We start from the raw sequence: 61,509 nt of genomic DNA, 5'->3' as shown, positions 1-61,509 counted from the left end.
TCGGCAGCGACGCGCAGCCCAACATGCTGCGGATTGAACTGTGTAACAAAAAGAGACTTCAGGGGGAATCATTAAAGGCGTTGGCAAGTGGTATTCTGAGCCTGACCAGGCGGGCTTATGCAACTATGCCGATTGGGGTGCAAGACGAGCTGGCACGGGACAGTTTTATTAGAGCGCTCTCTTCCACCGAACTGGGTAAGCATGTTCAGATGGCGGACCCACCATCTCTGCGGGCTGCAGTGGAGATAGCCAGGAAGAGGGAGCTGATCTGGGGTGAGGGAGTGAGAGTGGAAGTCGCCAGTCAACCAGAGGTGAGAGCAGCGGTGGCTGGGGTGCCAGGGGTCACAAAACCAGAGTGGGTTGACGAGTTGGGCGGGCTAGTCAAGACTGCTTCGCTTGTCATGGAGAGGGGCTCCAGGCAACGTCGCAGTGTCAGCTCAACTCCTATTGTCTGCTGGGGTTGTGGCCAACCTGGCCACATTCAGCGGGAGTGTGGCAGATTCCCCTGTCACCAGGGAAACGACAACGGGTTCTCGCGCAGGGGGCAGCGCGGGCCCAACCCCCCGCCCCCGAACCCACTGTAAGCAAAGGAGGTACCCAGCAGCGCAGACAAGAGGGTGGGGACCTGCTCCCCCAGGGTGTAGCTGCCGCCGTGTTTCCTAGTCCGGTAGTTGTGGTGGGACGTACCACCGTTGGGGACTTCTGCAATGTCATCGTCAAGGTAGAGGGGGTGGAATGTTTGGCCCTGGTCGACACGGGCTCTACAGTAACCCTGGTGAGACCAGACATACTACCTGTTGGGGTGCGGGTGGAGCCGACCCTTGTCCAGCTACGGACTGTCACGGGGGGGCTAGCCCCCATGTTAGGGAAGTGTCAGCTATCTGTGACTGTGGGGGGGAGAACTATGGGGTGTCCGGTGTGGGTAGCAGCGGTGCAGGACCCCTGTATACTGGGAATGGACTTTTTGAAAAACTGTGGGGCTCAGTTGGACTTAGCGTCGGGCACTTTGAGGCTGTCGGGGGGGCCCACAGTGGGAATGTCGCCTTCGGGAGGGCCAGCAGGGGGCAGGGCTGTCCCTCCGTCTTCCTCCAAGCTTGCAGAAACTCCACCGGTCATCCCGGCTGATCCCTTGGTCGTTGTGCCATCCCAGCAGCTGTCTCCAGCGGCGACGGCCTTCACTCCCCATCATGGTGCAAGCACAGGTAGCCCAGTAGCCCAAAACACACTGGCTCCTTCACCCCATCAGCCCGACGGGGGGAAGGAGGAAGCTATCGACGCCGTCGAGGCTGTGTGGCTGAAGAACTGTCAGGGTCTGGATGAGGGACAACAGAGACAGTTAAAGCAGCTGCTGTTGGACTTTAAAGATAGCTTCGCTTGGGGGGAAGATGAGGTAGGACAAACGCACCTAGTTCAGCACGAAATAGACACTGGGGACGCCCGACCCATTAAAATTCGGCCCCGTCGTATTCCCCTTGCCAGGAGGGAAGCAGCAGACACAGCTATTGTTGACATGTTGCGGGCTGATTTCATTGAGCCATCAGATAGCCCATGGTCCGCGCCGGTCGTCATGGTGCCTAAGAAAGGGGGTAAACTTAGGTTTTGTGTTGACTACAGGGGCCTAAATTCTGTCACCACTAAAGACTCTTATCCCCTACCGAGGATTGATGAGTCGCTAGACCACGTGAGAGGGTCCTCGTGGTTCTCCTCCCTTGATCTGCGCAGTGGCTACTGGCAGGTGCCCCTCTCGCCAGGGGCACGTGAAAAAACGGCCTTCTCCACAGATAGGGGCCATTGGCAGTTCAAGGTGCTGTGCTTCGGGCTCTGTAATGCTCCTGCCACCTTTGAGAGGCTCATGGACAGAGTGCTGGCGGGGATTCCGAGAGACGAGTGTGTTGTGTACCTAGACGACATATTGGTGCACGGCACATCGTTTGAGGGGGCACTGGGGGCAATTAGGCGAGTGTTGGAGAGGATCTCGGGGGCGGGGCTAAAATTACATCCGGGAAAGTGCCATTTCATGCAAAGGGAGGTGGCGTTCCTGGGGCATCAGCTGGGTGGTGAGGGCATCAGCACGATGCCAGACAAAGTAGAGGCTGTGAGGGGGTGGCCAGTTCCAGGGGGGAAAAAAGAGGTTAAGAGCTTCCTGGGGCTGGCATCCTACTATCGTAGGTTTGTGAAGGGGTTTGCGGGGGTAGCGGCTCCTTTGAACCACCTTCTCAAGGAGGACACTGTTTTTCAGTGGACCGAAGAGCACCAGCGGGCGTTTGAGGCCCTCAAACGTGCCCTGATGGAGGCCCCTGTCCTGGCCTCACCAGACCCGAACCGTCCGTTCATCCTGGACACCGACGCAAGCAATGAGGGTTTGGGGGCTGTGCTGGCTCAGCGTGGGCCTGATGGGGAACACGTAGTAGCTTATTACAGCAGAACTTTTGATAAGGCTGAAAAACGCTACTGCGTGACAAGGAGAGAGCTTTTGGCTGTCGTGGCAGCAGTACGCCATTTCAAGTACTACCTGGGGGGCCTGCCGTTTGTGGTCCGGACGGATCACTCTGCCCTGCAGTGGCTTCTCTCCTTCAAGGAGCCAGAGGGTCAGATTGCCCGCTGGCTGGAGGAGCTGCAACCCTACGACTTCCAGGTGGAGCACAGAGCCGGCCTTCGCCACAGCAATGCAGACGCCTTGTCCCGCCGCCCGTGTGCTGAGGATGGCTGTGGGTACTGCGCCAAACGGGTGGAGCGAGAGAGAGAACTGTGCAGGGAGGAGGGAGTCACCGCCACGGTGAGTCAGCTGAGTGTGACAGAGTGCCGGGAGCTTGAGGCTGTGGACGTTGGGGAGTGGAGGCGTCGCCAGGAGGAGGATGCAGAGCTGCGTCCTGTGCTGCGGTGGGTGGAAGAGAGAAGACGACCGCCGTGGGGGGAAGTAGCCCCTCTATCACCAGTCACCAAAGGACTGTGGGCTAAATTCACAGTCCTTAGAGTGGCTGAGGGAGTGCTCCAGAGGGGGTGGAAAACGCCAGCGACTGGAGAAATTACGTGGCAGGTAGTGGTGCCCAAAAGGCTGCAGGGGAGCGTGTTACAGCAGCTTCATGGGGGAGTAGGCGCAGGGCATTTTGGGGTCTCCAAAACGTTAAAGCGCGTGCGTAAAGGTTTCTATTGGGCCAGGCACAGGAGGGATGTTGAGGACTTTTGTAGGCAGTGCGACGAGTGTGCTGCTAAAAAAGGGCCTCCAGGTCAGTCACACGCCCTCCTACAACAATTCCCAGTAGGGGAGCCCATGGAGAGACTGGGGGTAGACATAGTAGGGCCGTTTCCAACCACAGACAGCGGTAACAGGTGGATTCTAACCGCTATGGACTACTTCACCAAGTGGCCGGAGGCTTACGCTCTCCCAGACCAGGAGGCGGTGACAGTAGCTGATGCGTTGGTGGGGGGAATAATCAGTCGGTTTGGGGTGCCACAGTCTATTCACAGCGACCAGGGGAGAAACTTCGAGTCACGGGTGTTCTCAGAGTTGTGTAGACGGTTAGGCGCGGAGAAGACGCGCACTACTCCGCTTCACCCCCAGAGTGATGGGCTGGTGGAAAGATTTAACAGAACATTAGCACAGCAGCTGGCCATCGTTACCTCAAAACACCAGAGAGATTGGGACACCCACTTACCGTTTATTCTTATGGCGTGTAGGTCGGCTGTTCAAGAATCGACTGCGTGCTCCCCAGCACTACTAATGTTAGGTCGTGAGTTGCGCACCCCAGCCGAACTGACGTTTGGCCACCCTCCTGATAATGACGACGGGGTTTCGCCTGGCCCGAACTATGTGTGTCGTCTGCAGAACCGGTTAGAAGCGGCTCACACCTTCGCAAGAGAGCAACTCGAGAACGCAGGGGTGCGCCAAAAGCGCCACTACGACTCGAGCGCTAGGGGGAGGCACTTTGGAGCGGGAGAATGTGTGTGGCTTCACAACCCCACGCGCAAGAAGGGGCGGTGCCCAAAGCTGGACAGTGCATGGGTGGGGCCGTGTCTGGTGATAGAGAGAGTGGGGGAGGTGACGTACCGGGTGGAGGTCCCCCCACGGAGCAGGAAGGTGGTGGTCCACCGGGATCGATTGGCACCCTACAGAGGGAGGAAAACGGTAGGGAATGGGAGTGAGGGCTCTGATGTGAGCCCACGGGAACAGTCTAACGAGGAGACTCTAGCGCAACCTGAGCCTGGGGAGGGGGCTGCTTCTTCGGAGGGCGCTGGAAATGACATTGGGGCAGAGGAGTGTTCTGGGGGTTCACCGCTGAGAGTCACGGGGAGGCCCAAGAGACTGATGCGACCTCCGGGTCATTTTAAGGATTTTGTTGTGTAACCCTAGGGGCTAGGGTTTAGAAAGGGGGGGGCTATGTAACGACCCGGTATTGTGTTCTGTGTTTGTGGGTGTGTTATGGTTCTCATGGCTACTAGCAGGGGTTAAATATGTCAGGACAGATGGAAAGGTTGGGGGGGTATGATGGGTAATCCCGCGGGATTTGGAAATGCATAAATAGGGATTACTGTATCATCTTTCTTTCTTTTCTGTTCGGGGCCTTGATCTGTTCATATGAGAGTGACCCTTAACTCGACAGGGTAACATTGTGTATGTTCGGCATTTAACGGCGTGGGCTGTGGCCGGAACAATAGCCCAGTTTAGGAATAAACCTGTGTTCTGACCTGCACACCTAGAGTCCGTCTCTTTTCCCTTTATGACCCAGCCGGGTCATTACAATATCAACATTTTAGTTTTAACCATGTTTTGAGGCTATATAGTGTTTGTTTACATTTACTTTGTTTACAAACATTGGAGTAATACAATATTATATTTGGTTCTGTTGGTGTAGACCAGTTGAACTATGCTCATGAGGCAAAAAGTACACATTATTTTCAATCAATGTACATCAAAACTCCTCACACACACAAAGCACTGTAAATGGCTCTGGGAATACCCACAGTGAGAGAGAAAGTACAGCTGTCTGTATAATAACGGATTGAAGGGCTGACGGCCCGAGTGGGAACCTGAATCACACCACATTGAACATACACATACATTTAAAGCTAAATTATTCCTAGGTTTGTCTGTGGCCCAACATACACTATATAGGGAAAGCAGCAGTGTAATCATTACTCCAAACTGTTGTCTGTTAGACAGGTTCAGTAAACAGGGAGGTAACTACCTGAATCTGTCCAACATAAACACACATTTTCGTTGCAAAACAGAACATTTTGCAACTATTTGAAGTAATGATTACACACAAGCTGGGTAAACTGGTTTTACCCACAATTCCTTGCGGGCACATTGTTGTTATTTTGAATAATGACGTAGCCAGAAAAGGTGAGGGCAACTTTGTCTGTCTAGCTAATGTTTTTTTGCCATTTTGGTTATTTTGCGCATTTCAATTTATAGGAAGCTACTGTACACCTGCAATTACCACGATACATATCTGTTTTACAGTTATCAGCCAGTAAATCCAGCATTGCAGTTAGCATTTGCTGCTGTCTGCTAGTCGCGTTAGCTGTTAACAGCAGCAGCACAGCTGACAAAGAGCTCGGGACAGCAGTAGAATGTAGAAGGATAGCTACAGATGATGAGCACATATAACGTGGCTTGTACTAACACTTCCTCGAACCTAACCTACTGTACTAGTTAGCTACCTTGCTAATGCTGCAATCACCTAACGTTACCTGTCAGTGTTGATGTACTTTCTAAGAAGTCATATTCTGATCTAATGAGGCTGGTTTTGCTATCCTTTTCAGCTTGGTTTCTTAACCCAAACGAAGCCCCGGTTCCTTTCCTGAACTGTGACCAGAGACTTTGTTGGGGATTCATTAATAACCTCGTCCCCAGGCTCAAATTGCCGAAATTGCTGGTGGACGTTATTGGGATTTATAAATGCGCTAAATGTACAATAGGCATACTGGATTATTGTTGTCAAACCCCTAGTGTTCAACGTGCTTAGTGCATTCGATTTCAAAATATACATCTTAATTGTTTAAGTACAGAATTAATAATCTATTTTCGATAACTTTTAGGTTTATCTTGTTCTCATAGTAGATTGGGTCTTTCACTGCTTCACTCTAAAATACTATTTTAAAAGAGAATCATAGTTCACGTTTTTAATAACATATTAAGGCTTGTATAATTTTATGGAAGAGGCAATCAAAGTGATACAGTTCTCATCAGTTAGACAGCCAATGCAAGAATAGATTAACTCAAAGTGAATGACTTGTCCTTTAAATGAGCACACATCAACAATCACAAACAACTTTATTGACTCATCATGCCTTGCCACACTGCATTTGCTGACTTCACAGGTTTGGCTGCTGTTTCATCAGTTTGGTCAACTGATTCTGATTTCCTCATCAGAGACACACTGACTGACTGGCTGACTGTGCAGTACACTAGCACAACTGTAGAAGAACATTTATCTGGCACAGTTTTCTGTAGCCTAATTGAGACAATTTGTATCCTGAAAGGCTGGGTTTCATTTAAGGGAAGCAGAGTTTATTGAGTTTAACTAGCCTACATGTTTTTTATGACATCATGTGACATTGTATGAGAGGGCAACAAAAGTCATGGGACTGCAGACACAGCAGTATATTAGTATACTACCGGTATCCACTTCCTACTGTGTGAATTGCACCTCTCCTTTCCCTTCAGGACTGTGCAGAAGTAGACCAGACAGAGCAAAGATGTCTGTTGTTGGTGCTGTGTTCGTTGCGTTGAGCTTGGCACCCCTGCTAGTGCTTAGTGTTCCTCCCATTGGGACACAGCCTGAGCAGGTGCACATTTCCTATGCAGGTAGGTCTTTGATCTGTTTCCATTCATCTTTAATATAAAAATCTCTATATATGTCCAGGCTTTAACCTGGGGGGCGGTGTTTGAATGTGGTATGTAGTCACGCGAGCAACTGAGGCCCCTCATGATGAATTCAGATTTGTTTGTGTCCCCCACACAAAGTTGCTAATTCCTGGTCTAAAGGCTTGATTCTGTCGACATACTCGAGTCATGGTTCACTCAGATCAAATGATCAAGAGAGCGGAGAGTGAAGGGCAGTGCCTGTTGCGCACCGCACATCACCCACCTTGAATCTGAGCAGAAGCTATTTAACCATAAACTTAATTGTTTAAAACCTGGACGTTTTATGCCATTTTATGAAACATGTCTTACCTTGTTTCAAAGTAGCCTAGCCTAACCAAAATATGACCATAGAAATGTTGAGAAAATTATTTTATAAACACTTAATATGCCATTGAAACCAGCATTTTTCTCGAGTTCTGTTGGTTTTCAAATCAACTTTATGTTATTGTCCAGCAGCCAAAGGCATAATCCTAGTGATGTTAGTAACCCTGCCTGGTTGATGCATCTTTAGATCTCCCCTCTTTCTTAATTTTGTACTGATATTTTAATCTATGTCCGTGAAAGCGCTCGTGCGCGAGGTACACTTCTGAGAACAGTGTTTTCCCACTAACTGCATTTTGGAACATTCGCACGTAACTTAAAGCCATGTGCGCATTGTTGAGCTTATAATATGAAGAAATAAAACTTTATCAACATTTTAAGCTAAACGGTCTAATCTGTTGCATCAGCCTCATTACTTAAAAATAAATAAAACATGTAATCTGCTGTGGTTGTATGAATTTTGCATCTGTCGTCCCAGAACTGTCCCAGAGTCTGTTTTGAACTGCAGACATATCTTTGATCATCCCAGGGACAACGGGACACCCTTAATTTCGAGCCCTGGCGATAATTATTTTATAAAGTTATAAAAACTATTTGGTTGTAATTGTAATGTTGCAATATTTTATAGGATACCAAGGGTGGCCAACCATCCCCCAGGAGAGCCTTAAAGGGGCAGTGTTGTATTTTGAGGTTTGAATACTCAAAGAAGCCAATAGGCAGAGTGTAGCCTTCATTTTTATCTGATTCTCTATAGTAATTAATTTTATTTTCTAAAGTGGTTCCTTGCATCATACAATGATGTAAAAAGGGTGTTAGACTTTTTTTTGGGGCGGGGGACAGGTGACTTGAGCTTTTGAACAAGTGGTAAAAAAAATGTAATGTCAAGCCCTGTGAGCTATTGAACAATCAGCCATTTGAGCGAGTTTCTCCCAGCTTACGTAAGCGGTTCAGTAAGTATCCAGGGCAGTAACTCTCTCCAGGTGGGCAAGGTGAGCAGCCTGATCTGGCTGGATAACTATGGGGCTTTTCTCCCCAGGGTTCCCTGGCTCTATGGAGATCACCTGGACCACATTCAATGAGACGGAGGAGAGCACCGTAGAGTACGGCCTGTGGGGCGGACGGCTGTTTGAGCTGACAGCCAAGGGCAAAGCTACTCTGTTTGTGGATGGAGGATCAGAGGGGAGGAAGATGTACATCCACAGGGTCACTCTCACTGATCTGAGAACTGCCTCTGCTTATGGTAGGTTTCCATGTTAATAGAACTAGCATGATATATTTAGGCTATGTCTGTTGCCTGTCACATTCGGTCTATGTTCTGTCATCATCATAGTATTTATAGGGGAGTGATTTCTTCCCTGCAGTGTACCACTGTGGCAGTGAGGCTGGCTGGAGTGATGTGTTCTCCTTTACTGCTCTGAATGAGAGCACTAGCTGGAGTCCCAAGTTTGCCATCTATGGGGACATGGGCAATGAGAACCCTCAGTCTCTGGCCAGACTGCAAAAGGAGACCCAGGTCGGGATGTATGATGTCATCCTACACGTTGGTAAGTGGTTAAACTCCCAACTGATTGTCTTAAGTGAATAACCTTATCAATATTGACAATTGTTGATCCTAACTACATAATAACTTGAATCACAGTGGTTTAACATTGTGTTTTACTTTGGGTGTAACATGGAGTGCACTTTGGAGAGGTGATGCATGACCAATATGTGGTTTTGTGTTTTCTAGGGGACTTTGCATATGACATGCATGAGGTAAAATATCTACATATGTTTGTTTCCTGCACATACACACGTTACAACGTCCATCACTGGTCAGCTGGTTGAATGATACACATACCATTTATCTTAAGGACTTTTTCATGAGATTTTCATGAAGTTAAACTATGGGCATAAGGGGGCACACTCAAAGTTTATGGTACCCTCAGGGTAAGATTTGAAAGTGGATAATGTCAGCATGAGGCTAGACCTCTTAAGCCCATCTGGGTGTCTGGCTAGATCCATGATGACAGATGAGATAGAGCTACTCTAACCCTGCTCAGTCGTATCCCTAGCGTCCCATTACTATTCATCAGCAGATCATGCCTGGGCCATGGTTAAGACACGCTGCTGTAATGAGCTGCATAGCTGTGAAATGCCTTAATCCTGTGCTGAAAGACTGGAATTAGGGGCATAACACTGAAGTAACCCATGAAGTACAACAGCAGGGCTCTATTCAGCCGAGACAACTAGCTAATGTAGACAGAGGCCATGTTTCCCCAAACCTAACTGGCCAGTCTCACAGTGCCCTTCATAAATACTATGACATCTATTAATCACTAATGGCATACATCAGCTGCTGCCGTTTCCCTAAAATTAAATAGCAATGTTGGTTATGTTGTTCCTTTCATACTTTTCTCAAATATGGAGAAAAATGCTGGACATTATGAGCAGACAACCATAAAAATTAATCGCCGCAATTCATGCTGAGTTTGAGCTGGAATGTCTAACTCTGTTTTGCGGCTTCCTTGATATTATAAATAGAAATTCTTTCTGAAAGCTCATTAAGGGCAATGGCAACTGAAAACCAGAAGATTACCATGCCATCCACCACAGTGTGTTCATAAGCTCAATTGCCACCATTAGAATAGTTGTGAAATCAATGGTTCTAGTTTCATTGGGGTTTTGTTTGGTATGCAAATAGCACATTCCTGAAGCTGTCTGGAAAATTGATTTACAGTACTTTGGCTTTAGATCGTTTAATGTGCTTTTTACTTTTATCCTGTCAGCCTTATTATATCAGGTTTAATTACCACTGAAACTGTGTGCTATGCTGTGGTAAATGACTAAATCTAATTGTTTCAGGACAACAGCAGGATTGGAGATGAGTTCATGCGTCAGATCCAGTCCATAGCTGCCTACGTGCCCTATATGACCTGTCCTGGGAACCACGAGGCTGAATAGTGAGTAGGACCTTATCATGACCCCCTTTACTTATTTACTCCTCTCTTTCTCTCTCTCTTGCTCTCTGCTTGTCTGTCATGAGTAGAACCTTATGACCCCCTTTAATTATTTACTTCTCTCTGTTTCTCTCTCTCGTTCACACCCACGCACATGCACACACACATGCACCAGTCATTTAGTTAAACTGATGATTAAAACTGACAGTGTTATGAACAGTTTCTAATCTTCATTAACAGTGAGTCAACATGATAGCAGTCGGCTTATTTTCTGCTCACCATTAGCCAATGTTTTCTGCTCCTGGTACATATTTTGGTGCATTCTGTACAGGTCACATCTAATCAATGCTATTATTAAAGGGTTTGGGAAAAATACTCGCTACATGCTGTATTTCTTATTGGTGAGACAGACTGCCAGACCTCCCCAGACTTGATATCCATAATGTGCTACTGTACTGTACTGTGAGGCAAGGGTAGAAGCTTCGAAAAACAACTTTTTGGTCAGAGTGGAGCAACCACAGCTTTTCCACTATAGAAAACACTTTGGTCAGAGTGGAGCAACCACAGCTTTTCCACTATAGAAAACACTTTGGTCAACTCCGCTGTGCCATTGGAACAGATGGGAACTATTTCAGCTTCTAAGGTCTGGAGGTGTTTCAAGAACCACCGATAACTAAACAAGTAAACCTTGTCCAAAATAAACACTGACTGAGACATCAGTTTCCTATCTTGCATCTAGGTCAACAGAAACTACTGACAGAAACTCACTGAAATGTTGTTTTTGTTTATTTACTACACAATGACTCTCAGACAAAGTCTACTGGTCTGTAATGTTGTTTCTGTGCAGTTCAGAAAAAACAGGCTACTGTATATTATTGACCAAGTTTAGTTTAAATACTCCACTCTCATCATGCTCAGTACAACCCTGTCCTTGATGGACAACCTTGATGCCCCCTGGTTATAGGGGTGAATACCAGAGCTTTAGTCCTGGGGATCTTGGTCTAGGCTATCAGCTCAGTGAGGGCTGCATAAAAAGGGCAGGGATTTACAGGCTCAGCCATTTAGTGTCATATCCTGTAACGTGTGTGCATGTCTGTTTCAAATACAATTGTAGTTGTCACGTGCTTCGTAAACAACAGGTGTAGACTAACAGTGAAATGCTTACTCACAGGTCCTTTTCCAACAATGCAGAGATAAAGATAATACAGTACCAGTCAAAAGTTTGGACACACCTACTCATTACAGGGTTTTTCTTCATTGTAGAATAATAGTGAAGACATCAAAACTATGAAATAACACATGGAATCATGTAGTAACCAAAAGTGTTAAACAAATATAAATATATTTCATATTTGAAATTCTTCAAAGTAGCCACACTTTGCCTTGATGAGAGCTTTGCACACTCTTGGCATTCTCTCAACCAGCTTCATGAGGTAGTCACCTGGAATGCATTTCAATTAACAGGTGTGCCTTGTTAAATAGTGGAATTTCTTTCCTTAAAGAGTTTGAGTCAATCAGTTGTGTTGTGACAAGATAGGGGTGGTATACAGAATATAGCCCTATTTGGTAAAATGTCAAGTTCATATTAGTGCAAGAACAGCTAAAATAAGCAAAGATAAATGACTGTCCATCATTACTTGAAGACATGAAGGTCAGTCAATTTGGAAAATTGAAAGTTTCTTCAGGTGCAGTCGCAAAAACCATCAAGCGCTATGATAAAACTGGCTCTCATGAGGGCCGCCACAGGAAAGGAAGACCCAGAGTTACCTCTGCTGCAGAGGATAAGTTCATTAGAGTTACCAGTGCAAATAAATGCTTCACAGAGTTCATGTAACAGACACATCTCAATATCAACTGTTAAGAGGAGACAGCGTGAATCAGGCCTTTATGGTCGAATTGCTGCAAAGAAACCACTACTAAAGGACACCAATAATAAGAAGAGACTTGCTTAGGCCAAGAAGCACGAGCAATAGACATTAGACCGCTGGATATCTGTCCTTTGGTCTGATGAGTTCAAATTGAGATTTTTGGTTCCAACCGCTGTGTTTTTGTGAGACGCAGAGTAGGTGAACGGATGATCTCCGCATGTGTGGTTCAAACCGTGAAGCATGGAGGAGGAGGTGTGATGGTATGGGGGTGCTTTTCTGGTGACACTGTAGTTTATTTAGAATTCTAGGCACACTTAACCAGCATGGCTACCACAGCATTCTGCAGCCATATGCCATCCCATCTGGTTTGCGCTTAGTGGGACTATCATTTGTTTTTCAACAGGACAATGACCCAACACACCTCCAGGCTTTGTAAGGGCTATTTGGCCAAGAATAAGAGTGATGGAGTGCTGCATCAGATGACCTGGCCTCCACAATCACCTGACCTCAACCCAATTGAGATGGTTTGGGATAAGTTGGACCGCAGAGTGAAGGAAAAGCAGCCAACAAGTGCTCAGCATATATGGGAACTCCTTCAAGACTGTTGGAAAAGCATTACAGGTGAAGCTGGTTGAGAGAATGCCAAGACTGTGCGAAGCTGTCATCAAGGCAAAGAGTGGCTTCTTTGAAGAACTGCTAACAGTAGCCTGTTTTTCTTGGCCTTGTCACCTGACATCAGAACCTGATATCAAAAAGCACTACCCTCCAACCTTGGATAACATAGCCTAAAGCCTACTGTCCCCCTCAATTAGATAACACTGTTTTGTTCAGTGGTGCTTGTCAGAACCAATCAAATGATTTATTACTTAAATATTGAAAGTGCGTGGGCTACGGAGAGAAACAAAATGGTGCAGTTTCAGGCCATGTTGCGGAAAGTGATGCGGGCGCTAGCGATGGGGGTGTGTGCTAGTGGGTTTGGACAGTGTGTGATGTAGATGATGTTCGTATGATGTTGTCGTTTGTATGTGTATGTTTTCTATTGTTTAGATAAAAAGTATATAATATTTAAGAACCAAGATTTTCAGCAGTTGCCTCTGCTTTTTTATTTATATTTTCTTACCCCAGTAAAAGCAGGGGTGAAAGTAGATGTAATTTATTCCCTGTATGGGATCTACTAAGTACGTGCACACATTTTTTACATTACATATAGAATCTCTGTGGGCCTAGTAGTAAAGATTTGTCATTTAACTTAACAAAAATGTATTACCTTTTTAATGTGGCATAAACACAACCATTCAGGGTGTTTTCATCAGATTGTCAAATAATCAAAGGCTCATGTAGGATACCTGCGCACGTTCTCACACTCACAAATTCATTCCAGCTATTTGCACCTGCCATTTGATGAATGTAAAGCAAATTTCAGTGATTATCATTATGCCTACATTTGTTGACTGAATTGATGAGTCTACTGCTGTCTGCGTGCGTCAGTCTCGGCCATTCATCTCTGCCTTGGAAAAATGTCAGTGTTCTCCTGGAACCACACAGCATTGTAGGGTTTACTGTATACCACCCGTTTTCAAGGGATTTCACTCATTTTTCATGCAGCTGACATCAAGATAAATAATGTTTTAAAAGCCTACAGTTTTCTTTACATTTTAGTTATTGTAATAGGCCCATATTTTATCGGTACACCGTACCCCCAATATTTATTTTGCCAGGACTCGGTACGGGACCGTACTGGTTTACTTTCACCCCTGATAAAAGCAAGTGAGCCGGGCTGACCACGAGTCCTCAGCATTCCAGCTGCATGAGGCTAGCATGTCCACATGAGATGCTAAGGCCCCAGTCAAGAGCGCCTTTGTTCCCCCGCACAATCTATAGTTCAATGGCCCATCTGAGGCAATAGGAAGTGACTGTTGCCATTTCAAACAATGAGCCATGACGTGAATTGATTTTCAGACAGCAATTGTTCCTTTAAGGTTTCAAAAAGCCAGGATTAGGTTGACATCTTGTAGCTCAGACTCATCAGTGAAATGAAAAGGCTGATCTGATTTGTTAGTATGTGTGGTTTCTAAACAGTTTACTTGCAGGGGAAAGTCCTGTTGATTAGGATTATGAATCAGTCCATCCACATTGCATTTGACAAGGTTTAAGCTGGAACATTTCCCTTCAAATTTGTATCTTGATATTATTTTAGGGGAAAATAAATCACACAAGGGAAACAGCCTTTCTAGTTACAAACTATGACTGGTTGTATTTGTCACATGCGCCGAATACAACAGGTGTAGGTAGACCTTACAGTGAAGTGCTTACTTACATGCCCTTAACCAACAATGCAGTTAAGAAAATCCCTAAAAAAGTAAGAGATAAGAATAACAAATAATTAAGGAGCAGCAGTAAATAACAATAGCGTGGCTATATACAGGGGGTACCAGTACAGAGTCAATGTGCGCGGGGGCACCGGTGTCGAGGTAATTGAGGTAATTATGTACATGTAGGTAGAGCTATTAAAGTGACTGCATAGATAATAACAGAGTAGCAGCAGCGTTGAAGAGGGTGGGGGCAATGCGGGGACACAATGTAAATTAATGACACAAATAAGCATTTTCAATTGAGCTGATCAAATTTTCCACTGTGTAGAGGAGAAAAAAATAACACTTCTGAGCGACTGTTTTAGGAAGTTGTAATAATTCCCCTTTAGACATGCACATATATCATTCAGTATACCAAAACAAGTCCATATATTACTGGACCAAATAGAAGTGCTTTTATTACCCCTGTTCTATTTCCATTGTCCAGGGTCTCCTAAAATGTATATTGTTTTATGTATGAGGTAAGAGGTGTCCGCCCATAAGGAGACCTTGCGTCTCGTGTCCATCCAACAAACAGTCAGCTGCTTCCCTGCCTAGCCACCACAAGATGGGGGAATTAACCCATGACTGTGCTCCAGACTAAGTGGCTTTGACTCAGACGTGCTGCTGCTCACAGCGTCTCCCAGTTCTGCATACTGCTGGACATACTGTGGCTTCCTTTCTCAACGACCCAGAATTGTTTGTGATTAAGTATGTTACAGCATTAAAAGGATTATGTCAGAATCTCTGTTGCAAGTGGTGGACTGGTCAATTGTAACAGACCGTTCAGTTATTGAGTTATTATCGTAGCTTTGAATTTGACCATGTAATCTTGACCCCAAGGTCAACTTATCCCATTAACTAGAGATTCTCTATGATCCTGATCTTTCCTTTTAATCTCTGACCAGAACTGTCTCTGGTTACCTAACTTTGCATTAGCCCTGTCATCTGACCTCCAGCAACCATACTCACTCAGGTGGGCCGCTCTGTCCCTGTCTGCCTCTTACATAAGCCAGGAGAGCTATCAGACTCCCCCATCACTTCACCACATACCTTACTGGGTCGTTCCACCAATTCGGTGCCTTTTGAGAAGTATAAGTTGGTTTAAAAAAACCTTTGGATTTCACCTCATTTTAACATCCTGTCATAAAGAACATATATTCAACTTAATAAAAAACATGTTTTCCCATCTCAAGAGGTTAAATAAAAAAAGGACTATAGTAAGTGCCTATTAAGTGACAAATAAAGTAAAAGGGTTGACCGTAACAGGGTTGACCGTAACAGGGTTGACGACTTCATCTTAAATCAGCCATAAATCCCCTTGTGTGCAACCGGGATTATTTTTGGTTTTATTGTTAAAACATTTCTAGTCTGTCTATGGGTAACAGGGTTAATGTGTTATGCTTGACCCACTCAGTTTTCCACCACAAAACACCAGTAAATTGCCAAAAAATTCATATGCTTTTACACTATGATTTGACTACATGTTCAATGTTTATTTTTATTCAAACGAGAGTTCAGTTCACGTGACAGGGTTGACCTTAAAATGAGGGACAGATGTAAATGAATCACTAATCACAAGAAATAAATAATCATCTTCAGAAATGACTTAGTCAAAGCAACAAAGTAGCAAGGGCTTTACAATGATGAAAATAGGGAGAAATGCTGGGGTTAAGTGGGTTAAAATCTTCCTAGAAGTTACAGTGTTGACAGAGGGAAATAAAAAACACTTTTGCAAGTCTTTATTCATAAAAAAAAAAAAAATCTAATTTATTTTATTCCCCATGCAGTCTATATTAAAGGGCACTTTATTTAATATACTTTAACAGGCTTTTAAAATGAAATATTGGTGCACAATTTCTACTTAAAATATCAAAGGGATGCAAAAGACAGTAATTTTGTGGAATGACCCTACTGCTTTCACTGGAAGGAAGATTGGCTCCCAGTTTTATTGGTGAAATTAAAATCTGTAAACCCCTGAAGACAGCTAGCTCTTGGCTTGGCCTGCCGTCGTTAGTGACCGTCTTCCTAGAAAGGCTTTTCCTTTTTGCATGCCGCTTGTTAACACAGGTTTGGCCAATTGAAATATTTAGGAAATGGCACGTGTTTGGGTGGGTGGATAGCACGCCTGCGACTGGTGCTCTCCAAGGCACAAGTCTCAGTTTGGGTCTCATTAGGGGAACCGGTTCGGTCTGTGTGTGTCCCAATCTGGTGGTTCTGGCACTATAATATTGATAAATGACCAGTGGTAGAGGTGGTGGCGTTGTAGGAAATACCGTCTGGTCGTATCCTATCCTGTCTGTAGCAGTGGACTAGTGTAATAAATGGCTGTATTCCATGCAGGTTTAAAGCAGATGCTTTACTTCTGTAGTCAAAGTTGGCTAGATAGGTCATCTCCATGAGGAATGTGACTCAAAGCTATTGTGAGTATGGGATTGGTGGGTGGGAGAGGTAACGACCACGATTGGCTAGCATCTACAAAAAATGTCAGTGTCATTGTGTAATGAATCTTTCTGTAGTATGTATTCTGAATAGCTGTCTAAGATTAGCCTTGTTTATGTCACAAAGTGCAAATGAACAGGTTCTAAGATCTGGGTTGAGCAGGTGGTGTGAAAGACCAGACAATAGGGTTGTTTGATTCCAGTTTAACTTTGTCAATGCATGGTTTTACAAAAATACACTTTAGGTTTCCAATATACATCAAGTTCAATTTATTTCAGTTCAGATTCAAGTCATTTAGCCAAATAAATTATCATCTTTTTGTTCAAACCAATGCAAAGTAATAATTTCAGTCAATTACACAAACCTAATAAACAGAAAGTGACCCAGTCCCAAGGCAGGTGTCCAGGTTTCTTCAAGTTCCTGTGGGCGGCTGCCTGGAAGCAAAATAAGAGTTTTTTAAAGGGAAAATAATCAACCAATGCCAATGCCAGCTTGGTGAAAATTAAAACCAATTTGTCACACCTGTGACATTTACGAGTACTGACAAGGGAACCACATGATGATAGAACTAATGTTTCTGGCACTAAATATCTCACCTGAGGTATTTAAGGCACCTAGATGGAACACTACAGTCCATGCATCTCATTAGCCGAACCCGTTCTGTTTTCACAGCAACTTCTCCAACTACAGGAACCGCTTCAGCATGCCAGGACAGACTGAGAGTCTATGGTACAGGTAAGGGAGCATCTACCACACACACATTTACCCTCTACTGTATAGAAGTGGTCATTGATGAAAGTAAACTCATCCCCAAATGATTTGGCCGAAGAGAGGGGAGCTCTAACTAGCATCCCCTTTGGAACACTTTGGTTCAGTCTGAGTGAAAGGGCCGACTGCACAAAGGAGCCATACATGCGATCTGTGGCAGGCTCATAACACACAGGCCATTCTCTGAGGCAGTAAGATAAAACCTCCTAGACCACAGACCTGCCCCTCACTCCCCTGGCTCAGGCTAAAGAAGGGATGAGGCCCCTTCTTTCCAGCACCTGCACAGCACGCAGGACTGGGGTGATGCCTGAGGAGACAGACATGGACATGAGGGACACAAATGTTGCTAAGGATCCGCAAAGACTATGGCTACGCCGACCCGCAAGCCACTGCGGCCCCCCTTGATGAGCTCAGATTCTTTGTCCCCCACCCCGATTAAAGTTGCCCATCCCTGCACTAAATCTTGTCCAATTTAGCTGTGAGCTAGCCACATACAGAATGGCTCTCTCCTGGTCCCCCACTCTGCCAGCTAACGTGCAATCATAGGGCTCTCACGGTCACTACCCACATCCCTTCCATTGGAAAACAAGATAGCTAGTAATGTTTGAGAGATTGTACCGTAAAATAGCAGTGATGACACAGCACTATTTTCTTTGTTTGTGCAATGTATCAAAAGCTAATATGCATGCCATGTAGCCTATTACATAATGCAAGTTAGTTAAATTTGCATCTTTCACATGCTCCTTTGCAAATGTTCCTTTGGGGAAAGTCTTTCACTATAGACTAAGTATGTGTCCGTATCAGTAGTTTGTTTACTTTGGATGGTCAAGGCTTTTGATCGTTTGTATGCTCTGTCCACAGCTGGAATGTAGGATCAGCCCATATCATTTCTCTCTCCACTGAGATTTACTTCTTTCTTGATTATGGTGTGGACCTCATCTTCAAGCAGTACGAGTGGCTTAAAAATGACCTTGAGGTAAGGTACTTCATTTACAGTGCCAGTATTAGTGAAGCCATTTGTCGCATCTCTGGACAACTGAACCTGGCAGTGACAGTAATGCCCTTTTTAGTAGTATTTCTTGAGTAATAAACTTTGGTGTCCTAAACAGTACAAACACACACATGTGCGCCCACACACACGTGCATGTGCACACACACAGCGATGTGACTCATTCTCTTGTCTGATCCTCTCTCAGGAGGCCAACAAGCCAGAGAACCGAGCAGAGCGCCCCTGGATCATCACTATGGGACACAGACCCATGTACTGCTCTAACAACGACAAAGACGACTGCACCCAGTTTGAGAGCTATGTATGTACGGCACAAAACACCTCACTGATTAGAGAGAGAGGGGGGTCAATTACATGGATGGATGATTATACCCTCTGTATTAGTTGTGAAATTGAATGGTATTCTTGGATGTAAGAATTAATTGACAATTTGCTTTCAGCAAGTGAACTTCCACAGCAACTAGTGTTAATATGTACAGGGGTTTTAGAGTCTCTGACCAAATCTGAGCAACTGGCCAAACATCCTCTGTACTGATCATAAGTGAAGTTTTACAAGCAGAAGTAACTCCCTGCTCCCCCTCAGTGCAACTATTTACTCATTACATGTTGATTGCTGTTATTTTCTGACCAAGTAGGCTCTATCACTCTGTTAATACGCTTTATAACACTTGGCCCTGATTTACTTGACATAGCATTGATAGATGTGTGAAGAACAGCTAGGCTGTGTCCCAGAGAACTATTCTATGTTAAATACAAGCATTTACAGGATTTGTTTTCTGCTCCGTTGCTGGAGACATGAATTGCCGTGTCTGACTAAAACTGTCAACGTCTGAGGCATCTGGCTAGTCCACATTAGCCCTGAAGCACAGTTTCCATTCAGACCTGTTGCATTCAGCACTTGGCATGGGTAAGGAGTGACAGCCTGGCATGGACATGAGGGTGATATCCGATGACGTTTCTGATCCTAATCCCAGCATGCTCTGTGTCTCTGCTCTGTTTCAGGTCCGCCTCGGACGGAATGACACAAAACCGCCAGCGCCAGGTCTGGAGGATCTATTGTATCTATACGGTATGGTCTCCATTTTACACAACAGAACTGTGCTCTAATAGTTGTTACCGTCACAAATCTGTCCTCTCAGACAGACTAACGTCCCAGCACTCAGCTTGAACAGAGTAATCCAAAAACGTTTCCTTTATTACAACAGCAGACCATTATCCAAATGTTTTTCAATGTTACATTTCTCTCGCTTGTTGGTTGTGTTTCTTGAGTGGAACTCTTATACTTAGTGCTCTTTGAATAGCAAACGTGAGTAAATAGGTAAAACATGTGAGGTATGTTCTATGGGGTTCATTAATTAAAATGGTCATAATGCACCTTTTCATGGCTATATTGTATAATACAATGAAAAGGCCTGAGGATCCCGCCGTTGCTCCTAGTCCTTTGTGTTGCTGTCTTTAGTCTTTGTAGATAGGCTTGGGTGGTATCCAGATTTTCATACCATTTCTGTACCAAAAACGTGTTAAACAAATCAAAATGTATTTGAGATTCTTGAAAGTAGCCACCCTTTGCATTGATGACAGCTTCCCACACTCTTGGTATTCTCTCAACTAGCTTCATGAGGGAGTCACCTGGAATGCATTTAAATGAACAGGTGTGCCTTGTTAAAAGTTCATTTGTGGAATTTCTTTGAGCCAATCAGTTGTATTGTGACAAGGTAGGGTTGTTATACAGAAGATAGCCCTATTTGGTAAAAGACCAAGAACAGCTCAAATAAGCTAAGAGAAATGACAGTCCATCATTACTTTAAAACACGGTCAGTCAATCCGGACAATTTCAAGAACTTTGAAAGTTTCTTCAAGTGCAGTCGCAAAAACCATCAATCTATGATAAAACTGGCTCTCATGACGACCGCCACTGGAGAGGAAGACCCAGAGTTACCTCTGCTGCAGAGATAAGTTCATTAGTTAGCTGCACCTCAACTTGCAGCCCAAATAAATGCTTCACAGAGTTTAAGTAAGAAACATCTCGACATCAACTGTTCAGTGACTCAAGCCTTCATGTTTGAATTGCTGCAAAGAAACCACTACTAAAGGACACCAATAAGAAGAGACTTGCTTGGGCAAAGAAACACAAGCAATGGAGATTAGACTGGTGGAAATCTGTCCTTTGGAGGTGTATTGGTGTGGGGGTGCTTTGCTGGTGACATTGTTTGTGATTTTAAATAGCATTCAAGGCACACTTAACCAGCATGGCTAGCACAGCGATATGCCATCCCATCTGGTTTGCGCTTAATGGGACTATCATTTGTTTTTAAACCAGACAATGACCCAACACGCCTCCAGGTTGTGTAATGGCTATTTGACCAAGGAGAGATGGAGTGTGCATCAGATGACCTGGCCTCCACAATCACCCAACCTCAACCCAATTTAGATGGTTTGGGATGAGTTGGACCGCAGAGTGAAGGAAAAGCAGCCAACAAGTGCTCACCTTCAAGACTGTTGGAAAAGCATTCCAGGTGAAGCTGGTTGAGAGAATGCCAGGAGTGTGCAAAGCTGTCATCAGGGCAAAGGGTGGCTACTTTGAAGAATCTCAAATATAAAATATATTTTGATTTAACACTTTAGTTACTACATGATTCCATATGTGTTATTTCATAGTAGAACAATAGTAAAGTCATCAAAACTATGTAGAAAATAGTAAAACTAAAGAAACCCTTGAATGAGTAGGTGTATCCAAACATTTGACTGGTACTGTGTGTGTATTATTGGATAAGTATTCAACCCTGTGAGTCAATGCATGTTAGAATCACCGTTGGCAGTGATTGCTGCTGTGAGTCTTTCTGGGCAAGTATCTAAGAGTTTTCCATACCTGGATTGTTCAACATGTGCTTTTTTTTGCTTCATGCTCTGTCAAATTGGTTGTTGAAAAAATGGCGCCGGAAGAAATGGCAGCAGTTTTACGGGCGCCCAACCAATTGTGCAATTATGTGTTTTTTTTCTCTCATTATTTGTAACTTATTTTGTACATAATGTTTCTGCCACCATATTTTACGGCAAAAAAGAGCTTCTGGATATCAGGACAGCGATCACTCACCTCGGATTAGACAAAGATTTTTTCTTCAACAAGCAGGACGTACAGAACATGCTCCGAACACCCGACAAGGCCAACATCTCAGTTATTGGCAAGAGGAAGAGACGCAGGTACAGAGGACACAGAGCGGGGTGCCTCGTAAGGATCCGCAGAAGGCGAGTGGGAAAGCTGCCGTTACCGTCAATATTACTCGCCAACGTACAATCATTGGACAGTAAATTTGACGAGCTACGATCACGAATATCCTACCAACGGGATATCAAAAACTGTAACATCTTATGTTTCACAGAATCGTGGCTGAATGATGACATGGCTATTCAGCTAGCGGGATATACGCTGCACCGGCTAGATAGAACAGCACACTCCGGTAAGACGGGGGGGGGGGGTATTTGCATATTTGTAAACAACAGCTGGATCACGAAATCTAAGTAAGTCTCAAGATTTTGCTCGCCTGAAGTAGAGTATATTGTGATAAATTGCAGGCCACACTACTTGCCAAGAGTTTTCAGCTATACTTTTCGTGGCTGTTTATTTACCACCGCAGACGGATGCTGGCACGAAGACCGCACTCAGTCAGTTGTTTTAAGGAAATAAGCAAACAGGAAACCACTCACCCAGAGGCGGTGCTCCTAGTGTCCGGAGACATTAATGCAGTGAAACTTAAATCAGTTCTACCTAATTTCTATCAGCATGTTAAATATAAATATAAAAAATTATAGATCACCTGTACTCCACACAAAGAGACGCGTACAAAGCTCTCCCTCGCCATCCATTTGGTAAATCTGACCACAATTCTATCCTCCTGATTCCTGCTTACAAGCTAAAATTATAGCAGGAAGCACCAGTGACTCTAAAAAAAGTGGTCAGATGAAGCAGATGCTAAACTACACAGACTGGAACATGTTCCGGGATTCTTCCGATGGCATTGAGGAGTACACCACATCAGTCACTGGCTTTATCAATAAGCGCATTGAGGATGTTGTCCCCACAGTGACTGTACGCACATACTCCAACCAGAAACCATGGATTACAGGCAACATTCGCACTGAGCTAAAGGGTAGAGCTGCCGATTTCAAGATGCGGGACTCTAACCTAGAAGCTTATAAGAAATCCCACTATGCCCTCCAATGAACCATCAAACAGGCAAAGCATCAATACAGGACTAAGAATGAATCGTACTACACCGGCTCCGACGCTCGTCTTATGTGGCAGGGCTTGCAAACCATTACAGATGACAAAGGGAAGCACAGCCGTGAGCTGCCCAGTGACACGAGCCTACCAGACGAGCTAAATTACTTCTGTGCTAGCATCAGCTGTTCCGGACGACTGTGTGATCACACTCTCCGTAGCCGATGTGAGTAGACATTTAAACAGGCTAACATTCACAAGGCTGCGGGGCCAGACAGATTACCAGGACGTGTGCTCCGGGCATGTGCTGACCAACTGGCAGGTGTCTTCACTGACATTTTCAACATGTCCCTGATTGAGTCTGTAATACCAACATGTTTCAAGCAGACCACCATAGTCCCTGTGCCCAAGAACACTAAGGCAACCTACCTAAATGGCTACAGACCCGTGGCACTCACGTCCGTAGCCATGAAGTGCTTTGAAAGGCTGGTAATGGCTCACATCTACACCATTATCCCAGAAACCCTAGACCCATTCCAATTTGCATACCTCCCCAACAGATCCACAGATGATGCAATCTCTATTGCACTCCACACTGCCCTTTCCCACCTGGACAAAAGGAACACTTACGTGAGAATGCTATTCATTGACTACAGCTCAGCGTTCAACACCATAGTACCCTCAAAACTCATCACTAAGCTAAGGATCCTGGGACTGAACACCTCTCTCTGCAACTGGATCCTGGACTTCCTGACGGGCAGCCACCAGGTGGTGAGGGTAGGTAGCAACACATCTGCCACGCTGATCCTCAACACTGGAGCCCCTCAGGGGTGCATGCTCTGTCCCCTCCTATAATCCCTGTTCACCCACGATTGCATGGCCAGGCACGACTCCAACACCATCATTAATTTTGCAGACGACACAACAGTGTTAGGCCTGATCACCGACAACGACGAGACAGCCTATAGGAAGGAGGTCAGAGACCTGGCCAGGTGGTGCCAGAATAACAACCTATCCCTCAACGTATACAAGACTAAGGAGATGATTGTGGACTACAGGAAAAGGAGGATCAAGCACTGGCCAGGTGAAAGGCTGGTATCATCGACGGGGCTGTAGTGGAGCAAGTTGAGAGCTTCAAGTTCCTCGGTGTCCACATCACCAACAAACTAGAATGGTCCAAACACACCAAGACGGTCGTGAAGAGGGCACGTCAAAGCCTATTCCCCCTCAGGAAACTAAAAAGATTTGGCATGGGTTCTCAGATCCTCAAAAGGTTCTACAGCTGCACCATTGAGAGTATCCTGACTGGTTGTATCACTGCCTGGCATGGCAACTGCTCGGCCTCCGACAGCAAGGCACTACAGAATGTAGTGTGTACGGCCCAGTACATCACTGGGTCTAAGCTGCCTGCCATCCAGGACCTCTACACCAGGCGGTGCCGGAGGAAGGTCCTAAAAATTGTCTAAGACCGCAGCCACCCCAGTCATAGACTGTTCTCTATACTTCCACACGGCAAGCAGTACCGGAGCCCCAAGACTAGGACCAAAAGGTTTCTCAACAGCTTCTACCCCCAAGCCATAAGACTCCTGAACAGGCTACCCGGACTATTTGCATTCTGTGCCCCCCCCCCCCCAACCCCTCTTTTACGCTGCTGCTACTCTCTGTTTATCATATATGCATGGTCACTTTAACTATACATTCATGTACATACTACCTCAATTAGCCCGACTAACCGGTGCCCCTGCACATTGGCTAACCGGACTATCTGCATTGTGTCCTGCCACCCACCACCCGCCAACCCCTCTTTTACGCTACTGCTACTCTTTGTTTATCATATATGCGTAGTCACTTTAACCATGCCTACATTTACATTTTACATTTTAGTCATTTAGCTCTTATCCAGAGCGACTTACAGTAGAGTGCATACATTTTATTACTTTTTTTTTTTTTTTTTTTACATACTGAGACAAGGATATCCCTACCGGCCAAACCCTCCGTAACCCGGACGACGCTATGCCAATTGTGCGTCGCCCCACGGACCTCCCGGTTGCGGCCGGCTGTGACAGAGCCTGGGCGCGAACCCAGCCCAGCCTGGGCGCGAACCCAGAGACTCTGGTGGCGCAGCTAGCACTGCGATGCAGTGCCCTAGACCACTGCGCCACCCGGGAGGATGGCGCAGTACATACTACCTCAATCAGCCCGACTAACTGGTGCCTGTATATAGCCTGGCTACTGTTATAGCCTCGCTACTGTATATAGCCTCGCTACTGTTATTTTTCACTGTCTTCTTTACTGTTGTTTTTATTTCTTTACTTATCTATTGTTCACCTAATACCTTTTTTTAAGTTAAATTGCTTTGTTGGTTAGAGCCTGTAAGTAAGCATTTCACTGTAAGGTCTACCTACACCTGTTGTATTCGGCACAGGTGACAAATACACTTTGATTTGATTTGTTGGTCATTGCTAGACAACCATTTTCAGGTGTTGCTATAGATTTTTCAAGCAGATTTAAGTCAACTGTAACTCAGGAATCTTCACTGTCTTGGTAAGCAACTCCAGTTTAGATTTGGCCTTGTTTTAGGTTATTTTCCTGCTGAAAGGTGAATTCATCTCCCCGTGTCTGGTGGAAACCTGGTTCAGTCTACTTTTCTTGTAGGATTTTTGCCTGTCCTTAGCTCTTTTCAGTAAACATTTTTTTTAACCTGGAACAACTCCCCAGTCCTTAACAATTACAAGCATACCCATAACATGATGCAGCCACCACTATGCTTGAACATATAGAGTGGTACTCGGTAATGTATTGGATTTGCCCCAAACATAACAGTTTGTATTCAGGACAAAAAGGAAATTGCTTTGCCACATTTTCTTTAGTGCCTTGTTGTGACCAGGATGCATGTTTTAATAAAATCATTGATTCTATACAGGTTTCCTTTCACTCTGTCAATTATGTTAGTTTTGTGGAGTAACTACAATGTTGATCCATCCTCAGTTTTCTCCTATCACAGCCATTAAAATCTAACTGTTTTAAAGTCACCCTTGACCTCAAGGTGAAATCCCTAAGTGGTTTCCTTCCTCTCCGGCAAATTAATTAGGGAGGACTCCTGTATCTTTGTCGTGACTGGGTGTATTGATGCACCATCCAAAGTATAATTAATTGCTTCACCACGCTCAAAAGTATATTCAATGTCTGTTTTTAAAATGTTTACCCATCTACCAGGTTTCCTTTTTTGCGAGGCATTGGAAAACCTCAATGGTCTTTGTGGCTCAATCTGTGTTTGAAATGTACTGCTTGACTGAGTGACCTTACAGATAATTATATGTATGGGGTACAGAGATGAGGTAGTCATGTTATTGCACACTCTATGCAACTTACTGTATGTGACTTAAGTACATTTTTAATCCTGAATTGATTTAGGCTTGCCATAAAATAAGAAAGAGGTTGAATTATTATTGACTCAAGGCTTTTCATTTGACATTTGTGGACCTTTCTAAAAACGTAATTACACTTTGACATTATACAGACTGTGCACCTGCAATTTGATGAGTGGAAAGAGGCATTGGTTACAAAACACCTTAACATAATTCCATTGACATTATGGGATATTGTAATTATTATTTTTTTAATCAGGATGTAACAACAAAATGTGGAATGTCAAGGCTGTGGTATTTGTATTTTTTTCAGTATTGAAAATCATGCTATATGTATATTGCCCAGGCTTATAGTAGGTAAGTACTGTATCAAAATTGTCATATCAACTAATGCGACATCTTCTTCCAGGAGTGGACCTGGAGCTGTGGGCCCATGAACACACATATGAGAGGTTGTGGCCTGTCTATGGCTACAAGGTCAGTTCCCATGTGAATAATCACTACATCACACACTCTCCATGTCATCAGTGTTTTGTCAGACTGAAGAGCCTTTATTAATGTTCCTCTTCCAGGTCTTCAATGGGAGCATCGAACAGCCTTATGTAAACCCCAAAGCCCCAGTACATATCATCACAGGCTCTGCTGTAAGTAGACCACTGCTTTGACCTCTCCTTTTTCAGTCAATGGGTGGTGTGCTGTGGTGTATAAATGCAGTCAACAAAGCAGGACACTCTTGGTCATCCAACCACACATGAGTTGGTTATCCCCATATCAAAGTGGTGTCAGGACCGCACCAGAGCCTCAGTCCTGTTCCAAATGTCAGATGCCTGAGAATGAGCTTTAGGGAGGCATGTGGCTCTCCACAAACAACATGAACCTTTGTTTGAAAACAGGACACTATAGACTATCAAAGGACTGTGAAGTAGCATACAGTGCTTAGTGAAAGTCTACACAGCCTTGCAGTTTTAATATTTTGCTACCTAAAATGTATTTTTTGATTTTTTTCACTGATCTACACAACCTCCACATTTTCCAAGTAAAATACTTTTTCTCAAATAACAAGTCTTAATTGCAAAGGTCTTCACACCCCTTGCTGAGGTACATCTAAATAAGTTTAGGATAAAATATTTTCATACAAAATCATATTTGTTGAATGAGGTCTATCTGTTTGCAAAAGTAGTGGTTCTCATGATTTTAGTTCTTGTGTCTAAGTTCCCTTGGTTAGTGAATGTCTAACAATTCAACAGCAAAGCCACCAATGAGCTTTAAAAGCATGTCTGGGAAACATTTTTAAACAGGAATAGATCAGGGGAGGATAAGAATTGATTCCAATAACTTTTTGGCCTAAATTTAAAACCTTCAGGTTTGGGTTAAAAGGATCGGACCCTTTTTTCCCAGTTTTCACCTAAAATGACATACCCAAATCTAACTGCCTGTAGCTCAGGATCTGAAGCAAGGATATACATATTCTTGATACCATTTGAAAATAAATACTTTGAAGTTTGTGGAATTGTGAAATTAATGTAGGAGAATATAACACATTAGATCTGGTAAAAGATAATACAAAGAGAAACAAAACAAGCGTTTTTTTTGTACCATCTTTGAAATGCAAGAGAGGCCATCATGTATTATTCCAGCCCAGGTGCCATTTAGATTTTGGCCTCTAGATGGCAGCAGGGTATGTGCAAAGTTTTAGACTCATCCAATGAACCATTGCATATCTGTTCATAATGTTGTATCAAGACTGCTCAAATGTGCCTAATTGGTTTATTAATACATTTTCAAGTTCATAACTGTGCACTCTTCTCAAACAATAGCATAGTATTCTTTCACTAATAGCTACTGTTAATTGGACAGTACAGTTAGATTAACAAGAATTTAAGCTTTCTGCCCATATCAGATATGTCTGTTCTGGGAATTTTTTTGTTACTTACTACCTCATGCTAATCATATTAGCCTATGTTAGCTCACACCGATCCTGTAGAGGCTAAATGCAATATAACATATTAGAGTGAAACCCTCTGTATTTTCAGGTATTGTGGTGGCAGCATCATGTTATGGGTATGCTTGTCACCGGGAGGGACTGAGTTTGTCATGATCAAAATAAAGATGAAAGTAGCAAAGCCCAGGTAAAAAGTTAGAGGAGAACGTTCTAAATACCTAACCCTGCTGGACAATTTGGTTTTACTGTAGAAAATGTTCTTTAGGGGGAAGAACATGTTATGTAATCTCTTCTTTTTTTTTCACTTCAAGTCAGCAAAATCTGAACTGTGCAAGGGGTGTTTAGACTTTCACTTGGCACTGTAGGATGGCTTGTAGATATCTGGTCTTTTCAGGGCTGCCGTGAGAATCATGATCCGTTCGTCCCTAATCCGAGGGACTGGAGTGCCTTCCGCAGTACAGATTATGGATACACCCGCATGCAGGTGCACAACACCACCCACCTGTACCTGGAACAGGTCTCCGATGACCAGGTGAGCAGAGAGGGAAGTCCTCAGTTCTATAACTATGAAGTGGATGATCTTCTCCAATCTCTTACTGATATGTAATACACTTCATGGGGAAAAAAACAAGTCTTTGCACTGTTCATTCAGTTTTGTTGGCTCAGTGATAAAGGAGAATGCCTCTTTGTCGTTCAGTATGGTAAGGTGATCGACAGCATCTGGGTGGTGAAGGAAAAACACGGCTTCTCAGCCTGGTTCTGAAGACCCCTAGAACCCCAGCCAATTCAAATCAACATCTCTTCTCAGGAAATGCACTTTGAAACCTAATCATGGTAAACTGCACTGTTGACTGCTATCAAACCAATCATAGGAAAATTATTATTTTCCAAATAATGGAAATCTTTGCAAACAGGCCCATCCGTGGAGGACCATTAGGGATTAGACACACGTTTCAGATTGGGAGGAAAAGCGAATCTTCAGATTTCAAACTGTCTGCTCATATTTATGCTGTCTACTGTTGGTTATTCAAGCATCAAGATGAAATCAGTGAATTAGCTGAGCACAGTGGGAGAGGCCCAAACCTGAGGTGACAGTTATTTTATACAGTAGATCACAATCATAACTCTGTACATCTTAGTTTCATTCAAATGGACACAATGTGGTTAGTTTCCCCTGAAAAATGGTTGTAAGAGGCTTACATTTTATAACAGTCTACTCATATTGCTACCTAGATTTGTATGTATCTGTTAAATGTTTAACATAAAAAATGTATATTGTTAGTGAGAAAGGAACAAACAAACTGTTGTTTAAAGCACCAATAGAAAAATACTATGATTCAATGTAAATCGTCTTATTTTACTGTCTTGTTGTTAAGAATGGTACTGTAAAACAAGGCATCAGACTTTTAACTATATCAATAAATCCTGTCTTTCCAAGTGTATTTGAGTTTCTCCAGAAGCAGCAGGCACCCGCAGGCCATCTCAAACAAACAATGGGCTCCTTTAACTCAACCTGCCCTGAGTCCTCACAGGCACACTATGGGATAGTACCACCAGGCCATATCCTATCTGCTGCACCAAGCACGTTTTCCACTGGCCAAGACCTGGAAATATGTTAAAAAGATCAAGTCTCTCATCATTCCATCAAGATGACTGATCCTTACTTGGCGAGTCTAAAACGCTGCAGCCTCAGTTGACTTGTCCAACACAACAACAGTCAGGAGCTGCATGCTGACTGGGATGGTTACTGGCAGCCCACCAGCCCAACTCAATGTGTGTTTGAGCTAACAGACTCCAGCTGTTAAAATGCAGTACATGACAAAATAGGTACTGTACCGTAACCCGTACATAACCATTCTGCCAAGTGAATAAATAAAAAATAAAGTCCCTGTAAATTGAAAAGGTTTTACAACTCGTCACCTGGATCAACAGCCAAATGTTAAAAAAAGGAAGCCGTTAACATCACAGTATGGGGCTTTAAAGGTAGCTACACAGGAAGTTGAAGTTACACATTGCACACATGCAGTGGCTGCTGCGCTACTGGTGGTATTCAGTCACTACACGTAGGAGGTTGTTAATTTACTGAGCCCAACAGTAGCTCAGAGTTAGAGGTCGTCTGAGGCCTGGGTCATCGAACAGTACGTGCCCATTTCCTAGCCTAGTGCGCATGCCTCCTGTTAATTGCCAGTTTTACTACCTTACATTATCTGTCTTTGGTTGCAACACTCACTACCGAGTTCCATACTGCCTCTGGAAGCACTGTTTGTCGGGAGCTTCATGAAATGGGCTGATAGGGCCGAGCAGCACACAATCCTAAGATCGCCAAGCGTTGGCTGGAGTGGTGTAAAGCTCGCCGCCATTGGACTCTGGAGCAGTGGAAACGTGTTCTCTGGATTGATGAATCACTCTTCACTATCTGGCAGTTCAATGAACGAATCTGGATTTGGTGGATGCCAGGAGAATGCCTCCTGTCCCAATGCATAAAGTTTGGTGGAGGAGGAATAATATTTTTCATGGTTCGGGCTAGGCCCCTTAGTTCCAGAGAAGGGAAATCTTAACGTTACAGCATACAATGACATTCTAGATGATTCTGTGCTTCCAACTTTGTGCCAAAAGTTTGGGGAAGGCCCTTTCCTGTTTCAACATGACAATGCCCCCTTGCACAAAGCAAAGTTCATACAGAAATGGTTTGTCAAGACCGCTGTGGAAGAATTTGACTGGCCTGCACAGAACCCCGACCTCAAACCCATCGAACACCTTTGGGACGAATTGGAACACCGACTGCGAGCCAGGCCTAATCGCCCAACGTCAGTGCCTGACCTCACTAATGCTCGTGGCTGAATGGAAGCAAGTCCCCGCTGCAATGTGGAACGCCTTCCCAGAAGAGTGGAGGCTGTTATAACAATAGGGGGTAAAAAATCCATATTAATGAATGTTTGACGAGCAGGTGTCCACATACTTTTGGTCATGTAGCGTATTTCAGTCATAGTAGGTACATTTTACCTCAATAAAGTAGCTATTATCTATAAGTCAGTGCTAGTAAGAAAAGAAAAGAAGTGTGCATGTTAGTTAACAAAAGGCAAGGGCGTTAAAAAAATATATTGGGGGGGGGGGTGCTGTGGGATTATTTAAGATACTCTGAAGATAAAAGGCCCCTATGCCACTGTGTTCCTGTCCTTTGACCCTTTATCCAGTATATTGCGGAGACACTGTTGTGTGTGCTGAGGTGCACAAGGTACAATTTGTCGGGTGGAGGGAGACTGGTTGACTTGCTGTAAATGTATATCTTGAGACATTGTGTTTGTTTACTATGATTGATGACCACCATTTATAATCCTAGAAAGCTCTGATGTTTTCCCTCTCAATCATCTAACTGTAATGTATATTACATGAGAGGACAATACATAGATCTCATTTCAGCAGAGGGGGCTGCTTTGTAAGCACAACGTTCATGCTGTTAATGAGTGTATCACATGGTATTCACGTTTGTCTGTTGTTGACCTCATGTGTTTTTGTGAAAAATTTATCCCTTTCTAGGAAAAAACTAGCAGGGAGAAAATAACATGTCACTTCAGATCGCATGCCTATTTGTGAAATACGATGTGCTTATTACTGTCTACGGCAGAGACAGCAGGTTTGCGGTTAAAAGTCCTTTGTTGACAGAAGTAATTATTTCTGTATCTTGAACAAAGATGTTATTTTCTTGTGTGTCTTTTACGTTCCATTTTATTCACTATAAATGTGTTCAATACACGGTCATTTTTTGAATTCGTGGAATGTGCACTTTTACTTGGCAAAATAAAAGCAAGCTGGTTTGGCATAACAGAATCTTTGATCAGACACTAAAGACACTTTTAAATCAACCACTCCTAGTCCATGTTAGTATAGTGTGTTAGTAAAGTTGCTGTTTGCTTTGCCCTGCAGTGTAAGAAGTCAAGGAGACCTAGTGCCTTTCCTAGATCGGCTGACGGTTCCACGTAGCCTATAGGAAGTAGAGGTTGACCCTGCTGTTTGGCTTGTCTCAAATGAACACAATGGAATTCACCTTGTTAGTCCTAATCAGATTGCATGGCCCTGGAAACTATTAACAGGCCTTGCTTTAGGTTATGATGATATAGCACAGGATGTAGTACCTCCATTGTGCCATCCAGGTCATGACCTTCCTGGAGTCTTCAAGGTAACATATCTACTTCCATCATCACTCATTTTACCACTACAAGGTCATTAGTAATGACACATCTATACCCAAATAGTTGTCCTCTGGAGGCTGATGGGTTTAATTGTCTCCAGAGTGATGACCACGTAGAGATCCACGTGAGACTGGAAAGAAAACGTCTCCTTCTATTTAAAACAGCCGTCAAGAATCCCTGCTAGAACACTCTAAACTCTCCTCAGAATGGCACTGCGGTTAGTCCTCACTGTTTATCTATTTCCAAAAGAGTCTAAAGTAGTCCCTTCAACATCAAATTCCCCCTCGAGAGTCAACGTCTGTGGTATTTTTGCTCCACAGGAGATCAAGAGTAGAGCTGCTTGATCCAAGGATAGCCTGCTGCCATCCTCTCTGTGGACTTGGACCTGAACATTTTTAATGAATTCAAGCTCTCAGATGTTCCGTGAAGAAATTTCATCAAATCAGAACACTCAGTGTGCTTCCACAACCACAATGCCAGAGATACAGATGTAGGATCTTAATTTGATCACTCTTTTGTTGCTGAGAATTTTACTCCACAGCAGGAAATGCAAACTTGTAGTATATTCGAGGTTTAAAAAGGTTTCTAAAGTTTGTAATTTTGACTTTAAAATGTAAGATTTGATTTGCCCTACAAAGAAGTTATTGTATCAACCTGTACAAAGAATCCACATAATAATTCACATTTCCTGTTGCTGCAGGATTATTTTCCTGCTGTAGCAAACTGGCTCAAATTAAGATCCTATATCTGTATGAGAGATATTTTCCCTCTGCCCCTTATAAAGAGCCCAGGATGGTATGCAGCGCTCCACATCTCCCCACATTCCTGCTGTAGATCTTCTCTTAATAACAATACCACTGATTTACAGGACCCAAGAATGTGGTGTCAACAGGAGGAGCGCAGCACGAAAAGCTAACCTCCATAGTAAATCTGAAACAAACACAACACAGGGCTCACGGCTGGAAAAACGCTACGGCAGTCCTGTGTTTTTTCGTCTCGCACAACATGTGTAAGCAAAGTGTGTCTTGTCACATTCCAGCACATGGGCTCAGATTGTCTGGTTGCAACTCACATCATCAGAATGGGGTGTCAAGTTGAGATGACTAAACTGCTTGGAGTAACCCTAGATTGTAAACTGTCATGGTCAAAACATATTGATGCAGGTGTAGCTAAGATGAGGAGAAGTCTGTCTATAATAAAGCCATACTCTGCCTTAACAACACTATCAACAAGGCAGGTCCTACAGGCCCTAGTTTTGTCGCACCTTGACTACTGTTCAGTCGTGTGGTCAGGTGCCACAAAAAACAGAACAGGGCAGCACGGCTGGCCCTTGGATGTGCATAGAGAGCTAGTAATAATAATATGCATGTCAATCTCTCCTGGCTGAAAGTGAAGGAGAGATTGACTTCATCACTACTTGTATTTATGAGAGGTATTGACATGTTGAGTGCCCCCGAGCTGTCTGTCTAAACTACTGGCACACAGCTTGGACACCCATGCATACCCCACAAGACATGCCACAAGAGGTCTCTTCACAGCCCCAAGTCCAGAACAGACTATGGGAGGCACACAGTACTACATAGAGCCATGACTACATGGAACTCTGTTCCACATCAGGTAACTGATGCAAGCAGTAAAATTAGATTTAAAAAACAGATTATAAAAACACCTTATGGAACAGCGGGGACTGTGAAGCAAGACAAACATTGGCACAGACACAGGCACATACACACGATAACATACGCACTATACATACACATGGATTTAGTACTGTAGATATGTGGTAGTGGTGGAGTAGGGGCCTGAGGGCACACAGTGTGTTGTGAAAATTGTGAATGTTATGTAATGTTTTTAAAATTGTATCAACTGCCTTAATTTTGCTGGACCCCAGGAAGAGTAGCTGCTGTTTTGGCAGCAGCTAATGTGGATCCATAGTAAATACAGGGAGGGGGTGAGGGCCCTGGCGGAGTGGAGCCAGTAAAATAACCTCAACGTCAACAAAACAAAGGAGCTGATCGTGGTCTTCAGGAGACAACAGAGGGAGCACGCCCCCATCCACATCAACGGGACCGCATCAACCACCCAAGCCACGGTCTGCCACCCAAGCCACCACTCTATCATCCAGGAGGCGAGGTTGCTACAGGTGCATCAAAGCTGGGACCAAGAGACTGAAAAAGAGCTTCTATCTCAAGGTCATCAGACCGTTAAATATCCATCACTAGCTGGCTACCACTCGGTTACTTAACCTTAGAGGCTCCTGCCCTATGTACATAGACATGGAATCACTGGTCACTAATAATGGAACACTAGTCACTTTAATAATGTTTACATACTGTTTTACTCATTTCATATGCCACTCCGACATTGCTCGTCCCAGAGGCGCAACTTTCACTGTGGACGGGGGATACATTTCCCCGCTACATTCTGAAATTGCATTTTTGTCCCCCCCCCCCCCCCCCAAGTTTTAGCATTGGAATATGATACAAAACAAGGCAACAGTTTGCTTTAGGACCATGCGGACGCCTCCGAGCGGTCGGGTAGGGTGTTTGGATTGTTTATCCGACTGGATAAAAAATTATAATTATTATAATTATGTCCCCCCCACTTCTAATACCAAAGTTGCGCCCCTGGCTCATCCTAATATTTATATATTTCTTATTTCGATTATTTTACTTTTAGATTTGTGTGTATTGTTGTGAGTTGTTAGATACTACTGCACTGTTGGAGCTAGGAACACAAGCATTTCGCTACACCTGTAACAACATATGCTAAATCTGTGTATGTGACCAATACAATTTGATTTGGAACTACAATCACAGAATAATGAGGTGCAGGTCTGAGAATACACCAAGAGCCGACAGGAAGAGAGCACTTGTGCCAAGGAGCCTGTATTCAATTTATTAACTTTGAGCCTCGACACTAAAGGGCATAGGGGACTGTGTGACAACAGGGTATACTAGCAAACTGGCTGTTGTTGGCAGGCAGTACTGGGGCATGCCTTTTGGCATAAGAGGTCTCAGTTTGGGTCCATTTAACTCCATACGATTCTTGTTTAACAGCCTTCTCATTTCCAGTAAGAGTAGTCTGTGCCTGATGTTCTTCTCCAACCCAGCTAAATGTACAATCGATGCTGGAGACAGCTCGCCTATTCATTCTACTGCTACTCTTCTCAGGGCTGTGTCAGACACTGTAATATGGACATCAGTAAGAGAAACAGCATGGCATGGCTGGCACAACTCTAGGATTGGCACAGCTGACCAGTGCGTTCACAGAAAACTGCCACGGAGAACATTGCCCAGCTTCTTATGCCTTCTCCCTGTCCCGGTTTCTCCATGCCAGGCAGTCTCTCCGTCTCCTGTACCATTGGTTGAGGTAATGTTCTCACATAGGGCTTAAGGCATCAATGATAACTTTTAATGGGGAAAACCCTTACAAACAGGACAATAAGGCTGTTGATACTTGTCACAGTCAGACTGGGCATTACTGTAGTAGAGTACAGGGCTATGTGGAGGTGAACGGTCCACTGCTGAGGTGTCAGGTATAAAACCTCACTTTAACTCCATTTCAGATCTGAGCATTCCCCATCTAAAGGCCCCTGTGAGGTTTACACAGTGATATAGGGTAACATGAGGAGCCTTGTAAGTCTCCCATTTTAAAACCATCTAGATAGGATTGACCCTGTAAACAGTTTTAATGGACGCTATACAGTAAAAGAGTTATACATAGAGAAAACATTTAGTGGTTAAAAGAAACCACAGGCCCTGTGCTGTTTGGGATTTAGTAGGGAAGCTCTGCTGCCTGCCTGCCTGCCTGCATCTGACAGTGTACTCATCTTTTGCTAAATGGGCTAGAAACCGCTTAGTACCATGGGAGTGTTATGACAAGAAACAACATGACACCAGCCTGTTAAGCAGACATTAAAGGGTGTTTCAACACCTTATTCCTCATGGGGGGAATATGACTGGGCCCATTCTCTGGCAGCTTCAGACTCTCAGAGGGATCCCTCTCGGTGCACAGCGGCACAGCCATGTCAAGCAGGAGAGCTATTAGCTGCTCTAAGCCCCCACCGTTCCCCCTGAGGTCACATTACACTGCCTGTCATCTCAAACCCATTGACAACTGACCGTGTCTACAGGGTTGCTCTCTGCTGGCTGGGGATTATGGTGATGAGCACTCAAGAGTGACACTTACATAGAGAGGGCTGTGTTGGCTCTGTAGGCCTGGCAGCTTCTCACAGTTCGCAGGGGAGTCTGAGGCCTATAGGCTGGATTGAATTGCCTTCTAAACTTCCATGCCACAGCTGGGGCTTCTAAGGTAATATTCTACTGGAAAAGGGTATTTAGTTGTGGTTTTGTGTTTCCCACTGTCTCCCTCTGAGGGACCTCAAATAGCCCTCACCAGCCCGCTCTAACTGCAAAAACACAGATGTGCCACGACTGAATAAGTATTTGAAAAATATGTTGAGCAACAGCAGGCGTTTTTGTCATTACAGTACCTGATGTCCTTGGCCTTGTGACATAGTAAGGACCAGACACAGACAGGTCTGGTGGTATGCTGCTGCTGTCCGCTCTCTGTCTGTCTAGACCTGTACACTGCTGACATTGGATCTGTCTACTGAGACTTCTCAAAACCTTCAAAAATGTATTAATGACCGCTGACAAAAATACAAAATGTTTAGTTATTTCTATTAGTTATTGTTTGTCCCAAATAATGTGTGAGTCTTCGGGCTCTATTCAATCCACATTGTGGAAATTCAGCTTTACAGCGTGATTGAAATTTAAAGGCAATGTTCCTGCTTTACAGGAGACTGCATTCACGGTAACACTGCTTATGCCGGCTCAATTGGAAGTTACCTTTACATTTATTTCGCGGAATCTGCAATTCTTCAGCTGTAAAGTTTGAATAGAGCCCTTACTATTAGTTATCTCCAATGAATAAACTAGCAAACCATAAATTGTTACACCAATAAACACTCATTATGTAACCATATTCTAATCTTACAGAAATCATGAAACCCCAGAAAAACGGCACACCTATTAGGCCCTTCTCGTGATAAGAGGAACAGGTGTTTGTAGTTTCTGGCCTGTTTCACCACGAGAGGGAGAGAAACCTACATAATCATAGCTCGGGGTGTCTTTGCACTTCACAATAAGCACATTTATCTAACGATTAGATGGGTCCTGAGCAGATTTAAACAAATCATCCCGGTGGCCACTGGCTGTCTCACCTACTTATTTAAATAGACCCAGCCTGAAAGACTTAATAGCTATGCTAACAGTAGTCATGAGATGTGTTATCTGCTGAGGGTGATGTGCTGGGCTGGCTGTGCCATGGTGTACTGTGGTGTGCTGTGGTTGAGACTCAGAGCCCTGGGCAGAGTGGAGGGGGAATTTTGTGGCTGCCCTTTGCTTATTTAAGCTCAGGCAGAAAGGGGGTCTGTAAGATGGCTCTAAAGGACAGAGCCAAACTTCACTACTTGTTCTACCAGTAAACCAAAACCAACAGGGCACACGCGATGCACGTGGAAGTGTTTTCTCTGTCACCTCAACCTGTGCTTTTTTTCTCTCATATCATCTCAATTCTGTGTGGGAGAGCAGATACCGTACAGTCAAGAGCTGGGCCTGAAATTACTAGAATTATTTGAGGCAATTCATTTGCAAGTTTGATGTATTTGCCCGTCCAAGAGTAACAAGCGTTACTGTACATGTGCTGACCACCTGAGTTGGAAGACTACCTGAGCTTCATACAAAAGGACAGGAGGAACTCCAGAGGAGTTATTATGAATACACCAATACTGGCTTGATAGACTTCTTTGGCTACGGTAAAGGACAATGGATTGGCTGCTGCTGACCAGGGTAAAAAGAAACAGAACTGAAATACCTGCAGGATCTAACAATATGCAATATCACGCCTCTAATGAATCCAACCAAATACCTTTCTTATCAAATCAATATATTTGTACAGCTTATCACATATTGATGGCATCCTGATGGCATGCCATGGGAGGGACAGATTGGGATTGTCCTGGCCAGGCCAGATGTGGCCTGAGCTGGAGAGGTTCCACTGGCCTGCCCAGGAGCCCTCTGGGTAAATCTTATTATCAGTCCAAGGCAGCTCTCCCCATGCAGGCTTTTCCATGCAGCTCTTTCTCTAAAGAGCCCACGTGTTGATCATTAAGGGAACAGCACCTCTGGAATGTTCTCCAGCTGGCCCGGGACACTTTATCTGATAGAGACTGGGTCTGGTCTGGTGCTGTGTTATGATCGCACACAACTGGACCAGGCCGAAGCAGTGCAGAGGGTCAGGGGGACTGCTAGTCAGTTACTGTAACTCCCTCCCTCATGACCTCACATCTGTTGTTCATGCTTTAACCAAACACATTTTCTTATTTCTATGGAGCATTAAAACTATTTGTCACTTAGATTTTTCTTGGATTTCTTGACAACAGGTTGTTAATGTTATGAATCAAAACGTAAAAGGTATGACATATTTCCATGCATGACACATCCTCATAAAACAATTATGATCCCAGTTCAAACATAAAAAGGTGTAGTTGATGGTATTATTTCAGATATTATTGTAATAAATAATGGAGATTATTTCATTTGTTTGTGTGCATAAACTTTGTGTCAAAGTTCTTTTGGATTTGACTCCAGCACAAGAAAACAGAACGTTAAACTGCATTAATAAACCCTTCAAATCTGAAGACACAAATCACCTTTCCACTTTACAAAAACAAGTTTTTTTTTTCCAGGTCTTGCACATAATTGTTTAGCCACCCATTATATGTAATGCTGGGGTACAGAATGTTCCCATTTCTTGATTAAAATAGGAAAAGCGAATCCAAAGTTTGGACTGAGGAGTCCTGTGTTGAAGCCTTCATCAATTTCTCTGGCTGAGGTTTATTCAGTCTAGTGAAAAGCATGAGCTGGCGTACAACCCAAAAAGTTAGTAGAGGTGCTGACTAACGTCGAGTAAACAGTATGCTATTGAAATAAAGAGAATTGCACACTCTACATATAAGCTTTCAGTAATTTACTGGGTAAACCACCAACGTTTCGGCATCACAGTGCCTTCAATTCGATGTCCCTCATTTGCATATATCCACTGGGTGTATATGCATGCATGAATAAATTAATATAAAGGGGTGGAACAAAAAATTGAATCAAATAAAATGTTATTCGTCACATACATGTGTTTAGCAGATGTTATTGCTGGTGTAGCGAAATGCTTGTGTTTCTAGCTCCGACAGTGCAGTAATATCTAACAAGTAATATCTAACAATTTCACAACATATACCCAATACACACAAATCTAAGTAAAGGAATGTAATTAAGAATATATAAATATATTGACAAGCAATGTCAGAGCGGCATAGACTTAGATACAGTAGAATAGTATAGAATACAGTATATACATATGAAATGTAAACATTATTAATGTGACTAGTGTTCCATTTATTAAAGTGGCCGGTGATTTCAAGTCTATGTATGTAGGCAGCAGCCTCTATGTGCTAGTGATGGCTATTTAACAGTTTGATGGCCTAGAGATAGAAGCTGTTTTTCAGTCTCTCGGTCCCAGCTTTGATGCACCTGTACTGACCTCGCCTTCTGGATGATAGCGGGGTGAACAGGCAGTGTATCGACGGCCCTCAAAGAACTTCACTGGACTTTATGCAACAGGGTGGCAACCACCAAAAACTTGCTCTGTTTAGGCCTAACTGCACTCACCTGTGCATTTCTAGACTGCCTCATTACCATTGTTGTCACATACTCTTGCAGAATTCAACAAGTATATCAAGAAAAGGATACCCACGCATTTAAAATCAAAATGCTTGACTCAAGATTACACCTATCTATGTATAGTTTTCATTGTTTGCGAGATCAGATGTAATATCACTATAATCCAAGTTTTGATTTTGACCTTGGATCATCCAGGATAACACTAAAGAGGTTCAACAGCGTATGTCCTCCTGGTCAAAACAAGAGGACAACAATGGAACATTTCATACAATTTGATATGTTATCCTTAATGATTTTAAATGCATTGTATTCCAGATGTGTGGTTTAACTGTAATAAATAAATCAAATAACACAAATAAAATTCCTTTCCTGTGACCCTTAAAAAGTAGACAGATTGATCTTGTGACACAGCCAGTTCCATATCAATGTTCTGTTGCCGTAATGATTTACAGAAATCAATGAAACTCCATTGTCTTATGGCCTAAACTCACTAAAGGCGAGTCTGAGAGGCATGTGTGATTTATTTTAGAATGCATTATTTTGAATTATAATGACCCAACCGAAGCCGGGCGGTGGGTTGTCTGCTTTGATACCTCGCTCAGTTAGAACATGTTTCTATTTTTGTGTTTTATCGCTGGCACTGTAGTCACACAAAATAATAAATGTTTTGTCATTATTCACTTTTTTTCTTGCTAATTTGAATTGGAAGAAGTAGCTAATAGGTTGAGGCTTTACCATACCTGCTAAATTAGACCAATTCATCCACTTATGGAAACACAACATTACTATGAGCAAAGATGATTGGAGAAATTGACCATCCTGCTAGCATACAATCACTGCTCTGCTTGACCTGTCCTCTTCACCCGCCTTGCTCTGCTTGCTCCACACGGTTCTTGTGTAGCACTATATTGGATTACTTCAATATGGTATCCTTCTGTGTGGTAGGATACATTCCGAGTAAGGATTTTAGATTAGTCCCATGTACCAGGTAGTGCTGAGACTGCGGCTGACACCCATACATAGCTCCCGCCACACTACTTCCACCTCTTCCTTTTCTCGGCTCATTCCAGAGAGGATACACTTGGTAAGAGCTCTATGTTAGAGTGTATAAGGGCAGAAGTATACCCGCAGCTATTCAATAGCTTGGAGCAGCTAGGTAGCTAGCTTCTGCAACTGAGTGCTCTGCTGTCCGCCCCACTCGGTTTACTTGTGACAGTGTACCAAACTGGACAATACTAGGGCTGCGTTTCAAACTCATAAAAGACACACCCTCGTCCACTTACCCTCGCCTTATACCCTTGGGGAAATCCCTATCACCATCATGGACATAGGTCCAAAACGATTAGCCAAGCAACGTAAGCCCCTCAGCCCTCGTTTTTGATCGAGTTTGTGAGTGTACAATTATGTTCCCTTTGGGGCCTGAAATGCCCCATAATTCAATTTGCGATGATTGTACATCCGCTAAGAAAAGTCAGCTGAAGCTTAAAACCTCAACGTCAATATGGATAAATCAACATACAAGTGTAAGTAAAAACAAATGTAAAAAAGTTATAAATTTTGCTACTAATGCACATGATGGCACAAACACGTCTCGTAAAGTAATGATGTTTTTGTTTGGTGAGCTTTTGGAAATTGTAGAGAAAAAAAAACGGTCCTTCTTCAGAGGTTCCAGCTTGGCAAGCTAATGTTAGTTACTGTAGCTAATTCATTTGCTAGCTATCTTACAGTAGGCATATATTAATAATTATATAGTTAATAATTATATGCAATCATAATTGACTGTAGCGCATATAACGCACCCACAAGCTACCGTTGGCTGAAAACACAATCATCGCAGGTTGCACAAGTGACAATTTTCCGGCCAAGGGCGGTCCATTTAAAAATCATTCCTTCCTGATGACATCATGATACGTCATCAGAAGTGTCCACTTAATTTGAGGGCTGAGGGGATAGGGTGTGTCTTTTAACTGTTTGGAATGCAGCCTAGGTTTGTTCGACCAGCATTGCGGCGTTGAGTGATTGTCCTAGGCTGCAGTCCAAACATGTTTACCCCTTCAGCCCTTGTGCTAGCCACTTTCCCTTGGGGGATTCCCCGTCGAAACCGGATGCAGTTTGATTGCCATCTTAGCTGGAGGTCAAATTCACTAATGTTGCCCCCTCGGCCCTCGATTTAGCTGGAGGGAGCATTTCAAACTCAAAGTAGACAGCCATAAACCCTCAGCCCTTGAATGACGTTTTACGTTGTCACATCCAAGTTCGTCACATTTCAGAATTCCCAAATTATTTTATGAATCTAGCTACGTTTTATAGGCTCCCCACTACGAGACTAAGCCAATTTGCCAACGCTAAAATCAATGTCTATATTTTTAGCAAGCTAGCTTCATGCTTTTTTTCTGACATGTCAAAAATCTGATCAAATCAAATGTTATTAGTCACATTTCACCTTACAGTGAAATGCTTACTTACGAGCCCCTAACCAACAATGTAGTTTTAAAAATGACGGATAAGAATAAGAAATAAAAGTAACAAGTAATTAAAGAGCAGCAGTAAAATAACAATAGCAAGACTATATGCAGGGGGGTACCAGTTAGTTGAGGTAATATGTACATGTAGGTACAGTTATTAAAGTGACTATGCATAGATGATACAGACAGAGAGTAGCAGCAGTGTAAAAGAGGGGGAGAGGGGGGTGGGGTCAATGCAAATAGCCTGGGTAGCCATTTGATTTGATGTTCAGGAGTCTTATGGCTTGGGGGTAGAAGCTGTTAAGAAGCCTCTTGGACCTAGACTTGGTGCTCCGGTACTGCTTGCCGTGCGGTAGGAGAGACAACAGTCTATGACTGGGGTGGCTGGAATCTTTGACAATTTTTAGGGCCTTCCTCTGACACCGCCTGGTATAGAGGTCCTGGATGGCAGGAAGCTTGGTCCCAGTGATGTACTGGGCCGTTCGCACTACCCTCTTGTGCCTTGCGGTCGGAGGTCGAGCAGTTGCCATACCAGGCAGTGATGCAACCAGTCAAGATGCTCTCGATGGTGCAGCTGTAGAAATTTTTGAGGATCTGAGGACCCATGCCAAATCTTTTCAGTCTCCTGAGGGGGAATAGGTTTTGTCGTGCCCTCTTCACGACTATCTTGGTGTGCTTGGACCATGTTAGTTTGAGTGGACCCCAAGGAACTTGAAGCTCTCAACCTGCTCCACTACAGCCCCGTCGATGAGAATGGGTGCGTGCTCGGTCCTCTTTTTTCTGTAGTCCACAATCATCTTCTTTGTCTTGATCACATTGAGGGAGAGGTTGTTGTCCTTGCACCACAAGGTCAGGTCTCTGACTTCCTCCCTATAGGCTGTCTCGTCGTTGTCGGTGATCAGGCCTACCACTGTTGTGTCATCAAAAAACTTAATGATGGTGTTGGAGCCATGCCTGGCCGTGCAGTCATGAGTGAACAGGGAGTACATGAGATGACTGAGCACGCATCCCTGAGAGGCCCCTGTGTTGAGGGTCAGAGTGGCGGATGTGTTATTACCTACCCTTACCACCTGGGGGCGGCCCATCAGGAAGTCCAGGATCCAGTTGCAGAGGGAGGTGTTTAGTCCCAGGGTCGTTAGCTTATTGATGAGCTTTGAGGGCACTATGGTGTTGAACGCTGAGCTGTAGTCAATTAATAGCATTCTCACAAAGGTGTTCCTTTTGTCCAGGTGGGAAAATACTGTGTGGAGTGCAAATTGCAAATTGGAGTGGGTCTAGGGTTACAGGGATAATGATGTTGATGTGAGCCATGACCAGCCTTTCAAAGCACTTCATGGCTACAGACGTGAGTGCTACGGGTCGGGAGTCATTTCGGCAGGTTACCTTAGTGTTCTTGGGCACAGGGACTATGGTGGTCTGCTTAAAACATGTTGGTATTACAGACTCGGACAGGGAGAGGTTGAAAATGTCAGTGAAGACACTTGCCAGTTGGTCAGCCCATGCTCGCAGTACACGTCCTGGTAATCCGTCTGGCCCTGTGGCCTTGTGAATGTTGACCTGTTTAAAGGTCTTACTCACATCGGCTGCGAAGAGCGTGATCACACAGTCTTTCGGGAACAGCTGGTGCTCTCATGCATGTTTCAGTGTTATTTACCTCGAAGCGAGCATAGAAGTTATTTAGCTCGTCTGGTAGACTTGTGTCACTGGGCAGCTCTCGGCTGTGCTTCCCTTTGTAGTCTGTAATGGTTTGCAAGCCTTGCCACATCTGACGAGCATCAGAGCCGGTGTGGTAAGATTTGATCTTAGTCCTGTATTGACGCTTTGCCTGTTTGATGGTTCGTCGGAGGGCATAGCGAGATTTCTTATAACCTTCCGGGTTAGAGTCCCGCACCTTGAAAGCGGCAGCTGTAGCCTTTAGCTCAGTGCAGATGTTACTTGTAATCCATGGCTTCTGGTTGGGGTATGTACGTACAGTCACTGTGGGGACGATGTCATCGATGCACTTATTGATGAAGCCAATGACTAATGTGGTGTACTCCTCAATTCCATTGGAGGAATCCCGGAACATATTCCAGTCTGTGAAAGCAAAACAGTCCTGGAGCTTAGCATCTGCTTTATCTGACCACTTTTCATTAATCAAATCACTGGTGCTTCCTACTTTAGTTTTTGCTTGTTAGCAGGAATCAGGAGGATAGAATTATGGTTAGATTTGCCAAATGGAGTGCGAGGGAGAGCTTTGTACACGTCTCTGTGTGTGGAGTAACGGTGGTCCAGAGGTTTTTTCGCCTCTGGTTGCAAATTTAACATGTTGATAGAAATTTGGTTAAACGGATTTAAGTTCACCTGCATTAAAGTCCCCGGCTACTAGGAGCGCCGCCTCTGGGTGAGCGTTTCCTTGTTTGCTTATGGCGGAATACAGCTCATTCAATTTGATCTTAGTGCCAGCCTCAGCCTGTGGTGGTATGTAAACAGCTACGAACAGATGAATACAGATGAACACTCTCTAGGTAGATAGTGTGGTCTATAGCTTATCCTGAGATACTCTACCTCAGGCGAGCAATAGATCGAGACTTCATAGTCCGCCGCCCCTTGTCTTACCAGACGCCACTGTTTTATCCTGCCGGTACAGCGTATAACCAGACAGCTGTATGTTGATAGTGTCGTCGTTCAGCCACGACTCCGGGAAGCATAAGATATTACAGTTTTACAGATAGTACATATTACACATAATTACAGATAATGCAGCCTTGTTGATAAATTTGACCCTGGAAGTAACCAGAGATGTTCACTTGCTCCCTCGAGCTAATTTGAGGGCCGAGGAGGAAACATTTGTGAATTGGACCTTCACTTAAGATGGCAATCAAACTGCATCCGGTTTCAACGAAGATTCCCCGAGGGAAAGAGGCTAGCGCAAGGGCTGAGGGAATAAAAATAACATGTTTGGACCTCGGTCCAGGTCACTTGCGGGGTTGATATGAACCACAATTCAATGCAAACTGTAGTCACATGTCAAACTCTTGTGGCTGCAAAGTGTCAAATTGAAACAACATGGCTGCATTTTTGGGCATTTCAGAAAAAAGTATGAAGCTAGCGTGCTAATATATATATATATATATATATACACACACTACCGTTCAAAAGTTTGGGGTCACTTAGAAATGTACTTGTTTTTGAAAGAAAAGCACATTTTTGTCCATTAAAATAACATCAAATAGATTAGCAATACATCGTTGACATTGTTAATGTTATAAATGAATGTTGTAGCTTGAAACGGCTGGCTGATTTTTTATGGAATATCTACATAGGTGTATAGAGGCCCATTATCAGCAACCATCACTCCTGTGTTCCAATGGCACGTTGTGTTAGCTAATCCAAGTTTATCATTTTAAAAGGCTAATTGATCATTAGAAAACCCTTTTGCAATTATGTTAGCACAGCTGAAAACTGTTGTCCTGATTAAAGAAGCAATAAAACTGGCCTTCTTTAGACTAATTGAGTATCTGGAGCATCAGTATTTGTGGGTTCGATTACAGGCTCAAAATGGCTAGAAACAAAGTGCTTTCTTCTGAAACTCGTCAGTCTATTATTGTTCTGAGAAATGAAGGCTATTCCATGCAATAAATTGCCAAGAAACTTAAGATCTGGTACAACGCTGTGTACTACTCCCTTCACAGAACAGCGCGAACTGTCTCTACCCAGATTAGAAAGAGGAGTGGGAGGCCCCGTTGCACAACTGAGCAAGAGGACAAGTACATTAGAGTGTCTAGTTTGAGAAACATACGTCTCACAAGTCCTCAACTGGCAGCTTCATGAAATAGTACCCGCAAAACACCAGTCTCAACGTCAACAGTGAAGAGGTGACTCCGGGATGCTGGCCTTCTAGGCAGAGTTGCAAAGAAAAATCCATATCTCAGACTGGCCAATAAAAATAAAAGATTAAGATGGGCTAAAGAGCACAGACACTGGCCAGAGGAACTCTGCCTAGAAGGCCAGCATCCCAGAGTCGCCTATTCAATGTTGACGTTGAGACTGGTGTTTTGCGGGTACTATTTAATGAAGCTGCCAGTCACAGTAATATTACTGTTGGCTTCAATTTCCACTATTAGAATGAGTTTATGCTAGCTCCGCATAGTGAGATTAAACTGTTGTTTTTTAAACAGTTGCTGGGTTGCAATTGTTTCTGTTACACTATTTTACAGTACAGACAGTAACTATCATAGTTTCCCATGGACACTCACATCTCAGCTCGTTTACACTGTGCTCACTATAGTTCTGTTGCACTACTTTACAGTACAGACAATAACTATCCCTTAATTGGAAACTGACAGCTCTATTACACTACTGTTTTTTTCACACAGTTTGTGGCTGGGTTTACCATGGTTTTTCTGTTGCACTACTTACGGTAGGCTACATACAGTAACTATGCTAGTTTTCATTGGCTATCCTAGTTTTCCTTTGGAAAGTCACTTTAACAGTATGTAGCTGAGGTCACTATTTTTCTGTTGTACTTACAGTTAAGACAGTAACTATCCTAGTTTCTCCTGGAAACTCACATTACAGCTCTATTACACTGCTGTTTTCACACAGTGCGTAGCTGGGTTTACGATTGTTTTCTGTTGAACTACTTTACAGGAAAACAGTAACTATCTTAGTTTCCCTTGGAAACTCACGTCTCAGCTCTATAACACTGGGGGTTTCAGTGTGTAGTTGTGTTTACTATAGTTCTGTTGCACTACTTTACAGTACAGACAGTAACTATACTAGTTTCCATTGGAAACTCACATTACAGCTCTATTTCACTGCTGTTTTTCACAGTGTGTTGCTGGGTTAGTGCTCGATACATTTTCTATTACACTACTTTACAGTACATAGAGTAACTATCCTAGCTAGTTTCCTTTGGAAACTCACAACTCAGCTCTATTACACTGAGGGGTTCAGTGTATAGCTGGGTTTACTATAATCATGTTACACTACTTTACAGTACAGATAGTATCTATCCTAGCTTCCCTTAGAAACTCACATAACAGCTAGATTACACTGCTGGTCTTATGCAGTGTGTAGCTGGGGTTGTTACACTGCAGGGTATACACTACCCTTCTCTTCTTCCCACAGAGTTAAACTACCATTTCCAGTATGGCGTTTCACCTTGGGAAATGCAAGGTGTCCCTGCCCACAGGCAGCGAACCTCGTCTAAGAAGCGTGGCACTCGGCAGTCATCCTCAGGTGCTTGCCGCCGGCATTGGCAGCTTCTGTAAAGGATGTGAAATGGCTAGCTAGTTAGCGGGTACGCGCTAATAGCGTTTCAATCGGTTACGTCACTTGCTCTGAGACTTGAAGTAGGGTTTCCCCTTGCTCTGCAAGGGCCGCGGCCTTTGTGGAGCGATGGGTAACGACGTTTCGTGGGTGACTGTTGTTGATGTGTGCAGAGGAGCCCGGGTATGGGCGAGGGGACGGACTAAAGTTATACTGTTACACTTCTCACAGGCCCAAATGCCAAACTGAGAGAGGCGGTAGAGTCCCCATGGGTACCTCATGGGTACTGAATACAGTGATGGAAGGCTACGTCTTTTACTGTTGACATCCTGGTTGACTGAATGTTTCTGAAAGAGATGAAAGGACTGCCGACTTACCTAACATTCTGGCCAAGGGTTCTGTCTGACAGACACGTTAACCGGCCATTATAGTTGTCCACATACGCCCCTCTCCCTGTAGCAGGTGAACTAGGGGCTTCCCCCTGTGTGTTGTGCCCGGCTAGTGCGACGGACACTTACTTTTCACAGACACAGGCAATACAAAATCTTTACCAGTTTTTGTTTACTATGGGGAGGGAGTTCTGGGCCGGGGCCTATCCGACCAGACTCTCGCATTGCATGGTGGACACTGTTACTTCAGCGACGGTTCATCTCCCACGATTGGCACCCAAAACAACACAGACACCGTCAATTGTTGGTGATGAGTTCATGTTTGAGGACCCTATCGAAGTGGCTATCTCGCTCCTTCCTGTTAAAGGGGGTGAGCCTGCTTAGAGTCCACCGCAGAGAGCTGGTGTGCGCTTATGCCTCTCTGACGGGTTGGGGTGCCACGTTCAGAGGCATGGTGGCCAGCAGCCGCTGGAGCCCCTCATGGAGTGGTCCACACATTTGCTGGTGGTTTGCCTAGCTCTCCAGTAATTCCAGCCCTACCTGGTTGGGCAGCATTTTCTGGTCAAATGGATCGGGAGCTCTTGCCTTGGGCCCAGACCCACTTGGCATCGCTGCGAGCAGCACATATCCCTGGGGTCCTGAACAATGCAGCAGACATGCTCTTGAGAGACGGCCCGCTGGAGGGGGACTAGAGTCTACACCCTCAGGTGGTGCTACAGCTTTGGGACAGGTTTGGGAGAGCACGGTGGATCTGTTTGCATCTCAGTAGAACACGCATTGCCCCTGCTGGTTCTCGATGTTGGACCCTACAGGCCCTCTGGGTCTGGACACCCTTCGCACACGATTGGCTGGCAATCACGCTTTACTCTTTCTCAATATTTCCCCTGATCACAGCTCCACTAGACAGGGTCCTATTGATGGGCCACCAGCTGCTCTTGATAGCTCCATGTTGGCTGAGACAACCATGGTTCAGCCTTCTGTTTTCCCTCCGTTCCTGATCCCATGGCAGCTGACCCTGAGGCCCGACCTGCTCTTTCAGGCTGGCGGGATACTGTGGCATCCGGACTGCACCGCCTCCAGCTTCGGGCTTGGCCTCTGTGAGGCATTAGTGGACCAGTCTAGGCCTTCGGGACAATGTAGTGAACGTGTTGCGGAGCGCCATGGCTTCTTCCACCAATGCATCATATCAATTGTGGTGGGGTATATGCTGTACCTGGTGTGAGAGTCATATGTGCAAAAGGTTTTACGGTTTTCAAAGTAACTGAGCGGCATCCACATTGAGAGTGTATTTAGCTGCTATCTCGGCATGCCATGACGACGGCCCAGAGGGATCCATGGGTAGCTATCCATTGCTCTCCAAATGTATGTAGGGAGGTCGACATCTGTGTCCAGCAATAGCCCGCTCGGTGCCAAGCTGGAACCTTGACGTGGTGCTGTCAGTTCTTGCTAAGCCGCCCTTGAGCCCCTAGAGTCGATGTCTTTGAAGCACCTATCCATGAAGGTGGCATTCCTGTTGGCTATTACCTCCAATAAGAGGGTGAGTGAACTTCATGCTTTTTCAGTGAGTATTGAATGTTTTTCTAAATGGGTCCAGACAAGAGGAGTGTCACCCTCCTTCTTAACCCCTCACTCTTGCCAAAGGTCCTGTTTGACAGACATGTGAACCGGCTCTTAAATTTGGCCACATATGCACCTCCCGCAGCTGCGGGTGAGCTGGGTGTGGTCAGGGCCTCGGGTGAGCTGTGCCCGGTCAGGGCCTTGGACACTCGTTTGCTATGGTGAGAGAGTTCTGGGCCGGAACCTATCGATACAAAGACTCTCACATTGGATTGTGTACACTATTATTACAGCATATCAGCTGGGCAGCCGGCCTCTGCCATCTGCTGTTGTGGCACATTCTACTAGAGGAGTATCTACATCGTGGGCCCTGCTCCTAGGAGTTCCCCTCAATGATATTTGTGCCTTGGACAGTTGGGAATTTGTCTAGCACCTTTTCTAGGTACTATCAAATCAATGTTGCACCTGCAAATGAGGTCGGGACGGCCGTGCTGGGTGTTGCCTCCGCTTCCCTGAGTGGGGTTGGTGGGTCACAGCAACTATGCCTGCCATGAGCTCAATCCTACGGGACTTTGCTCTCTGTCTGGCCTTTAACTGGTATTGTGATACCATATTGGAGTGATCCAATATTACGTATGTAACCACGGTTATGTGATCTATTGGATCACTCCAATCCTCTTTGTCGGTGATCTACGGTGCCTTAAAAAAGGACACGAGGTGAAAGTAGTGCGGCGGAAGCTATTTAAGGGGGTCAGCCGCAGCACTACCCGGTACATGGGACTAATCTGAAATCCTTATTCAGAATGTATCCTGCCGCTCGGAAGGACACCATATTGGAGTGATCCAATAGCTCACATAACTGGTTACATTCGGAAAGTATTGAGATCATTTGACTTTTTCTACATTTTGTTACAGCCTTATTCTAAAATAAAAAAATCTGCAATCTACACACAATACCCCATAATGACAAAGCAAAAACAGGTTTTTGGAAATTTTAGCAAATGTATATATATTTTTTAAATGACATCACATTTACACAAGTATTCAGACTCTTTACTTAGTACTTTGTTGAAGCACCTTTGGCAGTGATTACAGCCTCGAGCCTTCTTCGGTATGATGCTACAAGCTTGGCACACCTGTATTTGGGGAGTTTCTCCCATTCGACTCTGAAGATCCTCTCAAGCTCTGTCAGGTTGGATGGGGAGCGTCGCTGCACAGCTATTTTCAGGTCTCTCCAGATATGTTAGATCGGGTTCATGTCCGGGCTCTGGATGGGCCTCTCAAGGACATTCAGAGACTATTTCAGCCACACCCGTTGCTGACAGGGGTATAAAATCGAGCATACAGCCATGCAATATCCATAAATAAACATTGGCAGTAGAATGGCCTTACTGAAGAGCTCAGTGACTTTCAACATGGCACCGTGAAAGGATGCCACCTTTCGAACAAGTCAGTTCTTAAAATTTTTGCCCTGCTAGAGCTGCCGTGGCCAACTGTAAGTGCTGTTATTGTTAAGTGGAAACAATCTAGAAGCAACAACGGCTCAGCTGAAAAGTGGTAGGCCACACAAGCTCACAGAATGGGACCACCGAGTGCTGAAGCACATAGCGTGTAAAAATCGTCAGTCCTTGGCTGCAACACTCACTACCAAGTTCCAAACTGCCTCTGGAAGAAACCTCAGCACAATAACTTTTCGTCGGGAATGGGTTTCCATTGCCGAGCAGCCGCACACAAGCCTAATATCACCATGTGCAATGCCAAGCGTCAGCTGGAGTGGTGTAAAGCTCGCTGCTATTGGACTCCGGAACATTGGAAATGTGTTCTCTGGAGTGATGAATCACGCTTCACCATCTGGCCGTCCGACGGACGAATCTGGGTTCGGTGGATGCCACGAGAACGCTACCTGCCCAAATGCATAGTGCCAACTGTAAAGTTTGGTGGAGAAGAAATAATGGTCTGGGGTTTGGACTAGGCCTCTTAGTTCCAGTGAAGGGAAATATTAACGCTACAGCATACAATGACATTCTAGACAATTTTGTGTTTCCAACTTTGTGGCAGCAGTTTGGGGTTGGCCCTTTCCTGTTTCAACATGACAATGCCCCCGTGCACAAAGCGAGGTCCATACAGAAATGGTTTGTCGAGATCGGTGTGGAAGAACTCGACTGGTCTGCACAGAGCCCTGACCTTAACCCCATCAAACACCTTTAGAATGAATTGGAACACCGGCTGCGATCCAGGCCTAATCACCCAAGATCAGTGCCTAACCCCACTAATGCTCTTGTGGCTGAATGGAAGCAAGTCCCCGCAGCAATGTTCCAACATCTAGTGGAAAGCCTTCCCAGAAGAGTGGAGGCTGTAATAGCAGCAAAGGGGGGACCAACTCTATATTAATACTCATGATTTTGGAATGAGACGTTCGATGAGCAGGTGTCCACATACTATTGGTCATGTAGCGTACTAGCCGGTTCACCTTCTTAGGTTTGGAATCCCACTTGAAAAATGACAGTTGACTCGCTATACGCTCTAGATAGAAAACATATGCAATTTGGAGCGTTTATCTATAAAATATCACATTATTTTCACTGAAATATATTAGGTCTCAATTTAATATACAAATAGTTTGATTTAAATAGTAATTGATCATTTTAACATGACTTTCTCTTTTACTTATAGCTTGCTCAGACAGTTTCACCACTACCACCACCATGTGAGTTTTCTTGTTTTCCCTTACAGCTTAGACTATAGGGAGCACAGGAAACACACACACACACACACACACACACACACACACACACACACACACACACACACACACACACACACACACACACACACACACACACACACACACACACACACACACACACACACACCTAGTATCTCACTGTATTTCTTTACCTTATATTTCTAACAGTTTAGCAGAAGGCCACCACACCACATTAGAGTTGGTAAGTGCATGAGAAAACAATACATTTACTAATTCATCTTTTTCAAAAAAAATTGTCTCATTTGGAGCTACAGTAAAAGGTGAGTAGGTTGTCTTTTACTACTACAATATATAATTTGAACTAATTTGTCGCTGTTTTTCATGTAACACACAAATATTTTGCAGGTATATTCAGAACTTTTCCCCTCTCCTCTCTCCTGTCCTCCCCAGTTAAGACAGAGCCTGTAAACAACAGTGAGAATGACTACCACAGAAGGCAGCACTAGACAGCCATGCAGGCAGCGGTAACACCACACACAGTTTCAGTCTCTCATTTCTCCCTTTAAAACAGAGCCTAACACACATGCATACTCACAGATGTTGTTGGTGTACCAGCCATATTAAAACCAACTATCACCAAGTTTACAATTGCAGACAGACGTTTCCCTTCACACCAACACTCATAAGCTGTTCATGTGATGTCACCATTACTCTCTGTTACAAAATACAGTGCCTTCGGAAAGTATTCAGACCGCCTTATTCAAAAATGTATTAAATCGTTTTTTTCCCCTCATCAATCTACACACAATACCCCATAATGACAAATCAAAAACAGGTTTATAGAATTGTTTGCTAATTAAAAAATAAATAAATATCACATTTACGGGTCAGAGTGGGTCAGAGTGTCACGCCCTGACCTTAGAGATCCTTATTTATTCTCTATGTTTGGTTAGGTCAGGGTGTGACTCGGGTGGGAGATTCTATGTTTTCTATTTCTTTGTTGTTTTTGCCATGTGTGGTTCCCAATCAGAGGCAGCTGTCTATCGTTGTCTCTGATTGGGGATCATATATAAATTGTGATTTTCCGTTTGGGTTTTGTGGGGAGTTATTTTCTGTTTAGCTGTTTTGTTGCCTGACAGAACTGTTCGTTTTCGTTTTCTACTTTGTTATTTTTGTTGCGGTGTTCAGTTTTATTAAAAATCATGAACGCCTACCACGCTGCACCTTGGTCTCCTTCTTCAACCCACGAGAGTCGTTACACAGAGAATTAATCTAAACTCAGCAAAAAAAGAAACAGCCCTTTTTCAGGACCCTGTCTTTCAAAGATAATTCGTAAAAATCCAAATAACTTCACAGATCTTCATTGTAAAGGGTTTAAACACTGTTTCCCATGCTTGTTCAATGAACCATAAACAATTACTGAACATGCACCTGTGGAACGGTCGTTAAGACACTAACAGCTTACAGACGGTAGGCAATTAAGGTCACAGTTATGAACACTTAAGACACTAGAGGCCTTTCTACTGACTCTGAAAAACACCAAAAGAAAGATGCCCAGGGTCCCTGCTCATCTGCGTGAACGTGCCTTAGGCATGCTGCAAGGAGGTATGAGGACTGCAGATGTGGCTAGGGCAATAAATTGCAATGTCTGTACTGTGAGACGCGTAAGACAGCGCTACAGGGAGACAGGATGGAAAGCTTATCGTCCTCGCAGTGGCAGACCACGTGTAACAACACCTGCACAGGATCGGTACATCTGAACGTCAAACCTGCGGGACAGGTACAGGATGGCAACAACAACTGCCCGAGTTACACCAGGAATGCACAATCCCTCCATCAGTGCTCAGACTGTCTGCAATAGGCTGAGAGAGGCTGGACTGAGGGCTTGTAGGCCTTTTGTAAGGCAGGTCCTCACCAGACATCACCGGCAACAACGTCACCAATGGGCACAAACCCACCGTCGCTGGACCAGACAGGACTGTCAAAAAGTGCTCATCACTGACGAGTCACGGTTTTGTCTCACCAGGGATGATGGTCGGATTCGCGTTTATCGTCGAAGGAATGAGTGTTACACCGAGGCCTGTACTTTGGAGTGGGATCGATTTGGAGGTGGAGGGTCCGTCATGGTCTGGGGCGGTGTATCACAGCATCATCGGACTGAGCTTGTTGTCATTGCAGGCAATCTCAATGCAGTGCAATGCAGGGAAGACATCCTCCTCCCTCATGTGGTACCCTTCCTGCAGGCTCATCTTGACATGACCCTCCAGCATGACAATGCCACCAGCTGCTCGTTCTGTGCGTGATTTCCTTTAAGACAGCAATGTCAGTGTTTTGCCATGGTCAGCGAAGAGCCCAGATCTCAATCCCATTGAGCACGTCTGGGACCTGTTGGATCGGAGGGTGAGGACTAGGGCCATTCCCCCCAGAAATGTCCCAGAATTTGCAGGTACCTTGGTGGAAGAGTGGGGTAACATCTCACAGTAAGAACTGGCAAATCTGGTGCAGTCCATGAGAAGGAGATGCACTGCAATACTTAATGCAGCTGGTGGCCACACCAGATACTGACTGTTACTTTTGATTTGACCCCCCCTTTGTTCAGGGACACATTATTCCATTTATGTTAGTCACATGTCTGTGTTACTTGTTCAGTTTATGTCTCAGTTGTTGAATCTTGTTATGTTCATACAAATATTTACACATGTTAAGTTTGCTGAAAATGAATGCACTTGACAGTGAGAGGACGTTTCTTTTTTGCCGAGTTTAGTTACTCCACAATACTTATCTAAATGACAGTGTGTCACAACTTCCGCCGAAGTCGGTCCCTCTCCTTGTTCGGGCGACGTTTGGCGGTCGACGTCACCGGCCTTCTAGCCACCGCCGATCCACTTTTAATTTTCCATTTGTTCTGTCTTTGTCTTATCACACCTGGCTTCACTCAACCTATTACTTGTTTATTATTTAACCCTCTGTTCCCCGTGTGTGTTCGTGAGTGATTGTTTATGGTAATTCGGTCTGTGTTTGTGGGCTATCATTGTTGCCTTGTATATTTGTATTTTTTGAGTAAAGTACTTGAATTACTCATATCTACTGTCCTGCGCCTGACTCCCTACACCAGCTACACATAGAACCGCTACACAGTGAAAAGAAGGAAGCCTGTACGGAATAAAAATATTCCAAAACATGTATCCTGATTGCAATAAGGATAAAGTTACCCTAAAGTAAAACTGCTACAAGTTTGGCACAAGTAGTTATTAACAGTTGACATTAGAGTATATGGCAACAGGATGGACAGTCATTTATAACACCCATTATAACTAGTTTTATAACATCTTATGTTGTTACTCATAACTATTTTTATTTTATTTATTTTTTTACCCCCCTTTTCTCCCCAATTTCGTGGTATCCAATTGTTAGTAATTACTATCTTGTCTCATCGCTACAACTACCGTACGGGCTCGGGAGAGACGAAGGTCGAAAGCCATGCGTCCTCCGAAACACAACCCAACCAAGCCGCACAGGCGGCCGGCTGCGACAGAGCCTGGGCTAGAACTCAGAATCTCTGGTGGCACAGCTGCGATGCAGTGCCCTAGACCACTGCGCCACCCGGGAGGCCCACTCATAACTATTTAAAACTAAATATGACAGTTTATGACAAATGTTATGTGTTTTATAGGTGTTATAAAGGCTTTATTAATTCATACATTAGGAAACCTACAGTAAAGTGTTACAGAGGTTTCTCCAGCAGCAACATATGGAGGGTGCTGCACAGAAGTCCACTGCACTACACTTGCGTAAGTGTATTTGATTTACAGAGCGTAGTGACACTGACACTGACCCTTACTCTAGCACTAATCCTAATCCCAGGCCCAAATCGCAGATCTGTCGTCATTGAAGTCCAAAATCTGTCTTCATTGTAAAAAATATCCCGACCTACGGTTTGCAATGTTCAGAGTCTGCAAGAAGAGCCCTGTGGCTTCATGCTATTGGGTGTGGGAGAGTGGGAGGTGTCCAAGTAGGCTACACATAGCTACGTGTGTGGAAAACAGGATTATTTGGGAAATCGTTCTTCTTGCAAAGCATGTAAACGTTTTAATCAAGCTATTATATTAATCTGACTATCCACAATAATCACCTTATTGTCTGCATGTAACTGTACTCAATTATGAAACGCAGGTTGCTGTGCTCTGTGCCTGTGTTTGAGTGAGTGCACATGTGGGGGAGGGGGACATTTCCAGAGAGCGAGGGAAAGTGAGTGGGAGATGAGTGGAGTAAAGTTTTGAGTTTCAACTTCATTCATTGGAGTTATTATTTTTTTTTTATCAAACTTGGTTCGTGATTGGGCTACGAGATGGTCATGTCTAGACTGGATACATATTTTTTCAAACTTTCAACTTCCCCTTTCGTTTTCTGCGTTCACAAAACACAGGAGATTTTCTGTTTGCACAATCCACTTTTAGACTTTCATCTGAGTATGGCAGGTAAACTAAGCTTTACACTTTAAATGCATCATTAATGTCAGATGTTGCTGAGAACAACTGGGAAACATTGTCTTTCATTTGTGTACAATGTATCATAGCAATGTAAAGGGAGAGAACGCACTCAACTCTCATGAGTGCTTTAAAAAAAATGTGTTGTATCGTAGCAAGTAGCATGTTCCACTTGTTTGTGTGAATGTGATAGAGATGTGTGCACCACTCATATAATATTGGCACTGAAATGAAAGAGCTTAAAAGTTTAAGACTTGTTGTAAAGTACTAGTAAAGTACTAGTAGTAAAAATATTTGGTCACACTTTATTTGGATAGTCCCATATAGATGATCTACAGATGGTCATACTATCAACAAACTATATGTTGTTGATACGTGATTTTCTTCTGTAAATTTTGTAAATGTTTGCAATAGGATTTACTTTGATACTTTTTTCCAGGTTACGGTTAAGGTTAGAATTAGGGATGGGTTAGGGTTAAGTTTTGGGTTAGGGTAAGGATTAAGGTTAGGGTTAGTGGATAGTTAGTTGAAATGTTGTTGACAGTTATTGAACATCTTCTGAAAATCTACAAACCATCTACTTGGGACTATTCAAATAAATTGTCCCAAAAAATTCCTCTAATATGTTTGTTCTACACAATGATTGAGTTTCCTGCCCAACTTCATTGCAGACAACTCCGATATTACAATGCCTGGATAGGTATTTAACATATCAGCTAACCACATAATTTGATATAGCAATCTGTTGCCGGACTGCACAGTTGATGACGTGGCACACAACAATTGGTTTATGGAATGCAATATAGTTGGGCAGGAAATCAACCACTATATAGTATCTCAATCTGAACATGCTGCTGAATGCAGGCCTGATTTTATATTCGTCCAAACTCCTTTACTGTATAATAACCATTCTTTCTTTTTTTCTCTCTCTCTTTCTGCGCAGCCCAAGAACTAACATTGGCAAGGTGGCAGATAGTGAATGATTTGAATGAGCCTAATATCAAGGCTATATGTGACAATTTACTACAAAAAAATGTGATCAATAAATTTGAGAGGGACTCCATAACACATAGGATGCTAGACAGGGCAGATATGGCACGACAACTTGTGGACACTGTTATCAGCAAAGGTAACAACGCCTCCACATTAATGATAGAAGCACTGAATCAAGTTGACCAACACCTCTGCAATGAGATCGCGAGAACCCTTGCGCTGGCCAATCACACTGGAGTCCAGGCTGGTGCTCAGGGTGCTCCGGATGCACCACCAAGTAAGGCCAAAGGAAGTTGGAAAAACTGTGAAACTATCCAAAATGGTGTCCTTGTCATCCACAGTAGTGGTTAGCTATACCTATTTCTTTACCCTCATAAGTATCTCTGTAGACATTAACGTGGGCACCACCATCATTTTAACCAGTCCATTACTTTATTAAGGCCACACCCAAGAGCCAACGTGTAATTTCTAACACTATTATGACTGCAATCTGAATGCGTTCTACATTTTTCTTCCTACAGATTATGATGATTTGATATGAGAATGACTGAAGAGAAAGACAACAGAAGTCACAATTTGTGCTTGGACTCCAGACAACCAGATGACAATGGTGTTGTTTCAGAAACTAACTGTATCTTGATAATGGCAGTGCTACCGTTGGGCTGAAATGTTGGTGGTTTACCCAATAAATTACTGGGAGCTTAGTGTGCGACTCTCTTTTATATTTATTTTATAGCCTGAGGTTTATTCAGTGACAATACAATTAGGGCTCGGTAAGACTTTACTGTAGGTGTCCTTATGTATGCATTCATAAAACCTTTATAGCATGTCACACCCTGACTTTAGTTATATTTGGTTTCTTTATTATTTGGTTAGGTCAGGATGTGACAAGGGTGGTTTGTTTAGTTTTTTTATATTGTCTATGGGTTTTTGTATTGTCTAGGGGTAATTAGGTTTATGGTGGCCTGGATGGGTTCCCAATCAGAGACAGCTGTTTATCGTTGTCTCTGATTGGGGAGCCTATTTAGGTTGCCATTTTCCAAGTTGGTTTTGTGGGTAGTTGTCCTTGTTTAGTTGCCTGTGAGCACTACGTTGGCTTCACGGTTCGTTTTGTTGTTTTGTGAGTTTGTTAAAGTGTTCTTTGTTTAAATAAATGAAAGAATGGATTCTAATCACGCTGCGCCTTGGTCCACTCCTTTAAACGGCCGTGACATAGCATCTATATAATACATTATAACACTTGTCATAGTTGTAATAAGGAGTTTTAAATAGTTATGAGTAACAACATAAGATGTTATAAAACTAGTTGTAATGGGTTTTATAGATCAGTGGTTCCCAAACTGTAGGATGGTACCCACTTGTGGGTCGCTGCATGGGTCCAGGTGGGCCACAAGATCACAGTTTGGTGCATTGCAACAACAACAACAAAAATACTTTTTATAATAGCCTATGATTTTTGAGAACTTACAATCACCTAAATAAAAGCTACAGTAGATCAAAGGTAAAAGTAAGCAAGTATAGTGGGGGCACGCCGTACCGGTAAAACGTGAGCCGATCACAATAATGTGAGCCGATCACAATAACACAAAATGCCAAGAAAACTAAAGGCTATAACACTATTATGTATTCTTCCCGCATGTAAGTAACATGAAACATTTGCAAATTGACTTGAAACCAGGTGGAATACGCACCAAATTGCGTTGTGGTTCTACGAGAACACTTACATTTTGCCAAGGCGGCGATGAATGGCCAAGACCTAGACGCACAGCCAAGGCCGAGAAGTGTGCGGGCAGCAGTGGATGCATCAATACAGTAAAATGCTTACTTACTAGCCCCTAACCAACAATGCAGTTTTAAAAAATATGGATAAGAATAAGAAATAAAAGTAACAAGTAATTAAAGAGCAGCAGTAAAACAACAGTAGCGAGACTATATACAGGGGGGTACCGGTACCGAGTCAATGTGCGGGTGCACCGGTTAGTTGAGGTAATATGTACATGTAGGTACAGTTATTAAAGTGACCCTTTGTAGCCTTGCGGTCGGAGGTCAAGCAGTTTCCATACCAGGCAGTGATGCAACCAGTCAGGATGCTCTCGATGGTGCAGCTGTAGAACCTATTGAGGATCTGAGGACCCATGCCAAATCTTTTCAGTCTTCTTAGGGGGAATAGGTTTTGTCGTGCCCTCTTCACGACTGTCTTGTTGTGCTTGGACCATGTTAGTTTGTTGGTGATGTGGACAACAAGGAACTTGAAGCTCTCAACCTGCTCCACTGCAGCCCCATCAATGTGAATGGGGGCTTGCTCTGTCCTCTTTTTTCTGTAGTCCACAATCATCATCTTTGTCTTGATCACGTTGACATTTAGCACTAATCCTAACTCCAGGCCTGAGTCCAAAATCCGCCTTCATATTTGTTTCTTTTTTGTTTAGCAGCCATTTGTCTGGAGAGCCTAGAAGCCTGGTATGACTGGTAACGTTTCCTCACATTCATATAGACTGTCCTCTCGATTGACATTTCACCTATAGTGACAATGTACCCACACAACCTAGCTCATTGGAGAAATGCATTCTAAATCCACAACCTCCATGAACTTCTCAATCCAGATATTTAGACGGAAACTTTCTAGACAACTGGCTCAGCTTAATAGAGCTGGGACACAATAGCCAGTGATGATCACAACATCTCGCTTTAGACATGCTCATTCTGCCGGGAGTAAATAAAACAAGCAGAGCCAATAACAATGTGGTCTACGTCTGCACCGCAGAAGCATCCTTGTCAATAAGACAGCAGATTAAATAGTTTTAGAGATGGATGCTGTCTGTCTTTCCTGTTGGGGTTATCGTCAAAGGTTAAAGTGTTGAAACCATTTACCTATTTTTCCCCTTTTATTCTATAAAGCTGTAATAAAGCTGTTATTCTGCTCAGGCTGTCTGTCTGCCTGTCTGTCTGGACAAACCTGATTCTGCCTCATAAGAGACCTTCATGTGAAAAACATAGCACAGATTTTCTGTGGACTGATGTAGACAGATGAACAGTTTGCCCTCTATCTTTTAGCAGTGAGAATAAATCATGCAGAACCTACAATTTGGAATGTAAAGGATGAGACATTATGGATATTGACTGGGCAGCTTGCAAGATGTGAGGCTGTGCAGACACTCACTGTGTTTCCCCTTTAAAGAAGCTGCTGGACTCTGGCTATCTCACACTATTACATCAGCAAGCCCACGTCTAAGCATACAGAAACCTTCTGGCTGATATAACCAAGTGGAATAAGCTGTAGTCGGACTTCAGAAAGTGCCGTCAGAATTAAAATAGGCCTCTCTGTCTGTGTCATGTCTCCTCATCTCACACAGTGTTCTCAAAGAAGAACACACAGTCTCTGTGCTAGTGTGCAAGTCTATGCCTTGTCCATTTCCCAATTCTCAAAGACACTTTGTGTGTTCTTCTTCTAGCACAATTTTCCCTTTTATTATGAATTTTCATTGTGACTGCAAGAGACCACAAATGCACATTGCCAATATTCAATCAGTTCCAGAGGAATTAAGCTCTGGCAGAGGTTTTCACACGACAAATGTTGACTATAACAGAAATAACTACGACTGCTCGTCTCTGAACGTAACTTGTTTAA

The 61,509-nt window shown here is 43.9% G+C and overlaps 1 protein-coding gene across 2 annotated transcripts; it reads left to right on the top strand.

Moving 5' to 3' along the window:
• The first annotated feature begins 5,234 nt into the window (after positions 1-5,234).
• On the top strand, positions 5,235-29,540 carry acp7 (acid phosphatase 7, tartrate resistant (putative)). 2 transcript variants are annotated; one of them, XM_039009390.1, is made up of 14 exons: positions 5,235-5,344; positions 6,671-6,811; positions 8,229-8,432; positions 8,554-8,736; positions 8,922-8,947; positions 10,037-10,134; positions 17,465-17,527; positions 18,422-18,536; positions 18,757-18,870; positions 19,572-19,638; positions 26,566-26,633; positions 26,729-26,800; positions 28,493-28,630; positions 28,796-29,540. In XM_039009390.1, the coding sequence occupies exons 1-14, from the start codon at positions 5,254-5,256 to the stop codon at positions 28,859-28,861; spliced, it is 1,446 nt and encodes a 481-aa protein (XP_038865318.1). In that variant the 5' UTR covers positions 5,235-5,253; the 3' UTR covers positions 28,862-29,540. The 2 variants fall into 2 exon arrangements, with proteins under 2 accessions (XP_038865318.1, XP_038865319.1); XM_039009391.1 differs by lacking the exon at positions 5,235-5,344 and adding an exon at positions 5,767-5,913.
• Positions 29,541-61,509: the final 31,969 nt, after the last annotated feature.

This window comes from Salvelinus namaycush, chromosome 15 (genome assembly GCF_016432855.1).
Source record: "Salvelinus namaycush isolate Seneca chromosome 15, SaNama_1.0, whole genome shotgun sequence".
NCBI classification, from domain to species: Eukaryota; Metazoa; Chordata; class Actinopteri; order Salmoniformes; family Salmonidae; genus Salvelinus; species Salvelinus namaycush.
Note: the sequence above shows the minus strand (reverse complement) of the source record. Positions and strands in the feature narration are given on the sequence as shown.

Excerpts from the sequence above, each read along its gene's own strand:
- acp7 (XM_039009390.1), top strand. The coding sequence starts at position 5,254 with ATGATTACACACAAGCTGGGTAAACTGGTTTTACCCACAATTCCTTGC. Across the intron at positions 6,812-8,228 it reads GGTGCACATTTCCTATGCAG|GGTTCCCTGGCTCTATGGAG; the intron begins GTAGGTCTTTGA and ends TTTTCTCCCCAG. Across the intron at positions 26,634-26,728 it reads GGCCTGTCTATGGCTACAAG|GTCTTCAATGGGAGCATCGA; the intron begins GTCAGTTCCCAT and ends TTCCTCTTCCAG.